A 71614-nucleotide genomic window follows, 5' to 3' on the forward strand; every position below is an offset into this window, starting at 1 on the left:
TATGGATGAGGCTTGATATGCAGTGGTCTAACAGTCACAAATTTGTCCCTAGTTGATTTGCCACGTGACAATTTTTAATAGAAATCTACCACGTAGTGCACCGATCTGGTGGTGCACTGCGGTACGGCCTTGCAAGCTCTACACGTGGATGCGGTGACATCCAACAGTGCCATGCTCGAGAAGAAAACAAAAAAAGAAGTGCAATCGAGTTTGGCACTGTTGGATGCCGCCGTGTCCACGTGTCGAGCTTGCAAGACCACACCGCAATGCATTGTCAGATTGGTGCGCTGCAGAAAATTTTTTCCGTGTGAACAGGGCTCCCTTTGTTTACGTAGACTATACAAACTTGTTCGATGTACATTGCACCAATTAAGTTGCCATGGAGCAGATATTTAGGTCTCTTTTTTTTTCGGTAAAGATATTTAGGTCTCTTAACCGCAAAAAAGAGACCCAGCTTGCTGGACTTCCTATTGGCATTTTTCAACTTTAACCCAGCCCAGCTATGAACTGGAGTGGACCTAATCAAGCTCAGGTTAATGTTATCAAATTGCATCAGCCCATTGTGTGATGGTGGATGGTTGGTGGTTGGATGGGTGTGCTTGGAATTATTTATTTAAGGGAAAAGACTCTTGGAACCTAAGCCTAAGGTTTTTCCTACGTCATCTCACATAGGTATTATTTTTTGGGGGCTCTGTTCTCTGCAGCGCAGGTTGCGCCCAAGCACATGGGGGTGGGTGCAATGACTACCCTGCCCCCCTGCACAGGCTATCCATGTGCCTAGGCGCAGCCTGCGCTGCGGCACAAAGAACATTCTCCTATAATTTTTTTTCTTTCTTAAAAAAATAATAAAAAATCATATTGTATGATGGCATAGGAAACACCTTAGGCTTAGGAAACCTTCCCCTAATAATAATAAGGGGAGGGTTTTTTGAACCAATGAACCTACAACATTTCCTACACCCCTTACAATGAAAATTTTAATTCATTTTTGTAAACAGAGAAAAATAATTATAAAGTCCAATGGAAGAGGGCGTGGGAAATGCCTAAGATCCAGAGACACTTTTCCCTAATAATAAAAATGTTTCATAGGTTTTGTTTTGTTCAAAATAAAATGAAAAGAAAAGAAATGGATTTAGAGCAAAAAGTGAAAAATATAGAACAAGCTATGCAATGTGAGATGTATTTGTGTATTCTTTTGTCTATATTTTTTTGACAGTATGTATTTTAGTTATTGAAACTATCATATTCAATATTGAAGTCACTTTCTTTAACTTTTATTTGAATTTCTAATTTAAATACTAGGATTTTAAAGATGCAGAATGATACGACAAAGAAATCTATTTGAGAAATTCAATTCCCATATTTTACTCATATTTAAAGTTAGTAACAGAATTATGGTTATAAGAATCATTTTACGTATCATATTTAATTTCATTTCTTTTCATTCTCTTTTACTTATATACGTAAAGAAGAGAATTAGGCAGGGCAAACTGGGAAGGGAAACAACTCCTTTGACATAAATGGCACTATTTGACTCTCTGAGTTTTTTTATTTTCCTTTACCTTGACCATGTGGGTCCTGTGTAGATTATACCATTCCCTACACTACCATTTATGTGACGTGAAGATTTCCCACACTGGTGTCATGGGAACTTGTCTCTAAATGCAATAGATTTTCTTAAGTATAACCGTCTCCTATTGTTATATCCCAGCAATCATCTAATAATGGTATGGATTTCGTTTAAGAATATATCATTTTTTCAAGAGAGAGTGTGATTGGAAGTTAGTATAAGAATGTTCAATCATTACTTGTTAAAAATTTTACATGTTATGTTTGGCTGTTGTTGTAGATTCCAACATTAACGAACCCCCAATTCTAGCCAACTGAAGGGTGTGAACCCCCCTCCTCAACTTAACCAGTCCAATCTTGACTTTGGCTTCAAGTTTTACAACCCTAGTTGGTCTTTACAAGGACATGCCCTAGTAACATAAACTTTCTCAAAATCTGGCATGGTTAGGCACAACCAACTCGAAATGATTACCATTACGTTCCGTTTATTATTTTAAAGGTCTTTCTTTTAATTAATTTGATGGTGCAGATCAACAAGGTTTGCCCCTCAAAACATATGGAGGTTTTAGAAGAAGTGTATTGGGCACTCTCCACATAGCACAAATGATAAAATTCAGTTTCTGATGCAAGCTGGTGTATCCCCCTACTAACTGAGCATCAAGAAGGAAAGGAACAGAGGATGGCACCATCACTTGGCCAACATCTCACCATCCTCCCCCAACCAATGCGTGTCCAGAATTTGTAGGTTTTCAATTTTCTCCAATATCTCAGCCTCATCAATCCATTGCACATAGAGATTCACTCCTCTAGGGTTACTCAGGTTCTTCTCAATTTCCCCAAACTTCAAGATGTTTAAGGGGCGCTGTTCTCTGTACATTAAGTCACCAGGTATCTATACACAAGAAAAGTATCCAATAATAAATTTAGGAGTACAATAGGAAGATATTAGGACAAGAAATCAATAACTGAATAGAAAAGTACTTGATTTGATCGTAGATACCTCCAAAGGTCGCATTTGAGATTGTCCATGTTGCCTCTTTTTTGTATGTCAAACTCAACAGTTTGCAGCGAATGCACAAGAGGACCAATGATATCCGCATTAGCCTGTTCAATATCAAACTATGTTCATTATTGAACTACAGGAATGACCCAATATATGAAAATAAAAGCACAGAAAAACCAAGTACATTTATTATTTCCTTCCTAAATTTCTTCAAGAAAAATCCATCTTTAAAATCAGGAGCAGGGCTTTAGAATTTCATCAAAATAAGCCAACTTAAATAACAGATGAAACCCAATTATTTTTGTGTGGAAATTATTATTTTTGTGACCACAAAAAAATTTGAGCCCAATCTATTTCATAAAACATTGGAGAAAGTGATATATATAATCACTCAGTTATTTAGAGGTAGACACCAGCTTGCATGATAGATTGGATTTTATTATTTATACCATCAGACTGATATCAGAGTGCCCAACACACATATTTCATGAGTTCTTATCATTTGAATGATATGATTAATTCATCATTTGAAGGGCAAAGTTTGTTGGTCTGCACCATCGACTTAAAAGACTTTTAAAATAACAACATTATAATCATGTGCTTCAGGCATGTTTGACGTATCAGTCTATCCGGATCGGTATAGGCACCCACCGATACAAATTTTTGGCTGATCCAATATCGACTTAATGGTTCAGGCCAAGGGTAAAAATGTTTTACAATTTGAATTTTAGAGAAAACAAGGAAAAATTGTATAATCTCGATCGATATAGGCCGATCTGGATTGGTATTGGCAACGACCGATACCATGAACTTAAACCATGCCATGAGCAGAGGTGCTCATCAGCTTGAATAATATACCACCATAGATTTGGGCAGTGCAAGGCAGACATGCAAGCACAAAAATTTATGTTGGAATGCGGAATAGCAAATCAAAATCCGATTGTCAAGAACGTCTCCTCACACGCGTTAGGGTACTTGTGAGAGAAATTAGAATTACCTTGAGATTCATAAAGGAAAATCCTCCAATATAGAATCCAACACTTGTACCTATCAACGCCTGATGGAAGAAACTCCTTTAATGATGAATTTTCTAATGGAGAAGAGACTTTCTTTTCTTCTCTTTGTAATCCTCACTCAATTCTCGTACGACTATAATGATTAGGGTTTTCCATCGTCAACATATTTATAATTAAGCATCTTTAAAATTAACAGTTGTGATCAGGCCAATTGGTGTAATCCAATAGGATGATCTCACAACTTGTCCATATCACATATAAGGACAATTCGTGTGAGATGTAACAATTTAACCCCCAAGTGAACAACCAATATCAGAGAGTCTTAACCGATGATTGGGCACAAAGTCATTTTTGAAACACTTTAAAAAAATAATTATATTTTTAGGGAGAGGGTTGGACACGCCGCCTGCTCTAGGTAAGTGGGTAGCCTTGCCCAATAGGTGGGGCAGGGTGGTCCTTTCCCATGGGTAAGGGGGAGAAATAGACACACGTGGGGCATCCAAGTGGTTTGCCCACCCATTTTTCATATTTAATTTTATAATAATATTTTAAATCACTTTGTAAACAATTTATAAAACTGCCACCCATATAAGAATTTCCACCCATTCACAGTCAGACAATTTTCTCATGATGTTCTTCCCTTTGGAAAATGGATATCATATCAAGCATCTCTTTCATTTATAGTGGAACTGATGCAACCCTGGACCTAGACCATGAAGAAGCCGCCACCTCACACCCTAAGGTTCTTCGAAGAGAAGCATGCCAGACAAGGCCAGCCCTTGCAGGGATAGTCCATCCATTCCTTATCTTCCCAATAATTTTAAAGAAAGAAGTTGCACCTAAAAGAGGGAAGATGTTGACTGATTTGAGATTATCTCAGTTTCTGAATAAATAATGCTTAAATAAATAAAGGATCAATCAGCTAGCTAGTGTATTGGGTTAATTGAAGATTTGATTGAAGATTGGATTCTGATTGGAGATTCTGATTGAGGTATTTTTGGCTGATTGAAGATTAGAAGTTGGAATCTTTTCTTTCTTTTCTTCCTTATGCATAATCAGCTCTAAGTCTATATATGTAATCCTCCATGATTGAATGAAGACAGATTATGAAGTTTAATGAAAATTGTTCAATTGAGTATTTGGAACTCTCAATTGGAGTTTCCGTTGCAATTTTAATTTTCTTTTCGATTGATCAACTCCAGGTCACGTAGGAAACGTGATTTCGTCTCTCCCGATCCGTAGCTTCCAATGAAGCTGCATTAGGAACACTATACATCGAGCATACCGATACATAGCCAATGTAGGCATAAATCTTTTGTACACCGTAGACGCACAATGCACAATTGCAATTGTAAGGAACCCTTAGCTATAGGGATAAAATAACGATCAAATATTCTTGTTGCTCAAACAACCAGTGGTGTTCCATAGAAGAATTTCGAATGATGATCACGTTCAACAAATATACAACATGAATGCTCGTACTTATATTCTATAATCACATTGCTTGTTGAGGTTGATGGCCGGTGGGCCCTTGAATTGCACCCAAAAAAAAAAAAACCTAAGAACAGAATACCCAACGATGTATTATTTATTAGGCCAAATGTTCTTTGTGCTGGGGACGCAGGCTGTGCCCAAACACATGGGATTAAGCAAAATGACCTTCCTGCCCTCTGAATGGTAGGCCCATGTGTTTGGGTGCAGACAATGCTGCGGCACAGAAAACGTCAACCTTATTTTTTATTGTTTCTCTTTCTAAAAAGAATGGATAAAAGTACATTGTGTGATCGCATAGGAAAGGCCTTAGGCTCACGGAATCTTCCCCTTATAAAGTAACAATATTTTAATCTTTTCTCATATCTTAATAATAAGGGAAACGGCTCTTTAAACCTATGCCACCTCACGTAGGTATTATTTATTATTTATTCTCTTTCCTGACAAATAAATAAAAAATGACTGTGATGGCGTAAGAAAGCCTTTGGCTCAAAGAACCTTCCTTTAATAATTAAAAGCTCATAGGTTTTTGTTTTGTGCAAAAAGTTCATAGGTTTTTATTTATTTTGTTAATGGAAAAAATATTATAAAAATATAATGGGAGAGGGTGTGGGAAACGCCTTAGATCCAACATTTTCCCCTAATATATAATAAAAAAAGTTCATAGGTTAGGTTTTGTTTTGTACAAAATAAAATGAAAAGAAAGGAAATGGATTTAAAAAACTACTTCATAATTTGTTAAGGGTAGAATAATTAATATTAGGAAGAATGACCTCAATATTCACCGTGATATTTTTAGGCAGTGTTTGGTATGCATTCTATGTCGATTTTACATTCTTAGATGATAAAAATAATTTTTTTATTATCCAAGAGTGCAAAATAGACCTAGAATGGATTCCAGAATGCCTACCAATTCAAACACAAGTTTAATGTTCAAAATGCATGTTGTTAGAATCTTAGATATAAATAGCAACCAGTGGAAAATATAGAACAAGCTACGCAATACATATTGCATCTTTCATCCATATTTTTTGACTGTATGTACTTTACTTATTGAAACTATCATATTGAATATTAAAGTCACTTTCTTCAAATTTTACTTAAATTTTAAATTTAAATACGAGGGTTTTTTTTTGGTAACCAAATACAGGATTTAAAGATGCCATATGATAAGATAAAGAAATCTATTTGAAAAAAATTCAATTCCCATATTTTGGTCATACAATTCCGGTTACAAGATTCTTTCTTCTCATTATATTTAATTTCATTTTCTTTCATTCTCTTTTACTTGTATACATAGAGAACAATAGATTGAGAATTAGGCACTACAAAACCGGGAAGGGAAATATCTCCTTTGCCATAAAATTCACAAATTGATAAATTATAATATGGTATAAAGTTTCGTACGACATTGGAATACTATTTACCTAACATATGAGCTTTTATTTATTTATTTATTTATTTTTTTCCTTTCTTAACTTGACTATGTAGGTCACATGTAGAATATAGCATTCCACACACTATTATTTGTGTGGTCTAAGAGATGTCCCTCACACTGGCATCATGGGGAACCCTCTAACTAATAGTATATACAAATCCATAATGAATTTATTATTAGTTAGAAGAAGGTTCTCAAAAAGTTATGATTACCAGAAATGCCATTGTGTGTGCGTGTGTATTTCTACAAACCCATCAATGGAAAAATTTATTATGACTTACAAGTCAGAAAAGGGGTTACAAGAATAAATCCCAAGGAAAAGAAGACTCCCATAACCCTAATAACCTATTTTGCAACATTGTGATATATTAGATTTCAAACTCTACTTACCAAAAATAAATAAAATTCAGCTTGTGGCTATATATCATTTTAACAATCAAACATCGAATAAGCACTTGAGTAGGAATGGAGCATAAGACGTCGAATTCTAGCCGAATGACCTCCAAGCACTTTCCATAACTAACCACAATTGCTATCCACTTTATTGGTTGGTATTTATTTTGCTCCACTTGTTCTTTGTTCTTAGTTATTTATTCTATAATTTACCAAAAAAAAAGTTTATATTCTATAAACTAGGCTCCCATTGGATAGGAATTTCAACTCTTGCTTTCTCATTGCTCTTTCTCAAAAAAAAAAAAAAAAAAAAAAACCCTAACCCCTAGTCATGGTTTGAGATATTGGTAATGTATACGGGCGATACGTATCAGTTTTGCAAGGGATTGATCTTGATACCATGTTGATATTGTATCGGTGACAAGATATGGACAATGGGTAAAATGGTCAAAAACCCATTTTTAAATGAGAATCAGAATCAAGGGCAAATTTGTTCAATACGAGTCTACGACCTATCCATGCCGATATCAATTTGATATCATGTAGATTTTCTGGTTGACGGATACCCGTTCCAATACCATGGAGTAAAACCATGGCCCTAGTTTCAACCACAAAGTCTTTTAGTCTTGTAAGGCAGAGCAATATAATGACATCTGTCTGAGGAGATTATGAATAGAAACATTGATATGTAATAATGCTTCCATTGATTTCCTTGTTCACTATACAAAATTAGTTGGACATTTAAATGAATTATTTGATATTAGCGTTCATTTTGTGATTTCAATATTAGTTATCTTCTCATCCATTGATTTCAATATTATTATTATTATTATTATTATTATTATTTTGTATAAAGCCTACATTGGAGCAAGATAGGGACCCACGAGGGGCTAGCAAGGGGCACTAGGCCTACTTATTGATAAATACCTACAACTACTACTACTCTAGTCAAGAAGGTGGGGGGGGGGTAGGAGTCGATCACTCAACCCCTTGGACTTGCACCATTCCCACTGGGTGGAGGCCTGTCCACTAAGCTTGAAGCTCATCCCCAATTTCAATATTAGTTATCTTCCCCTCATAAGGATAAACAATGATTTGATTTGCAATAATGTTTTCGCTACAAACTCTATTTATCCATTGATATCAATATTAGTTATCTTCCCCTTGTAATTCATATCTCTTGTTTCGATTTTAACATGAACACATCAAATCAAATTTTCTATTCTTGGTTATTTACTTGTTTAACTTGGGAAGATGATTTAAAGTGTTTTTACCGAATCTTTCCTCACTTTAGGCTATAAATGTAAGATTTTATTATGGTTAAAACCCGAAAACAAACCAATCTAAATCGGTATTAATCTGATAAAAAAAAAAAAAGAAATTAATCGAAACCAAAACCGAAACCGAAGTTCCTTAATGGTTTAGTTTTGGTCCCACTCATTCCCAAACCAAAACTAATTAAACTCGTTAATAAAAGTTTAATAGTCTTTTGATTAAAAAAAAAAAAAAAAACCAGGTTTCCTTACATTCGTATACTATACAAACTTGTGGATGTACAAACTTTATTGCACCAATTAAGCTGCCATGGAGCAGATATTTAGGTCTCTTGACCGCAGATAAGGTGTTAAGGCACGGATCATTATCCCCTGCAATTTCCTGTCCAATCCAGTTCCCCTAGTGTCCCTAACAGGGGAAGCACAATGACCATTCCATCCTTGCCCGAACACTTTGTCCTAGTGGGGTCCACCCCTCTTATTATAGACACTAGGGAATTGGACTGGACAGAGAATTGCAGGAGATAATTTTTCGCACCCTTTCTTTACTCATTAGACTTGGCGCGATGCCTAGACATTGACCCAGCTTGCTAGAATCCCAGCCCAGCAAAAAACCAGCTTGGGCCTAATCAAGCTCAGGTTAATGTACTCAAATTGCACCAGTACCATTGCGTGGTGGTGGGTGTGCTCAGTGCCTCAGTGTATTTATTTTTCAATTAATCGGGTTTTCTGTGTATGTATGGGTGAGTAATAGAGAGTAATTTCCTAGATAAGGAAACTAATTTTGTATAGCCCTAACCGTAAATCTAGCCAAATATGCCCAAACTAAAAACTCTGTATATCACTTGGTTTCTTAGTAATATTTTTCTCCCTTTATCATAAAAAAAAAAATAGAGAGTAATTTCCTGGATAAGGTATTTTAATCTTTTGTGGAATCTTACTAATAGGGGAAATGGATCTCTAAGCCTAAGCCTAAGGTGTTTTTTTTTTTAAAAATCCCATCTCACATAGGTATTATTTATTATTTTTTTTTCTCTTTCTTGAAAAAAATTAATAAAAAGAAATTACTGTATAATGACATAGGAAACACCTTAAGCTCAGGAACCTTCCCTTATTATTTCCTAGTAAAAGTATTTTAGTCTCTGAGCCCAAGCCTAAATCCCACATATGTATTATTTATTATTTTTTCTTTTTTATTTTTCTTTTAAAAAAATGAATAAAAGTACATTGTGTGATGGCATAGGAAACGCCTTAGGCTCACCGAACCTTCCCCTTATTATTTCTTAGTAATGATATTTTAAATATCTTAATAATAAGGGAAAAGGCTCTTTAAGCCTAAGCCTAAGGTATTTCCCACACTATCTCACATAGGTATTATTTATTATTATTTTTTCTCTTTTCTGAAAAAAAAATAAAAATTTGCAGTGTGATTGCATAAGAATGCTTTTAGCTCAAAGAACCTTCCCATAATAATAATAATAAGCTCATGGGTTTTTGTTTTGTGCAATATGTTCATAGGTTTTTATTTATTTTGCAAATGGAAAAAATTTTAGAAAAATATAATGGGAGAAAGCGTGGGAAATGCCTTAGATGCATACACTTTTCCCTAATATATAATAAAAAAGTTCATAGGTTTTGTTTTTTTGCAAAATAAAATGAAAAGAAAGGAAATGGATTTAAAAGACTATACAGTCTATATTAGCTTTATAATTTGTTAAATAGAGTAATTAATATTAGGGAGAATAACCTCAATATTCACCATGATATTTTTAGGCAATGTTTGGTATGCATTCTTGGAATGCATTCAATGTCGATTTCACATTCTCATATGCTAAAAGTAGTTGTTTTTATCGTCCGAGAATACAAGATCGATCCAGAATGCATAGCAAACATAAAAATGTTTAAAATGCATGTTGTTAGAATCTTTGACATAAATAGCAGTAAGTGGAAAATATAGAACAAGCTATATATGCAATGCATATTGCATCTTTTGTTTATATTTTTTGATAGTATGTACCTTTGTTATTGAAACTATCATATTGAATATTAAAGTCACTTTCTTTAACTTTAACTTCAATTTTAAATTTAAATACGAGTATTTTTTTTTTTGGTGACAAAATACGAAACAAAAGCATTCCAGACTCCAGAGCACTTAAACAAACAATAAAATCCAAAACTCCTCTATCTGAAGTAACGTACTCGTCACCGCTACAACTCCTCATCTGATCGTATAAACCTTGGCCCACAATGTAGCCTCTCCTCCGCCCCTGTGGCGTGAACGATCTCCGCCGCAGTGGCGTGTATTCTTCTTCTTTTTTCCCTCTTTTCCTCTCTATTTCCCTTTCCCCCTTTTTTTTTCCTTTTCTCATTCGCCTCAACCCAAATCTTGACCCCTGTTTCTTCGCTTTCCCTTTCCCGTTTCTTCTTCGCTTTCCCTCTCTCGTTTCTTCTTCTGTTTCCCTTTGCCTTTCCCGATATTCCCAGATCTGGGCATTGGATCTTGCCCAAACTAGTGATTTTTCCCTTTCTTATTCCCTTTCCCTTTCCCGTTTTGTCCAGATCTGGGCATCGAATGTCGATCCTTGGACGATTTTCCTCGGTGGGAGATGTTGGTGGTTCCAACCACCATAGGAAGGAGGGATGGATCGGAGGCTGCTGTGGGTTTTGTCGTTGCAGACGCTGACGACCTCAAGCCTTGGTATTTTATTGTTTTTACCGTGCATCATTGTATATGTTACCTCATTGGAGTTCGTGCCTCCGATCTTACCTCTCACTTTTGGATTCTCATCGTCACTGGGGATCACTGCCACCGCCGTCTTCATCCTCTATGTTTTTCCTTTTCTTTTCTTGCTTGTGGCTGTGCAGGTTTTGCTGGTTCTGGCGTTTGTGGCGCCTTGGATTTGGCCGAAATCGAAGCCCTTCTCCCTTTCGATTGGGCGGTCACCGTCGTCGGCGATGGTGAAGCCACTCGGAATGTGCGCCCTGGAATCGATGCAACGACCATCAAGAACTTCATTGGGCCGCGTGCATACTGTGACATTCCCTGTCTCCAAGGGGCGTGTCTGGCATGCGACATAAAAAATGATGTTTTCTTTTGGTTTATTGTTGATGTATTCCTTTTTTATGGCACGTTCGTGCATGTGCTTCATTATGTATGCTGTGTCTACAACGAGTTTCCTTGGGATGTGGTTATTACCTGTTCCCTCCCCCGATCGGTCCCGCCTATGACATGTATGTCAGGACCATATGTCTCTCCTTGGTTTCTGAACCTTGTCGGTTTTGAATCCTTGTGTTTCACATGTCAGCTATCTACATTATGTTTCTTGTTTTCTTTCTTTTGGCGTTGGGCGAGCATGAATGAATAGCCTTGCTTTCTACCAAAAAAAAGACAAAATACAAAGATTTAAAGATACAATATGATAAGACAGAAAAATATTTGAAAAATTCAATTCCCATATTTTGCTCATATTTAAAGTTAGTTAAACAATTTTGGTTACAAGATTCTTTTTTCTTATTATTATATTTAATTTCATTTTCTTTCATTCTCTTTCGTTCTCTTTTACTTGTATACATAAAGAACAATAGCTTGAGAATTATTCATCAAAATACAAAAAAAATAAAATAAAATAAAAATGGGATTGACAGTTAGGCACTGCAAAATTAGGAAGGGAAATATCCTTTGCCATAAAATACAAATTGATAAATAATAGTATGGGATAAAGTTTCCTACATCATTGGAATACTATTTGCCTCTCATATGAGCTTTTTTTTCTTTCTTAACTTGGCTATGTGGGTCACATGTGGAATATGCCATTCCACGCATTATCATTTGTGCGGTGCGAAGATTTCCCCCACACTGGCGTCATGGGGAACCCTCTAACTAATAGTATGTACAAATCCATCATGGATTTATTATTAGTTAGAAGAAGGCTCTCGAAAAATTATGATTACCAAAAGTACCATTGTGTGTGGGAAACCCATCAATGGAAAATTTTATTATGGCTTACAAGTCAGAAAAGGGGTTATAAGAATAAATCCCAAGCAAAAGAAGACTCCATAACCCTAATAACCTATTTTGCAACATTGTCATCTATTAGATTTCAAACTCTACTTACTAAAAAAAAAAAAAAAAATCAGCTTGTGGCTATATATCATTTTAGCCACAAATGAGGACTTGAGCATAAGACATCGAATTCAGCCGAATGACCTCCAAGCACTTTCCATAACCAACCACAATTGCTATCCATTTTATTGGTTGGTATTTATTTTGCTTCACTTGTTCTTTGTTCTTAGTTATATATTCTATAATTTACCAAAAAAAAAAAAGTTTTATATTCTATAAACCAGGCTTCCATTGGATTGGAATTTAAACTCTTGCTTTCTCATTGTTTTTTCTCAAAAAAAAAAAAAAAAACACAAAAACACAAAAACCCTAATCCCTAATCATGGTTTGAGATATTAGTATGGTATATGGGCGATACCTAATAGTTTTGCAAGTGATTGATCTTGGTACCGTGTTGATATTGTATCAGTGACACGAAATGGACAATGAATAAATAATCAAAAACCCAATTTTAAATGAGAATCAAAATCAAGGATAAATTTGTTCGATAGGACGTATCTACGCTGATACCAATCTGATATTATATCGATTTTCGGGTTGATCGATACCCGTTTTAATACCGTGGACTAAAACCATGGCCCAAGTTTCAACCACAAAGTCTTTGTCTTGTAAGGCAGAGCAATATAATGACATCCGTCTGATTGGCATCTGGCCGTAAGATAGGCACACAAGTGGTATAACTGGGGTTAGTCACTTTATAGTATATATGGTCCATTATAGAGATTCCTATTTGCCAAAAGCTTAGATTAAAGCATGGCCATTCGTTTATCAACAAATGTCGATTCCTTATTCGTCTCAATATCAAGCAAAGCATAGAGAAACGGGACGGAAGAGAAAACGTCTTGTCACACAACACGTGTGTCAGAAACTCATGGCATTAATGTAATTTGATTAAGGATCAGTGGCATTTCGATATGTAGTCCAAGAAAATATCTAGCAGCCATAGTCTCTCGAAGTTTCCTCAAGTTTAAGAAATCCGGACTCCAGAGTCCGGACTTGGCCCGGGGCAGATATTTTTCCAAAGGCGTATATGATTATGAGGATTTAATTCAGAAACCATCTCTCTTCCTCTCTCTGTAATCTTTCTTCTTCTTCCGTTATAATTTTCCAGAGAATTGCGGGGAAGACTGAAGAGAGCTTCTCTATTCTCCTCTGTTTTTTCTGTTTCGTTTGGTTTTCTGTATGTTATACTAGGCTCAGATTTATCTCCATCGCTTCTGCTTTGTTCTCAAATCACCGGAAGAGATGGATCGAGAAGGGGGATCCGACGAGTCCTGCTACTATTCCGTTCTCGGGATCCGTAGGGATGCCTCCTTCTCTGAAATCCGTGGCGCATATCGAAAGCTTGCTTTGGTCAGTTGTTCCCCTTTCTTTCTCCTCTTCTTGCTTTCTTTTGAAGTATTGCGTAGTCTCTTTCGGTCATTAGATGTTTATATTTTTGTTCTTTTTTTGTTTGTTGTGGGGGTGAAGAAATGGCATCCAGATAGGTGGACTAGAAATCCAAAGGTCGCCGGGGAAGCCAACAGGCGGTTTCAGCAAATCCAAGAGGCTTATTCCGGTAGGTTTTGCAGAGGCTAACTACGATTTGCTATTCCTTTCACAACGACTACCATGCACTGATTGTAGATTGCTTAAAGAAAATTGCTTTCGCTAAATTTCGATGTACCCTGCAGTTTTGTCTGATAAGGGGAAGCGATCAATGTACGATGCCGGCTTGTACGATCCATTCGAAGAAGAAGATGAAGTCGGTTATCTCCCCTTTCATACTACTTTTTTGTGTTTATTTAAAGCCTTGATGGTTCATCTTTTTTTTTTTTTCAATATGAAAGTTGATAAATTTTTGGGGAAAAAAACAGGGCTTTTCTGAGTTCATGCAAGAGATGCTATCAATGATGGACAATGTTAGAGCTGAGGTATGCATTTCCCCCCAACTTTATGCCTCTGTGTGGAACTCTGGGTGGAAGGTCCGGGAACGGGAAGGGGAAGGGGAAGGGAAATTAGAAAACTTATGTATCATGGGCAGTTTATTTTAAATTTGTGTAATATTAAATACAAAATTAAAACATTTTAGGATTAATGATATGATCATTATCATCACTAATTGTGATTACGGTAATTTATATTTTAAAATTTTTTTATATTATATTCTTTCCCTTTCAACCAAACACAGCTTAATATGCAGTTAATGGAAGGGGAGGGGGGGGCCCACAATGGTCATTTGAGAACAAGATAGAGGAAAGGAAACTGATGGAAATTTTGGTTGTTGGGATGGTGGGTATGTGCAGGAGGACAGTTTTGAGGACCTTCAGAAGATGTTTGCGGAGATGGCTGGAGGGGATGGGATGAAAAATCATGTTGAAACGGATCGCACGGGTGGGAAGAGGACACGCGTGCCGACATCTAAGGGAAACTCCACGAAACGGAGTACTTCCCGTGTGAGCGTTTCTATTTCCGTTTCTGATTGTAGAAAGTGACGAACGGTTATTTAACTCAATTGTTCTTCAACTTCTGTATGTTGTAATTCTTCTTTTCTACTTTTGAACGCTTTAACCTAGGACCAGGAGGAAAAAGAAAAGAGTAATCAAAAATCAACATTGATGGAGGTGGAGATGGAGGTTGTTGGTTGTGTTTTTAGGTTTTAATTTAGTTCTTGGTTTACTTGGGTTGGGGGAGTTGTAGTCATTGGTCTTAAGGGTTTTTTTTAGCCCCCTAATCATTGAAATGAAATTCCCTTCTCTCTCTCTCATTATCGCTCCTTATGTGAAATATGTTGTGCCCTTAATTTATCAATTTTCTTGTGATGTACCAATGATGTGTTGTGCCTTGTAGTCTTACATTGAGTTCTTTGGTGACTTCATATATATTTGAAGAGCTATGTGCATCTAATAGGTAAGATTTTGGATTGGATCCTTCAACATGGTATCATAATTGAGGTTTTTGTATTATTTTTCTTAACTTATATGTATCCAAGTATAGAATCAAGGGTCGATCCAGGGTTTGCCTTGGTGGTTTGCTACTCCTTTGGGAGAACTGTGTTAGGAGCTTGATCGAGAAAAACTCACTCTCATAAATTGGTCTACAAGGGGAGGGAACCCAATATTATATATCCTCACATCCAATCCTTTATGGGATTGATTTGGGACTATTGTACATAACATTACCCCACTCTTTAAGACTCACACTCCGGATCAGATAGTCTTTTCTGAGCGGTTCCACCTTGCTCCAGGACCTTTTCCTAACGGTAAATAGCCCTTTCCTAAAGACTCACACTCTGGCACCAGATCGTCAATTCCACAATGGGTACCATTAACTATACGTGAGGGAAAATGTTGGTTCTATACCTATTGAGATGTCATTTACTCACTTCCTCATATCAAAGTCATAGCTCTATGTTTTCATGGGTGAGAGAATCTATGTAAATTATGAGCCGTGTGGATTTATTGTAGGTTTGTAAGGCGTGGAATATTGACTAGATTCAATGTTGCTGTTTCAACTTTCAACTCTAATTAAATAAGGCAAGTTTTTTTTTGTTTTTTTATAAATAAGGCAAGTTGTATATGTTGGAAATTGGATTGGTTTTCGAATCGTGTGATAACGAATCTGTGATTGATACCAATATCTAATTGGCCGATATGGTACGGGCAACCATTATTATATTGAAAAACTACTGTTTTGATCTCATATCATATCGGCTTTTGATACGATTGATATATCGATCAATATCGATAACAAAAAAAAGCAAGTTTTTAATGTTTTCAATTTAGATAATGAGCAAGTTGTCGATTGTTTGTGAAGATTTTTTTTGTTTTAATGAAAAGCAAGTTGTTGATTGTTTTTAATGAAAAGTGTTTTTCATTGGTAATTTCATCACACACAAAAATTCTTGATTGGTAATAAGATATCCATTAGATCATTACCATATCTGACAACTTGCCATTTATACTTTTTAGATAAAGACAAAGTTGTTGATTGGCAAAACATGTGTGTCCGTTGAAGTAGAGAAGTCTCATCCGTCCGTTGGATCATTACTAGTAATATTTGGCAACTTGTCCCACTTTTTATGATTTTTGCGTGCTCGCAGGTGCATTAAACAATAGGCCAAATGTTCTGTGTGCTTGGGGCACAGATTGCATCTAGACACATGAGGATGGGTGAAATGACCATCTTACCCCTTGAATGGTAGGTTTATGTGTCTGGGCGTAGGTTACGCTGTGACACAGAGAACACCAACCCTAAACAATATCCATTTTTTATCTATGCCCTTTGTTTTCAAGTCTCAATTAGTAATTTTATTAAAGGAAAGTGATGTACACACTAGCAATGTATATTAGAATCTTATATATATGAGCATATTTTTACCAATGGAAACATTTCATTTGTTTGATATAGTGTTGATGTATCATCCCCAATCCATTGTAAATGCATATTTTGCATCTCATCCACTATCCCAAAAAGCTCTAGTTCCCTAGCCTTCCTAATTTGGAACCTCACTCCAGTCTTGGGCCCTGCAACCCACGCCCCCACTGCCCCTTACCCTCCTGCCTGCTTTGAGAGAGAGAGAGAGAGAGAGAGAGAGAGAGAGAGAGGGTGTGTCGTTGATGGAGAGAATGTGTTTGCAACAACGGATTGATTGAACGATTGAGATGTAGAGAGGGGGAACCAACAATCAATAAGATGCTAACATATAACATTTCATTATAAGGTGTTAACATATAGATCCCTTCTCTCCCTTCTACCAATTGGGAAAATGATCTACATGCGGCCTTCATCATACACTCAAACACTCTCTCTTGATATGTGGCTTCTTTTTGTATATAAAATTACAAATTGTGTGGTGCCTATTTTGCTTCCATTGTCTTGGCTTGGAGATTTCATGTTACATTGGTAGCGTGCTTTCTCTTCTTTTTTTTGGGTTAAAGAACCACTTTATCCAAAAAAACGAGATATACTCATCTAGCTGGAAATGTTCAGATAAATAGAGATCGAAAATAGGCCATGATGTTCTTCTCACGACGGACAAAACCCTGCTTGCAAGAGCATCTGCTACAACATTAACAGCTCTTAAGGATTCAATTCGATTTAGCAACTCATATATTGGCAACGTTGTCCATATTAGCTCAATTTGATATTTACCATGCCAACTCATCCTTTAATTGTAAGTAATTTCTCCATTCACGTTGTACTCGATCATCCTGTTTGAAACAAGGGGGTCACTAGTCACTAGGTTCAATCAATCTAGTTGGCAATGGTGATCCACTCCAGTTACTAGGTACTTCTTCCGTGCTAGGGAGCTATCAATAGTTTTTTTCTTCCCGCAATTGCTCATGTTGGAATGAGTTGTCAAATTTTGTTCATAGAAAAGTTACAAAAATGGTCTTGGCAAAGTATTCTCAAAGGTAGAAACCTGCTATTAAGGATGTCAACGAATATTTGAAATTTCATATTTGATCCACATGTAGTATCCGTTTAGGAGAATTTGAATCTGTCCGAAAACTAATCGAATATGGCTATGATAATCCTCCTATCCGATTGATTATTATCCGATTCAATCTGATAGTAATAAAATATCTGAAATATATCTTTGTGTTTATCCATCCGATTAAGTTTTTTTTATAATTTTTTATAATTTTATAAGTTAAGATAATATGATTTTTTTTCTAGATTTTCTATTGGTTTATATAATTGGTTTATGCATTGTGATACATGGAATCACATATCTATTAAAATAAATACAAGTTAAAATCAAAAGTAGAAAACATAAGAAAATCAAAGACTAAGAAGAGTAGAAGAATGGTAGTTGCTAAACTCTCAAGTCTCAACCCTAACCCTCATCAGTAAAACGGTAAAAATGTCAATGGATAAGATATTATCTGAATCTGTTCGAAAACTAATAGGATATTATCTGAATCCGTCCGTATATAATTGGATACAAATATGATAATGTCATTATCCGACCGAATTCGATCCGTTTACATCCTTACCTGCTATATCGTGGGGCTGCTATTAGTAATTGGCAATGGTAGATTGGTTTACATATGTGAAGATCCTTGGGCACCACTCTCAAAAAGCTGGATTGGTTGAGCTCGTCTACGACCATTGTGTTGCGCTCAACTCACAGTCCGCCACATGGATTACATGCCGATCCAATGGTTAATAGACGAGCTCCTCGACAACCTTGCAGTTTTGAATTTTGAAATGAGTTTGTCTACCAACCATTGGATCAGCATGTAATCCACATGACGACCTATAAATTGAGCGCATCACGATGGTCGCTCAACCCCAAACCCAGGCTGCAGACGGGCTCGATCCCAAAAAGCTACTGCAGGCTGCGACCAAATAAATATGGGGTCTGATTATCTACTCAGTTACCAAAAAAACAATCTCATTGTCTACTCTAGTCACTGAAATGTCAAAGTTGAGAAGACTATTTATGTACCATGAAGTAGATGCTATACTCAAGATCCCGCTTAATAGAAAATTACAAGTTAAGCTTTGTTGGGTCGCAATCCGAAAGATCATTTTCAGTCAAATCAACATATCAAAGCTTGGAGCATCATAAATGCAATTGCAGCTTAGGAAAACCTCAAACACAAGAATATTGTTTAGTCTAATCTTTGCCTGTTGTGGTAGAGGAGTGAGACTATTAAGCATGCATCATTAAGATGCCCACACGTTCAACAGGTATGTGTTATGTATGTCTTGAATTCTTGTACTCGTTTTGAAGAATGACTCGCTTCAACATTTTTTGTGGCTATTCAAATAGAAGTTTTTCTGAGAAATGTGATGGTAGAGGAGTATTTATATTCTTTACCCGTTTTGTTGTAAAGATAGTGAGTTTTTGAGGTTTTTGGAATTAGGGTTTTTAGGAGAGAGCAATTGTATTGTTTTTGGGTGTTCTTGATAGATCTCCATTGTAATTTTCTCCGATTTATATAGTGAAACATTTTCAACTTTGCCCATGGACGTAGCACACCATATTGGTGTGTGAATCATGTTAAATCTTCGTGTCTTTTTGCTCTGTTTTCATTTTTGTTCGTATTTCTTTTGGTGTTTGTTATAAGAGTATGGTTTACTTCTTGTGTTTCTATATATGCAATTGATTTCTAACCTCCGACATCCATTTCATGACAGGGTGATCAAGTGGAGAAGAACTTCAGGCCAAGCCAAGAGAGAACAACAACAGTTCTTTGTAGCACATGCAATTGCACTATGTGAGATTTGAAAGCAACAAACACACTTAGGGATGTAAATGAATAGCCGAAATCCGTTTTCGTATCCGTGTCCGTATCCGTTTAGCACTATCCGAATCCGTCCGAAAACTAAACGGATACGGATACAGATAGGCTATAATTATCTGAAAAGCTATATTTACATGTAAACGGATAAAATATCCGATCCGTATCCATGTCCGTATCCGTTTAGCACTATCCGAATCCGTTCGAGAGCTAAATGGATACGGATATAGTACTATCCGAGCCGAATCCGATCTGTTTACATCCCTAAACACACTGGTGTCTTGAATGATAGTACCTATCTCCTTTCAAAGAATATATAAAAATTTCAGCAATTGTTGGTGAGACATCAGCAATCAAACTTAGCCAACAAATCAGGCTCGATCATATGGAATATTTCTTCGTGTTATGATCCACTCATATTGCCAAGTTCTCTGGTTCATTGCTTAGTTGATGAGAGCTTCTAACCACCAGCCAAGATATCCGTTATTCCCACAAACACCAGGCAAGTTCAACATAGTCTTAGGACTGATTTTGTATGATTTCTACTTCAGTTTCATTGGTTGATTTCTATTTCAAAAAATTTTTAGGTTAATTTTTATACCGTATTTCAGTGAAATAGAAATAAAATGGAATACAAATACTGAAATAGCTGATGATGAGCTATATCAGAATTTCTATTTCATTTGATTTCATTCTTACTCTTTAATAAACACATGGTTAATTTGATGGACAAAATATAGTACTTTCATGTTAAAATAAAGGGTACATGACATGTCACCCCCTGATTTTCAAACGAAACTCAAATCACCCCTTGTATTAGACCCCAATATGACAAATTAGTCCCTATCGTTAGTTTTATGTTGTTAAATGATGATGTCAGTTAGTTAATAAATTTAAATTTCTAAATTACCCTTGACATCCAAACATAGATTTTGAAGGGTAATACTATAAATTTATTTCTAATGTTTTAGTACAAGGGTAAAATAGTCATTTCACATCAATAACTAACAACAGACTAACACCGATACTGTAGAGGAGAACGGATGAATTTTTTCAAAAACTAGGGGATGAATTGAGTTTTGTTTGAAAATCAGGGGATAACATATAATTTACCCTAAAATAAAACACCACCCTACTTCTTTTCCTAATAGTCTCATCACTCTCACCACCACCCCATCGCCACCATCCCGCCACCGGGTAACTTAATTAGTTTGTAGTCTTTTGATAAAGAATCGATTTTGACAGACAACAATAAGCTGTAACATGATTAGAAAGACACTAACCGAAAACAAATTAAAAAAATAATAAACAATACCAAAACAAAGACACTAACATCTGATTGGCTTTCATAAAAAATAAAAAATAAGAGAACTCTTCATTGGGTCAGCCTATCCATACTATTGACATAAGAACAACTTACACGAAGACCATTTCATGTTTGAATAGTCAACTGAATTGTTTTATGAAGTAAGACTTGGTTTTTAGGCATATATTAAACGAGGGAAGACAACTTTGGATATCAGGGATCTCCGTGACTTGAGAATTTGTATGACTTTTTGGCAAGTTTTATGCGTATTTCTTAGAAAGTTCATTTTTGTATAGATAGTCTGTCTTCGGGGCTTTTGGATCTTGTGCACAAGGATGCATTGGGTCATTATTATTTTAGGTTGTAATTCTCTAAATAAATATATTCCTTTTCTTATTCCCCAAAAAAATAAGAGAAAATATGTAACCCATTTTTCCTATAGTTTTTAAGACAAATCCGATTTTTGTTTTCTCCCTGTCATTCTATCTTCATGGCCTTCTTGTTTTTAATGAAGTACCACTTTGAATTATCCCAAAGATGCCTAATAATGGAATGCAACGACTATTGAAGAAGCTTATAAAATGTCGATTCACATATACTAATTGCGTCATTATAATTAAGATCTTAAAGAAAGTGAACGGTGGTATGACCTCCACCATTCCCTTAAGTTTTACTTACTTTTAAGGTTCATGATGCCATTTATGGTATTCCTGTTTGTGGCGCCTCTTTGGGTTTGTATTTGGTACAAAGTAAGTTTTTCTGTTTTGTGCTCCCTTATCTGTACTTTAGGTCATTGCAGTTAAGTGTATGTTGTTTATATCTTCTCTCACTACTTTCTAAATTTTATTTATTCACCTCATTTTTATTTTTTTTTTATGGTTTATCTACTTGTCTTTTGGGTCCTCTATCCTAAGGGTGCAAGTTTGGCCCTGATGGCCCAAGCCTATCCTAAGCCTGAATAGGGCCTAGGTTGAGATATCTTGACCTTGAGGGCGGGTTAGGGTTGGGAATTTCTAACCTTAAGTCAAGGTTAGGCCGGGCTAAGGTTGATGCCTCAAACTGAGTCTGGCCCGGCCCAACCCGACTCTGTCTTTTTCTTCATACTCTTTCTTCTTCAACTCTAGGGCCAATTAGTGTCAACCCAGCCCGACCTTGAGGGTGGGCTAAGGTTGGATTTTTCTAGCCCTGAGTCAAGGCCGAGCTGGGCCTGAGCCTAGAGAAGGGGGCAATTAGGGTTGGGTTGGGGTTTTAAAAAGCCCCACCAACCCGATCCTGTTGCAACCCTACTAACCTATATCATATTAATCTTTCTCACCATTGCATTCAATGGCTTCTGCAAATATCTATACCATATTAAACAATGTTCTATCAATTTTATTTTTCATTATTGCCACTCTGGATCAACTTAAATATCTTCGATTTCCATTTTTATATTTCTTAGTTTTTTATACTCATCCATCGCAACATTCTCATAGCAACTATACATATTTTGATGGGGTAAGTTTTTATACACGATCGTGTAAACCGTGTATGTGAGAGGGTGGGAGTTTCAAGGTATTAATTAATGGGTGGGGGTTTATGGTTTTTCCAATTCATTGTGAGAGGGAACAAGACCGTGCATGCATACACGACCATGTATGAAAACTTTTCCCTATTTTGATTATGTAAAATAATAGTAATAAAGTAGAATACCAATATCATATGGACTCCTAGCATATGGTTTCTTCTTACCACCCTCTTTAAATATTGTTGGTTCCAACAAATCAATTCTGATCGAGAGTGTTTTTCACAAAATTAATCATCTTTCAAATCTAAGGGTTTAACAAATAATTATTTACAAAATTATATCAACCAACTTACAGTTGAGAGAGAAGACAAATTGGGATCTATTAAAATTAAGAAAAACAGTTTTTTATACGGGGTGTGGTCTACGCCAGCATTCTCATGCGTCTATCTCTCTCCTCCTTAAAACAAGAGGATAGAAATATCTTTTCACATGGAGATGAGAGGGATAGACTCATGGAAGTGCTGGTGTAGGCCACACTCCCGCACAGAGAATTTTTTCCCTAAAAGTAATTTTCACAGTATGCCTCAAGGAAGGGATCAAGGTGTGTGCGCACGGTAGGAGGAAGAACCGTGCTAAGATTTCAAACTGAAGGCGTAGATTTGTACAGAGGAGGTGGGTCCACAGTTGCAGTTCCAGTCAGGGTCCCATCCCCAGGGGACGGTGGCTGTCGATCTGTGTATTGTTGCCATACACGTGGATGATCTGTGATGCGATGAGTAGGTGATCTTGGTGGAGATGCAAAAAGGAAAGATGTGTTGAGTACCTCCTGGCGCACGTTATCCTCCTGTTGCCGAAGCTTAAGTGCCCGTAAAGCCGTGAGGTAAAGACCCGAAGAAAGGAATACGGTCGTGAGTCCGAAGACTCCACCGGCGGAAAATAAACCCGGACCGACGACGAGGCAAGTCGGTTTTGGTCTCCACCACTTCTTGAGATGCCCCGATTCCACACTCAGTCCGATCAGCAAAAGCACCTCCCCTACCGCGAAGCATACCCTGCAACCCTCACCCACCAGGTAAGAGAAGAGAAGAGAAAAGAGAGAGAAAGAGAGTTCTTGGTTGGTTCTTACCAGGTAGTGAGAAATAGAACGCCGGCTTGGCAGGCAATGGACTTGGCAGAGCGAGAGTCAGGGTCCCAAGCAATCAAAGGGGGAGGAGTAGACTTGCTAACAGCGATGATCAGGTAAGCATATTGAACGATGACAGCAATGGCGAGACCCAGAAAGGCACCAACCCCAGACAACAATGGTGTCTTCCCACTCCCACTGTATACGCATTCGTATCTCTCTCCTCCTTTGCTCCCACCTTTCACATTCAACACCCATGTCACCTGCAACCACCCACACGTACCAATATTCTGAATTTCAACTTTAAATTGCATAAGATCGATATGTATTGAGTATTATAGATTCGATTGGATGGGTACCTCTGATCTTGTGGATTCAGCGACGAGGCATAAAACGAAGCTGATGAGACCAACGAGTATAGACAAGACCATAACACAAGTGCCGGTTTTGCTTCCCAGCTCTGTGCTTCGAGGACCTGGAGCGAGATCCGCATGTGTGATCGCCATTCTATTCTATTTCCAACTCAGGAGGATAGACTCTGCATTTAGGAAGGTAATGTAGGGCTCTCAAAGCGGCACTCCCGAAATCGAATTGAAGAGAAGAAAGCGGAAGTAGAAAGCCAGATAAAAAGGAGAATCGAATAGAATCGAATTGCTTGTCGCAAATGAAGTTAGTGAAAGTTTGCTTAAAGGAAGGAGATTCTTGGACTCGATTGATCAAGAGACAGAAGACTTCCGAGTTCACCTGTGATTTCAAGTTTCCACACGGGTGTGACGCGAATGGTGACGAGTGGGGTCACGCCCGTCTGGTTATTGTTACTTTACACAGTTTCCATGGAATAAAACTTGGGAGGGAGGTTTGGGATCTTCACACATCAGAGACAAGACGACAAGATATGTTGCTGACTTCTTCCACCCCAACCAGAGTTCCAGACTCTATTTCGACGATGCTCTCCCCACGTCGTCATACCAACCCCTTTCCATGTTTCAATCATTCAGAGAATTTGTCAACTAAAAACCCTTTTCGACCTTCTCTGAGGGGAAAAATAATGCTAGGGCTCATCATTAATGGGGGCATGGGAGGGAACCTCGACAAGAGGAGACCCACATGGTCAAAGAGAAGGGGAGAGTGGGTGGTCAAGTTGATTTTAACCATCTGCAACCATTAGATTATTCTGTTATTCTGTTAGCTTTTGGAAGTTCTGTTTAAATTCTTTCTGACCGTTCTAATAAAAATTTAAAAGAAAAAGATGGAATCAATTGGGAACCACCATTCATGCTTCTGGTTCAACTTGAAATCTTTTAACTATAATAAAAAAAATTAAAAAGAAGTATTTATTAAAAAAAAAGAAATTTGTGCAAAGTTTGGGCTTACAGTAGGGCAGCCTGATGATTTCTCCGTCCTAACCCTAGTACCCAATTGCTGAGCAACTGCAACATCTAATCTGTCTTTTTTAAGTGAAAATGACTGCTAAAAGTTTTAATACCAAACAACACTGAATATAACTCCCATGGCCAGTGGATCTCCTGCTTGTTAGTTAGCCAATTCACCATTTGTTGAGAGCCAGTCCAGAACTCTAGATCTCTATGGTACACGTTCCCATTTGCATCACTAGCTGGACTCCTTGCTTGATCCTTTTGACCCTCTGATTCTTGTGCAGTTACGACAAAATCATATCCATGAAAGCATGTATTATGCTGTAATGATAAACGATGACAGATGCCCATCCTACCCTCTTTGGTGTCCGCATTATAACTGCCATCTGTGAGGATTTCTGCTCTTGCACTTAGTAATCAGTACAGCCGGACCACAAGAAATGAAAATCTGCAACTACATAGTTTACAAAGTTGGACCTAACCAACTAAATTTTGAGATGATCATTTGAAATTATTGATAGTGATAAAACTGCAGAAGTCTTGCCCTCCTTCTAGCAGCAACATCCCTGCGAACTGATATTCCCCACTTAATAGCTGCCCTAAGCTTGAACCACCCCTTGTTCGGTCTACAACTCCTGGAAATATGTAGACTGAAATCAGGCAGAGAAGAAAGTAAGCCCACACTTCCTTCATCCCTTGAGTCCACAAACAATCCACTCCCCTGTCCCCATGGTGTGTCAACTGGAAATAAACCCTGCCACTGAACCTGACAAACGTCATCACCTGGTAGATTTCCAGAAGACATAGCAGGTACAAATGGCCCACCTGGACCCCACTTGCTTCCATCCTTCACAGAAGGTCCAATGCAAGAATCCTTCATGTTAAAGCTGTTCCTTTGGATTGGTGTGCATTCTTGCACTGTATGAAGACCTTGTGTAAAAGAAACTTGTTCCAATTCACCATGATCTCCCATAATAGATGTTACTGTGTTCATCAAATGATCGAAGCCTGGTTGCATTGGGAGTTGCTCTGCAGGACATTTTAACTTCAGTTACTCATGGAAATTTGATGGACAATAAAAAGGAACTTGAAAAAAATTGATTATAGCCAAGGTGATGTGTCTGTTTCTGAAAAGAACAAATCTATGGTAACAATATGATAGACAACAAACACGGTTTATGGTACAAACTGTTCACATGGCACATAGGATGAAATGGATGCATTGGTTAATAATCAACAATAATGGATTGAGTAATGTTAGGGGGAAAAAAAATTGAGGAAACCCTTGTTGAAAGCCTCTAAGAAGCCAATGGTACATTCTCACATATAATGAGTATTGGTCACATTAAAGCCTGAAGCCAGATGGCCTCTGGCTTGGTTGTGCAAACCTCTACAGCCTTTTAACAATTGGACACACCTAGGCAATCTCTCCCCCTGACATTGACCTGATCATACAACTATTATGGTAAATCTTGACTAAACTTCCAGATCAATGATCATAATTTGGTTAGCAAAACTGGTGAAATATCAAATAGTGAAATCCACCCATTATGCCTGGTATTTCTGGGTCTCAGATGGCTCCTTTCAATATTATCTTAAAGAATAAATGGGAAGTCAGGATGCTGCATACCCTGGTTTAATCCTAGCAAGGAGGCAGTTTGAGGCTTAGGCAGTTGCCTGAAATTGCCATCATTTAAAGGTCCATCAAGGTCGATCATGTCCTCCTTGTTTCTGTACGCAAGCTGCTTCAAATGCTCCACAAAAATCTGCCAATAGGGTGGGAGGTGTGTTTGAAAATTTTCAACTCAATAAAGTGCCATGTGCACAAACAAAAGAATAAGAAAATAATTAAGATCAATCATCTTAAACCAACCACCAGGTTTAAAGATCCATCCCTTGCCCAATGGACTTTGGAAACTTAGATCAGCAAGATTCATGCATGCTGCTTGGGCAATACATATTTTAAAGCAAGACAAAAGTTGAAAAAAGTCTTCTATCAATATCTAATTTTTGGAGCAAAAGAGGAGTTTCATTCTAGAAATACACACCTTCTGAGATGCAGTGAGGTTATCCAGTGGCTGATACCTGTGGCCATCAAATGCTACCCTAACAACCTCGTAAATGGAATTGAACTGAAGTCCAACCTGTTGCACAGCATTGTAATACACGTACAGCTTATTATCTAAAACACAAGTTTTCGCATGATCAACAATCGTTTCCCAGGTCTTGTTTGCCATCCCATTGCCAATAATCTACACAGTTCACATAGAAGAGAGATAGACAGTCATTAGGATGACCAACTTGATTGGAAAAACTGAATTTCCTCTCACTTACACGGTTAAACCATTACAGTTTCCTTACACTGCGTAGAGATGATTGATCAGTTATCAGATATCGCAGAAAATCCTGCACCGTTCTGATTTCACGAGAAGCGAGCCGGTTATGAAAGACACCATCTTTTGCAATCTTTTCTAGACGCCATACTTCGTCACCCAAGGATGGAGGGTAGTGCTTCTTATATGCTGAAGAAACAAACCAAGATCTCATTCCATCAGAGAATAGCCATCCAAATGATATTTCATTTTGATCTTTTTCCTGATATTTATCTAACGAGGTGTACAATGACAGCATATTTCAAGAGAATCAAGAGCAGAAATTTCTAGGACCAAATATGTCATAATCCATTGAGCTCAAGCAACCCTGTCCCCTTGGCATGAAAGAGAATTTACTCGGTTTAAGATATGCTTAATATGTTCGGGCCACAGAGCTTGATACCAAGAGCAAGCACAGAACAAAGAAATTGTACTAAAGTTGTGTTAGTTCCTAAAACAATTCAGCATTAAGTTAATTCCCGAGAATCCATGCTATCCAGTTGGATATGAAAAGCATAATTTTCTTACTCTTTCCCATAGGCCATACCTCACCCAAGGACAGAGGTGGTGCCACATACACACTGAATAAACAAATAAAAACTTAATTCCATAACCACAAATTCATTGCAATAATGTCTATTTATTTCTTTCATTGCTTATTCAAACAGCTATTTCCCAAGGATAAACAATCTTAAGATTAAAAAAAAAAAAAAAGAGCTAGAGCTCCTATCTAAGCTGTCGGCAACCACAATCAAGGTATGAAAAAAGTGTGATATTTTAATTAAACCGCAGACCAATAGAAAAGCTGATCCATTCAAGAAAGAGGGGCCACAAGTTTCTCAGAGGTTATTCCAATACGAAGACAGTAAGGGTAACCTCAGCCTCAGAAACCGAAGAGGGATGATTCTATGAATTATTTGGCTTGTCCAACCAGAACAAAGGAATGTTCATCTTCGAGATACACGGAGGTTGACTTAACTTAAATTAAACGTTAGTTTGTTGGTATGACAGCTCTATGTTTATGACCTCAGTGACTGTGGAAGGAGAATGGCAAAACAAATTTCTAGAGGAGGATGTAAGCAATATAGTGAAATTCCTTAATTGAAAAACACCAAACGCCATAATGATTTCTAACAAGAAGTCAATCATATGTAAGAACCAAAAAAATAAGTAATAGAAACTTGGTGCATAACGGGTTACAAAAGAAAACTATCCTTATGTAATTCAAACCAGAAAGATGATCCTTATGTTCATTAAAACATTATTTGACTAGAAACTAAAGTTTGACATTGTCAAACAGAGAGTAGCATGGCAAACCTAATAGAATCTAAAAGATTCAGAAGCATGAAAGAGTTCCAAAAAAATGATTTATCGATAATTCACCATATAATATGCAAGGTTATATGCCTAGCTACTATAGAAAATTATTACTTAAGCATGCAAGCAGAGGGTAAGCTAAGAGCAACTTCTAGTGAAAATATAATAAGAACTTACATTCTCCGCGGTGGTCTTTTACAATAAAAGCTTCACTTCTGGCTTCTCTAATTCTTTCTTCAGAACTGAAACTTCGGATGGCTCTAGCTCCTAATCTAAATTTTCGACTTCGTCTCCAACTGGAGTTATCTGTAATAACAATGCCACCAAGACAACCTACTCCGTCTTTCAGTGTAACTACTTGATTCCCCGCCAGCAATGGCCGTTTACCTTCTCTTTCATGTATGACACTTGCATTAAATTCCTCCACAGTCCAATCTTCTTGTTCTTCAATACCAAAATCACCATCAAGGCAGACAATCTCTACCCTTACTGATGATAAAGGGCCGGAAGTGATAACTTTCTTTGAACTAGCATCACGAATAACTATTTGAATGGGTGTACCATTCTCTGCTTCTATTCTGCTGTTTGTGAAAAGTGTATTGGGCAACCTACCGAAAAAATGCAACTGCCAGCCTCTTGATCCAGATGCCTCAATCTGGCCAACGGAAGGTCTACGACAAAGTGAACATGATAAAGGAGGTCATACTGTTAGAAAAAACCAGAGAAATCTAACCAGAAAAAAAAAAGAACACATAAAAGTGGACCAATATACAGATCTCCTGCACATTCAAGGCCTAAATTGCACCTCCTCACCAAACACAACAATCAATCAAAGGACCCTCCCAGACCACCATTGACCACACACCACCCAACACCATCAAATAACAGTTCTAGTGCCACTCCTACAGTAAACCAAACCCAACCTTCCCTCTCTTAAATCACAAAAGGAGAAAGAAAGTCACAACATGATTACCTATGTGTCTAGAATTTAAATGTAGAATTATAAGGCATAAAAGATTTTGATAATATTTCAGGCTTTGGAAACTCAGATGAACTCAGAAGGAGCATGAATACAGACTACAGAGTAGCCACAGACTCCTTGAAAATATTAATCTCAAACCAGAAGAAAAAAAATTAACAAACAAAAACTTGGGCCTATGTAGAAATGCATTATTAACAAATAACCACAAGCACTAGACACAGCAATACCTTGGGGATGATTTGATATAGTGTAGAATTACACGTTCCACCTCCTCTCGCACCTAATACAATATTGAAAATAAAAAAGAGCAAATGCGTTCAGAAACTTGAGAGAAGTGATTCAAAAATCAATAGTTCCAATAAGGTTTTAAAATATGCAACAACCAATTAGAAATTTAAATGACAACCAATTCAAATGGCACCAGAAAGAATGTGTCAATTTCTGACATCCCCAAAAAAAACAGTCTAACCTACTGCATTTCATCATATCCATAACCATCCTTATTCCTTCAATTTCAGTACCCAAATTCACTTCTTTTTATAATAAGCATAACAAATGAAACCCAACAAAACGGATAACAAAGAAAAAGAAAGAAAAGGAGAGAAGGGTTGCTTCAGAGATAACAAAAACAAGTACACTACCCAAAATTTGTTGAAATATGAATAAAATGAAACCTACTACATGCTTAAAGTGCCAAAAGCTTTCCATCTTCTTAAGGAAGACAGATCTTTAGCATCTTTTCGGACATCTTAATCCTACGGATGCCAGGGTCTGCCAATTCTGTAGCTGATGAATTATTCAAGCGGTGTTTGCACCAGCATTGAACATTTCCCATCTGTGTCCTCTCATTCCTTAGTGGTGGATGTAATTCGAATCTTGTTCATTTTTTGGTCATATATCGCCTGGGAGACCTCAACCCAGCTCTAATATGAAAACCAAACCCTCCATCTGTACCATTGACTCGTCAACTATCCAAAAGAATACGGTGGTGTAACTTAGACATAGAGACACATTATACTGTAATAGGTAGACAAATTTGAAATATTGACATGCCTCTACAGTTCTTTCCATATACTACAATGTCATGTTCATAAAAAAATTACTTCATTTATGCATACAATATTTTTTTTTTAAAAAAAACTACTTACGACAAGCCCTTGCACATATATCCGAGACATTAGGTATGTATCAATGAAAACACGAAACTTATCATTTGGAAATGGAAGTTCTGCCATGCATTTAACACATGAATATATTATGTATTTGGACACAATCAAAATTCTTGGATGAGCTTATTTTGTTCCACCAAAAGGTATAAAAGAAAGACCAAAAATAAAAATTTCCAGAATCTCCTTGCCTAAACATATAATAGAAAAGGGTAGAAACAGAGCGCAATCCCCAGATTTCATCTAGACCAAAATTTTCTCTCTAATCACGACATACTTCAATGCATGAAAAAATGATCCACACACTCAGTTGACATAACGCGGAATTCTATAATAATAATGATGCCAGGAATCATGGCCATTAGCCTAGTCAAGGTATTAAGGATACTATGTATTTAAATTGGGGTGGTCAAGGAGATAAGATTCCATCTCACCCTTACAGTGACAATCTGGGAATGTCACAAGAATCCAACGCACATGTCAAACATGATCATTCTCTTAACCCCCGGAAAAAAATGCCCTGGCATTGTTCAAACCCAAAAGTGACATGGAGCTGACAGTGAAATAAAGAAAACAGACACCACAAATGAATTTTTTCACTTAAATGTCCAAACTTAAACCAGTACAAAACTCAACATAACAAACAAATATAAAGATACTATGGTTCTACATATAAAAGAGAATCTAAGAAGATTGAATTTTCTCTGCCACCCAAGAAAAGGATGAGAGAGTCACAGAGGCAGGATTAAACTGCACAGGATCAAGAAAAAAAATTCAAAACAAAAAAAACAAAAAACTTTAAAAAAGTGATTACAGTTCAACAACTAACTGGTGTATGAAAGAAGCTGTGAAATTCGTTTAAGAATAAAATTAGTTGAAGCATTACGTGGGTTAGTCTAAAGAATTGTTGTAACACTTAGAGTCAGATTTATCCTACCAAATTCCTCAGAAAAGGTTCCATCTTTGCAACGAACTCTTGCATGAACAATCCTTTCATCACCTCATTCACTACACTGCCAACAATAGAAACTACTTTCAACACCTGTTATGACAACTTAACTAGGAAAGATGAACAGAAGAAATAGCTAAATTCTGACAAATACGCACGTTGGGAGTGTATGACGACGCTTTGATTCCTGAATTGGAACATCTGAACCATCGTTCTCCTCGTGAAGATACCTTTTGGGTACCATCAGATGAACCAAGAAATGACAACCGAACCAAGAACAGGGCAGCCAGAATCCAAAACTCCCTAAAACTACCAACTAAAAGGTTCAAAACTGCAAAAACTACGCCTGTGAAATGCCCTCCACCCACCGAGGCGCTCTAGTATAAGTAGAAATGATAACTAAACTATATCGAAGTTTCGTGGAAGCTCTCATTGGAGCCGTGAAGAACACGATCAACATTACCGCTTAATTAAAAAGTGAGGAAACAATTAGACTGAAATAACGATATTTGTCTTACCAAACAAAAAAATAACGATATTTGAATTGGTCATAAAAAGGAAGAGGGGAAGTGTTTATCTTGCATATATAGCGCATCCAAAGATTACAAAATTATCCGAATCTGAGATTCTAAAAGTCCAAATATCAAATTAACTGACTAAATCGCGTAGGGATCAAAGATACTCGGAGAGTGCAGTTTCAGAAACCAATATAGTAAATAACAATCGAAATAAGAGTAGAAAACTGCACCAAGTAGCAAAAAATAATGAACCCAGGAAAGAAAAAGGAAGGTGCGTTGGGGAGAGGAGAAGAGAGGAGGAGAACAAATAGTCACTACGCGTTAACTGAGTTTGAGTAGTATTCTTCACAGAGAAACTACTTGGAAATCGCAGAGAAAGTTCAGAACGCGCTTTTCAGCCTTCACTTTGCTGATGAAATGACTCCGTCAAAGTGACTTTGAATTCCATGGAATTGAATTCTGTTTCAAATGGGTAATAAGGAAATAAATTGAATTTTGAGCAATGATGACACGTCCTGTTTTGCTTCTCAACTTTGCTCATGCTCTATATCGTGACCTACTTTTCTCCTTCTCTCTTTGCTTCTGCCGTAAAGGAGGGAGGAATGATGAAACTAGAATATAGTTAATCCCTTTCATAATTCTTGAAGTTGAAACAGCAAGGATAAAAATAATGGGCGACAAAAATTGTGAGAGGTGGTGGCGTGGCAGGGGGAGATGTCGGAGAGGCTGCGCTGGTGGAATCCTTCCAGGGGAGGACAGAAAGAGAGTTTTGTTTTTATTGGGAATCAGAAAAGACACACTTCGAGTAGAGAAAGTTAAAGAAAATTACCTTTTTTTTTTAATTTCCTTATTAACGACGCTTGAAGGTATAAAAGGCAGTGTCTTCTGAAATTTGAGGATAAGATTACAGAGCAGGAATGGAAGAGAAGCTCTCAAAAGTTGCTCAGACACTAAAGCCCTCCCCGATACAAGAGCTTTCACATCTGTCGCAGAGATGCAATGCAATTAACCTTGCCATGGGATTCCCCGATTTTCCCGCACCTACCCAGATCAAAGACGCCGCTATTTCGGCCATTAATTCCGACTTCAATCAGTACAGGTCAGTTCAGACATTGCAATCAACTCAAACCTCGTAACACTTACTCCAGGGAGATTTATTTGTTATTATCTCTGTCCCTGCTTCGTTTTAGCTAATTTTTTCCCATTCCATAATGTCTGACTTGAACAAATTACTAATGGTGATGGAAGGCATGTGCAAGGAATCTGTGAGCACTTGGCAGAGAAGATGAAACTACAACAGGGTTTAGACGTGAATCCCCTTACTGATATAGCTATATGCTGCGGCCAGACTGAGGCATTTGCAGCGGCAGTGTTTGCGAGTATGCCTTCTGTTCTCAATGGTTCATTTACGCAGTGGTTTAAAATTTGCGAAGTTGTTATTTGTTTCCTTCGGATACCCTGATATTGTCTTATTTTTATTTGTTGTTTCTAACAGCAATAGATAGAGGTGATGAAGTTTTGCTGTTCGATCCTGCTTATGAAACATATGAAACATGCATCCTTATGGCCGGAGGAGTCCCAGTAAGACATTCCATTCTTCTTTATCCCAAGGGTGGTTTTCCTGACTTGTATTTTAGTGAGCAGCAGTCTGAATTGAGTTACTCAGTCAAATAAATCAGTGAGTTTTCAAACTGTGAACCTGACTGCTTTTACGACCAATTGATTTAATCAGGTTTATGTGTCACTGGATCCACCTAACTGGACTTTGGATAGGGACAAACTGATGAAATCTGTAACAAGTCGGACAAAGGTTGTAGTGTTGAACAGGTTAGAGCTGCAATCCACTGATCCTCTAGGGGGTCCTAGCAAAATTCATCTTCATTTTAGCTCACTATTGATTTATGATAAGTTTAAATGAAAGGGTTAAAACATCAATAAATTCTATCAAAGTCTATCAATTTGAACCCTTCTAGATGAGAAATTGAATTTCAAAGAGTATTACTTGAATCATTATGAATGGACGTGATAAATTAAACGTGACTCTGGTTAAACTGATCCTCTTGGGGGTCTATCAGTTGATCCTCATTGTGGAGGACATCTATCGTCCCTGTTTTTGTTTTGAGGTGTGGAGTGCAATTTGCAAATTTGAGTTTGTCATATTTCATAAGCTTGGATGCAATTCAAATTGGGCAGCAAATGACCATGTACAAGATGGGGTCAACGCAATCTCTTGGATTTGCTCCACTATTAGGATTGATCACTGTAATATGAACAACTTTTGTTTCTTTCCACATCTCATCTGTGTGTGTGTGTGCTCTTCCCCTGTTTTTTTTTCATAAGATTTGAACGGACTGTTGATCTCAAGAGCCATCTGATTACTGAGGGGCATCTTTTTGGAAAGGGTAATGGCATGGACTCTGTTTGGTAGAAGAATATTGGTATCAAATCTAACTAATGGTCATTGATCTATCCTGCTCCTTTTCTGACCAATTCCATCCATAACTCAAATTACAGGAATGTGCTCCACAAATCAAGCTTAATAGTATTGACATGATTTAGATTTAACATTTTAAACGTGGCTGTTTGAAGACTAACTTCTAGATATTTGATAAACAAGGTCAGGATTTTAACCTTTTATCATGACTTGTGAACTGCAACACAAGTTAGATAACTCGCTGGGATTACCAGTTAAGTTCCTGTTCGGCCTTTTACATGTTTGTATCACACGCTGGACTTGGATAAGAGGTGCAAATTTGCATTCATACGATAATTGTAATCTAATTTTAGGCCCATCATCTATTTGTTTCCTTTTCCATGGGCTACGCAAATACACAATACTTGAGATAAATCCTTCACTTTGTTAACTTGTACTTTTTCCCTTCATTTCTCAATTCTTATAGTGCTTTCCCCATATGAATTCTTAGCAGGTGATTGGATCCATGATGCACTCAGAATGCACTTCTTAAATGCTACTTATATTGTATAAAATTGTTTGCATTTAAGAATTGAGACCAATGTAAAAATCCTCCTGAATACATTTTAGTCTCAAGTTTTACTTTTGAGTGCATGAAACTCCCTTTGGTTTTCTAAAAGAAGCAAATGAACTAATATAGAATGTCGCAGTCCTCACAATCCGACTGGAAAGGTATTTTCCAAGGACGAGCTTGAAGCCATTGCTGGAGTTTGCCGTGACATGGATTGTCTAGCTATAACAGATGAAGTATGAAACTCCTTCTGATAATCTTTTTTACATTGAGAATGGTTGGTTTGGCTGGTTTTGTGATTCTGCAATTAGAATCTAATGACTTTTGAATCAGTGGAGGAACTTTGTTGTTTTGATGTTTGTGTAAAATTTAATTAACATTTCAGTTATAATGTAAATGATTTCTTTTTCTTTTTTTAATTTAAGTTCGAGAAAAAATAATTATTAAATGAGAAAAGGTATCTGTTTTAAGTAGAGTAGTACATCAGTTTTGTTATTACTTAGGAATGCACAGTGGGGAAGGTTAGCCCAGCCTTTGTTTTTTTGCTCTGGGGCCAAAGGTTTCAGCAAGCTGGCCCAAAATTACATTGTCACCTGTCCATAAAACTTGGCATAGTAAGCCTTATGCTGACTACTTGAGGTCCTTAACACGGATCCTTTTCTACCATTGCAAGTTATTTAAGGGCATATGTGATCTTAACTCGTAAGTAGTAAATTTCTTTTCCTCAACACTTCAATGCAAGTTACTTCTGAGTTCTGACCTCCTCTTGTCCTTTAAACACCTCCAATAGTCCAACTTTCACCGTATCACTTGTTGGTGCACTCAATGGTCGTAGTTGCACATAACCAAAACCATTAACCATCTCACTTGAATTTCCTGCATCTTGATATCCATTGGCCTTCTTTTTCTTCTTCACTTGATCTTCCTGCATCTTGACATCCATTGGCCTTCCTCTTAATTTTTTTCTTGCTCGTTATTCATCATAATGCACAACATCCTCATCTTAACCACATTTATCATATGTACATGTTTTGTTTGCCATACATTCAGCTTCACAAATCAATGTTGGTCTTTTAGCAATCTTATGAAGTTTGGGATGGCCTGAAGCCTTATGCACTTGGTGTGGCTTGATGTAAGCTGGCTTTAGTTTAGCCTAAAGCGTTTTGGGCTGAATTCAGGCTCAGGCCTGTCCTGAGCCCTCCCTACCTAGAATGTACCTGAACCATGTTGATTTTATGCTGGTCCAGCTTGGCTCAATGTACAGTGATATTGTTATGAGTGGTATTTCATTGGAACCAGTGACTAATAACTGCAAATGGAGTAAGGAAGGTAGTATCAAAAAAAAAACAAAAAGATAAAAAGAAAAACACATATTCCCTTATTTATTGGAGTACATCTGCTTGTGCTGGTGGGAACACCAGGGGCAGAACTCAGGTTTTGAGCACATCTGCTTGTGCTGGTGAGAACACCAGGGGCAGAACTCAGGTTTTGCATATGTAGATAAAGTGAAGTGGCAGACATGAACAATTCCAATTTTGAAGAATCTGGGGATCACGGAATATGACGAATAGGTTGTAATTTTGCTGGCTAATGTTCACGACCTCAATAACACCATGGAATTAACACTATTTCAACTTTACCAATAATTTGAAATGTTGTAATTTCCTAATCTCTTGCCATCTAATCCTAACTCAAATGCCTCAAATTTTCTATATTAAGCTCACCCATAATTGTGTACATTCCTCACCAGTGTTGTATTATGTGTCGCATTGGTTACACTGCTAATAAAAACTTGACAGAATCAGTTGTATTTTTCTTCATTTTCCATGTATAAAGAACTTTCTTTGGATTTTGAGACTGGATATTTAGTGCAGGTATACGAGTATATAACATTTGATATGGAGAAGCATATATCCCTTGCCTCTCTTTTGGGAATGCAAGAGCGGACAATCATCACTTCTTCATTGTCGAAGACTTTTAGTGTTACTGGTAAGCATCCTTAACTCCTGAATCTTACCACTTTAGTTGATCTGGATATTACACACTGTTGGAAATTAGTTCACAATTTATGGCGTATTTGGTTGCAATTTTTTACTTTTTTTGTTCCGCGTTGTTTTACTGGTGGCGTGAAGTCTAACAGGTTGGAGAATAGGATGGGCGATTGCTCCAGCATGCATTGCGTTCGCAATTAGAAACATCCATGTTAAAATCACAGATTCAGCTCCTGCACCTTTCCAAGAAGCTGCCTTGACTGCTCTAACATGTTCACCAGAATATTATGAATCCTTGAGAACAGTGAGCTCCATTAAGTGATACCACAACAATTGTAACTTGTTGATTTAACATACTCATTATGTGAAGCTACCAGCTTACTAAATTGGCCAAGTTAGTGAGATGGATACCACCTTAGCCTACTCTACACTACATAGCTTGCCTCCAAAAAATGTTAACATCTATATTTATATCAAAATATATAAATGCTTTTATCGTTTTCTTTCTTTTTTTTTGTCTTTTAGGCATACGAATCAAAAAGGAACTACATTGTCAAGATGTTATGCAGCATTGGTTTCAAGATCCATTTCAAGCCTCAAGGTTCATTCTTTGTATTTGCAGAACTTCCTGAGGAGTGCATTCTTTCTGATGTATGTTCCTTCTCCACAAGCCTTTTTCTTTTGGTAATTCCAGAATTTATGGTCTTGGTCCCATTTCATTATAAGAAGGATAGGAGGGGGCTGGTCAGATGACTTATTTAATTCTTTTCATGCAAAACATAATCTCCATTATAGTGCCAGTTCGATATTGGAAAATAGTTCTTTCCAGTTAACGTTCATCGTATCTTTCTCTTTTTCTGCCCCGCTGTAGATGCTGAATTTTGTCACCACCCCCATGTTAGAATTTATGTATTAGGGGTATATTTGTCTATGTTTCTATCATAAGTCATAGAATTGAAATTTTCTTTTTCTTATTTCTCTTTTTATCTTTTTACCTCCTTAGGGTGTTATTTGTAATTCCAAAAGATTTACTAGTGAAGTAAATAGTAGTTAGGACAGTTGACTCTCTAACTCATGATTCTCTCATCTCTCTTCTTCTCTTCTCCTCTTCTCCTCTCATCTTTCTTCTTTCTTGGTTCGGTTCTGCTGTAAACACATGCTGCTCGAGGATCCTACATATTTTAACTTGGTATCAGAGCAAGGCTCTAGTTGAGAGTTGACTAAGCTCTTTCTTCCTTTTTTCTTTACCTCTCTTTGGAACCCTAAAAAGGATAGAGGGTTCCATTAGAGGCTGTACTATGTGAAGGATTACACATACTACATTCTTTGAAGTTTCATTCTTCAAACTAATGCACAATGGAGGGAGTTTAGGAGCTATTGAAGAGGTTTGAAGCCCTAGAAGCTACACAGGTAGTTTCCGCCAGCCTATAGAGCATTTTTTCGTTTCTCTTTCCTCCTTCCACCTCTTGGAATGAAACTTGGTGCTTTTGGATCGCCTGGAAGTATGCTTTCAGACCTTATATTACTCGGTTGAAAAGAGGAGCCTGTTGAGGAGCACAGCTCAACTCTTTACTGCTGCCCAGGTACCGCCAGACTCTGTTTTTTCAGTCATGGTTGAGTTTTATTGGCTGTAATGACTGGTATGAAGATTTGTCTTTGAATGTTTCAACTTCTTGGATCTTGGTTGGTGTGGATTGAAGTTGGGATACCCATGGAATGTTCACTTTGGCTGTCATCAAGGATTTGCTCTATGTTTGTGTGCTGCTGTGATAGGTTGGGTAGTGTTTTTGTGTGCTATGTGGTTATTATTTGCCTGCTGGTTACTTGTGTTTGCTGATTAACTTGGGTAGAGTGTTACTTCTCATTTAGCTTGCTGTTTTTCTTATTGTGGTTGGGTTGAGGTGTCTCCCCACTTGTGCAAGCTCTTTCTTGTGTTTCCTTGAATTGTTTGGTAGCATGGCTACCATGTCTGGGACTGATTCAACTGTTAGTGGATCTTTGGAAGCTACCAGTGGCAGCCTAAGTGGTGCTCTCCCCACCATGGCCTACCTTGAAAACCCCAACACCCAACTCTCTATTGTGAAGCTTGACGCTACAAACTACTTGGATTGGTCTCGCTCAATAAAGTTATCTCTGCGCAGTAGAGGAAAGTTGGGATATATTATTGGCTCCATCACGGCACCTAAACCTACTGCCTTAGACTATCTAAAGTGGGAGATTGAGAACTCCACTGTTATGACCTGGCTGATATTCTCTATGAAACCTGAGATCGGTAGGAGATTTATGAGCAAGGAGACTGCAAAGGATATTTGGGATAGTGTTTCCAGGGTTTATGATAGAGTTGGAGATTCAGCCAAAGTGTATCAAATCCTCCAAAAAATCATCCACATGAAACAGGGTGATCGAAGCATATTTGACTACTACAATGTAGTTATTAGCTTGTGGGAGGAGTATGATCACTACAGTAATCTCCAGCTGTCCAATTCTGAAAATGAGGCCAAGGTTTACAGGAAACAAGAAAAGGAAAGGTTCTTATTCTTCTTAGTGGTCTTAACCCAGAGTATGAGCCTCTCCGCTTGCAGATCCTAGGGAGATCCCCTCTTCCATCACTGGATGAAATGTGTAGCTACTTGCAAAGTGAGGAAACAAGACGAGGATCCATGGACACTACACCCTCATTGGAGAAATCTGCTCTTGTGTCTAGTTCCAATCGAGACTGGCGAGGTGGAGGGAGAGGCCAAGGGCTAAACTGTGGGGATCACCGAAACAGATTCAAATGTGATTATTGTGGAAAGATGGGACACACTAAGGATAGGTGTTGGGCCCTTCATGGGCAGCCTCCTAGTGTACGTGGTGGATCATCTGGTACCCTAGGTGGTAGGACAGGGGGAGCTAGAGCCCACACTATGACAGCTGATATTGAGTCACCTGCACCATTAACGGAACCTGATTCTCTCTCCAGAGAGGATATTGCAGCCCTACGGCGGATGATGTCCCGGCTTGGCCATTCTTCTACTACTCCTACAGCATCAGATTCAGCTTCAGCCTTGCAGGTCTCCACATCTGCCCCTTCCACTACTCCTACTTGGGTTGTTGACTCTGGTGCTACGGATCATATGACTGGTATGTCTCAGTGTTATGACTCTTATTCTATTTTCTCCGGTAAAGATAAGGTTAGAGTTGCCGATGGTTCTCTTTCCTCTATCTCTGGTAAAGGCAATGTTCGAGTCACTTCTTCCCTTTCTCATGATTCTTTCCTTCATGTTCCCAATTTTGCCACTAACCTGTTATCTGTCAGTCATTTAACCAAATCCTTGAACTGTTGTGTTACTTTCTTTCCTTCTCATTGTCTCTTTCAGGATTTGGTGACGAAGAGGGTTATTGGCAGTAGACGTGAGGAGAAAGGACTCTATCTTCTTGAGCCCCAGTCATCTGTTTTGCCTGCTGCTCAATCCTATGTTTGTGGCCAGACTGACAGGAGTACCATGGATTCTGTGATGCTTTGGCATCAACGTTTAGGTCACCCATCTTTTGTTGTTATGAGGAAACAATTGCCTCACTTGTTTACTTCTTTTTCTTCTCCTCATGTTTTTCAGTGTGAATCTTGTATTTTTGCTAAACTTTGTCGCACCTCTTATTCTTATCATGGTAATAGATCCACTGTTCCTTTTCATATTGTGCATTCTGATGTTTGGGGACCTGCTCCCACTATCTCTTTGTCCGGATACCATTATTTTGTTTCATATATTGATGATTATACCCGGACTACTTGGACCTTTTTAATGAAACAAAAGAGATGTTTTTTATGCTTTCAAGAACTTCTATCAGTTTATTTTTACTCAATTTGGTACCCGTATCGAGATAGTCCCCTCAGATAAAGGGGGGGGGGGGAGTACATGTATGGGGGGGCTGCAACAGTTTTTTACTGATAATGGTATTGTCCACCAAATTGCCTGTGTTGATACACCTCAGCAGAATGGGGTGGCTGAAAGAAAAAACCGTCATCTGTTGGAGGTCACTAGGAGTATTCTTTTTGGCATGCATGTTCCCAAGATTTTTTGGGCTGATGCCCTCCTTGTTGCTGCCTTTCTTAGCAATAGGATGTCAACTCTACTTCTTGGCTCCAAAGCCCCTCTGGGAACTCTTCTTCCCCAGGCATCTGCCTTTCCTCTTCCTCCCAGGGTCTTTGGGTGTGTCTGCTATGTCCATGCCAATAAATCGGCTAGGACTAAGCTTGATCCCAAGGCCCTCAAGTGCCTATTCCTTGGTTATCCTTCTTCTACCAAGGGGTATAAGTGCTATCATCCCGCCTCCCAAAAGCGCTTCCTCTCCAAAGATGTCACTTTCTTTGAGTCTATACTCTTCTTTACTCCTTCTCATCAGCAGCCTCTTCAGGGGGAGAATAGAGGGAATGAAGAGGATGTTGATACCCCTTTCCTCCCACCTTTGTCTACTTCCCCATTTCTGTTTGACATTGGTAATCTACAGAAGGGGCTATTGTTGCAAGTGGTTCTGGTCATGAGAAGGATTACCACCTTCATTACAAAAAAGATGAATGCTTGTAGTGTAAAGGAAAGAAGACCTGCCAAAAGCCCTCTTTGGATCTGGATCCTGAGCTTCATTCTCCTCAGTCAAGTGATCCTCCCTCTGATTGAGATCTCCCAATTGCTACTAGAAAGGGCAAAAGAGCTTGCACTAATCTTATTGCCCAGTTTGTTTCCTATGATGCTATCTCCCCCACAGGTCTTACTTTTACCACTGCTCTCTCCTCTGCCACTATTCCCAAGAATCTCACTGAGGCTATATCTGACCCAAAATGGAAGAAGGCTATGGCTGAGGAAATGAGTGCTCTTGAGAAGAATGGTACATGGACTCTTGTTGATCTCCCCAGGGGGAGAGTTCCAGTTGGATGCAGGTGGATCTATACACTCAAGTACCGATCAGATGGTACAGTGGACAGATACAAGGCTCGGTTGGTAGCCAAGGGGTACAGTCAAGTTTATGGTATTGATTACCAAGAGACTTTTGCTCCTGTGGCCAAGCACAACTTAATCATCCGTGTCCAGTTGTCGTCATTGCTGTGGAGTTAAAATATGTAGGACCTTAAAAACAATATACAAGACCCTTTTACCAAATGCTGAAGGAGGTATTGCTCACCTTCCCCAACCACGGCAGTCCACTAGCGGGTTACCGGGCCATGGGGGTTGTAGGGGGGCAGGCAACCCCCCTACCGAGGGGAGTAGGGGGGTGGAGCCCCCTGACAGAAAATTTCATGAAGAGTCCAAAGGGAGAAAAACACCAGAAACACGAGCCACTGTGAGGCACTGCACGCGCAGCGCCGCAGGTCTAGCGCAGCGATGCACAAAGCCTGACACACCCGGCAATGCCACGGAGGCCGAATTTTCCTATAAAAAGGGGCCTTCCCCCCCCCCCTCTCATTTGACACATTCCAAGTTCGGGGGAGAGGTGCTCCCAAATCCCATTTTTTCGACTTTTCGCCTTCCGAAAGTCCCGTTTCCCTTGTTTTAGGGCCTTTCCCATCCTAACTCCGAGTTTCTGAGCCTTGCTCCTTGGCCGAAGTTTGGGTTACCCGAACCCAACTTTTTCAACCCATTTTCATCCAATCCTTGAGAATTCTCTATGTCGTAGATACTCCGTTCGAGGATCGAGCATTTGACTCCCAAAAGCTCGTGATGCTGTTACTCTGCCTGAGGTTCCAAGATCCATTACTTGTAAGTCGTTATTCTGTCCAAGATTCAACACTTGTAAGTCGTTACTCTGTCCGACAGAGGATAAGTCAGTCATTTGTCTCTACCTAAGCCGGGGGACGCTTTCCATCTTACATTTTTCATAATCGCACTGGTATAGCGTACAGGTATACATTTCTATCGTTAACATTTTATTTCGGCACGATGTAGACTCTCAAGTATTCATTGTACTATACATAGTAATTAGTATAATGTAATTTAGTTTTATTTAAGCAGTTTGTGCATCATTATTTAGCCATGAATGTTGGTATAGGACATTCATAAAGGGAGAATATTCGAAAACAAGCATCTAGTAGAAAGACCGGTTTACCTGGGCGAGGTGGGTGCCTAACACCTTCCCACTCTCATAATCTGACCACTTACCCCGAATCTTTGACCAGACCAAACAGAATCGATAGAATAATTTCCACTATATTATCCTCTTATGATCACAGTCCTATTTAAGGAGGACTGTTGAGTGATTGGAGGAGTGATTGAGGAAAGAATCCCTCTATACAAGGCAACATATTGCCGTTTACAACTGTGATTGATCCCCTTTAAATTTGAATTTGAATCGATGAAATTGATTTGCCTACCATGCATGGAGTCTTGCCTTGTCTTCTTGTCTAGCTGGTCCCTAGCAAATCTTGCTGTTAGTGCAAGATTCCACAGGGCTACACCAATTGGGTCCTAGGCCCTAACCCTAGGTGGCGACTCCATTTCATATGATTGCATGACCCCCATCCCCTAATAAATTGACATCGAGAGCCCCCCCCTTCTCTCTCTATTGAGGAGCACCCAGAGCCCCCGCATTGCAGCATGGCGGGAAAGGATCCTCACACCCGCCCCTCCCCTCATCTTTTTCTTGAAAACATTTGTTCTTAAAGGGGAAGCCCCTTGATAATGTCCCTCATCCCACTTCCACCCCCATCCCCACTCCCACCCCCCACCCCCTAAGAAAAGAAAACCTTGAAATCATGATAATTGCTGAAATTTACATGGATCTGTGTGATTCTAAACTAAGAGTTAAGTTCTTAAATAAATTATGAATATCCCTGGTTCTAAAGATGCCAGAAATAGTTACACTGAGTATTGATAATTTATGGACTACAGACTGGGTGTAAAGGATGACAATAAGTTGTTGAGTTTGAAGCAACATACATTCTCAATATAGGGGTACTTTAATGAAGTCCACCAGAGGTTGATGTTTTAACTACTTTCTGATTTGAATTTTAGTCTGATGGCTTTTTGTAGGTCTCCTTGCTTTTCAGCTATTTATCTTAAGGAGTAAAGCCTCACTCTCTTGAAAGCCTCCGTTGCCAGCATTGTGATGCAATTCCTTTCACTTTCCACTGTCCTCATCTATATAGTGAACAAAATGGGTGCTTACAGCACGAATTTCTTCAGAAGAGATGGGAAGATGCTTCTAACTTTCACTTTCAGGGGGTGAGCTGGGAGAAGGAATGCCTATCAAAAAAATCAGGGAAGCCATGAATAGGAAAGAATCAAAACATGAATTCTTCAATGCTATTGAAATGGTTGTGGAGATCTAGCTACCAGTCTTAGAGCTTATAAAGTTAGAGCACAAAAATGGTCTGAACACCCTTGGGTAAGCTAGGCTACCATTAGTAGGCATGATGTGGGTTTATCAGAAGGCATAATGAACCTTATGGAGATTGGACTCCTAAAAACAGGGTGCCAAAATTCAGGTGGGAAGTGGGCCAAATGCGACATTTCCAAAATATCTATAGTGCAAAGATCAGAATCAGCCTCTATTGACTTCCCTGTTTCATTTAACCTACTTATATATCGATGGGTCCTCAACCTTAAATAGAAGCCAAAATAATTGGCAGATGGGATTCTCCTTTGTGACTCCTTAATCTATTAGTGAGAACCAGAATTTATGCGTAAGACGATTGCTGGTATGGATACTCAAAGGCCTAGGGTTATTCACCCTCAATTCACTAGGGGAACCATTGTGTAGACACAGGCACACCTCTTGCCACCTAGAAACTATTGTTGAAGGTAGTAACATCAATTATTCAGTTATTTGCATGCGCTGCTTATATTATTTACATCTAACTTTCAATCACCTAATCCAAAAGGGCTTTTTATGTGTTAGTGATGAGGAATCCGTCTCCCACTTACTGGTATGGTACGCTGCTCATGAAATTTGGGGAAGCTGTTGGGATTCTGTGGGTTGTCACATGGGATTCCCAAAGCACTGAAAGAGATTCCTTAATGGGGAAAGTATTTCATTAATTAGTTATAGAGGCAAGAAGTAGTAGTCTCTCATTACGGCAGTGGTACTTTGGAACATCTGGCTTGCTTGTAGTGGGAGAGCATTTGATAATTACATGCTTCCAGCCAATCTTCTGGTTGCTAAAGCTAAAGAATAAGTAAATTTTTTAGGATTCTATCTGTTGACACTTTTTTCAATTCAGTCAAACTTTCTTTTATTTTTTTTAATAGAGGTGGTATTTCTTGTGGGCCCGGTGAACTAGGGCCATTTTACTTTCTTTTCCTTCTGGGTGTTCCTCTCTTCCCCTTCTATAAAATCTCTTATTTACATAAAAAATTAAAGGTTGATCCTTATGGTGTCTTGACATTTCCTGAAACAGAAATAGGCTTCTTTAAAGGAAAGTATTTTCAACAAAAAATGTAAGAAGCAGGTCACGTCATTGACTATTTTCCAGTCTAGAATTGTGTCTTCTTGTGTACATAGGGAATGTTGTAATTGCTGTTTGCATGGTCATCAAACATAAACTTCTAATGGTAATTTTTCCATCCCATTGAGCCTCTACCAGTCATTTTGAACTTTACATGATAATTGTAGCTTTAATACTTGTAAATTTGTTGTTCAAGTCTATTCTTATGCTGGCCCTCCAATTCTATATCTCAAACAAAAGTCATACTCTGATGCCTGAGAGGATGAAATTATTATAAGTCTACTCTGTAAACTCAGGTTAGACCCAAAGATTTAAAAAATTGTGAAGCAAATCTTATTTTCCATATGTTCCATTCAGCCATGTGGAAATATGAGATTTTTGTCCTTCTGTGAATCATGATAGCATGACTTTATTCCAAATTAGTAGTCTTTGGTCCCTACAAACAAGTTTGTCCTTCAACATTTTCTATCTTCTCCCTCCCCCCCCCCCCCCCCCCAATCACAGCCTGGTTGAAGTATCAGTATTGAAGCAACACTAGTTATTTTATAAGTAATACCAAGAAAACAGTCTGTGTTGTGTGTCTTTTAGATTTTCTCATAAGCCTTTCTTGTCATCCTATATAGTTAGGATGTTTAGCTGTTGTAACAGCTCTCATTTCTGGAAAGTGATTTGCCTATCGTTGAAACAGAGATATTTATGAGTTGGGTTGGCGCCTGATACAATGCTGAGTTGTTGGAGGGCAAAGATCCATGTAGCTGATCCTTTTTAGTTGGAATAATGCTGAGTTGTGTTGTTTTTGCTCTTATGTTCTTTTCTTTTATACTTTTTATTAATCTTTTGTCTTTGCAAGGATCCGTGTAGCCGACCCCATTTTGTTGGGATAAAGTTGAGTTTTTGTTGTTATTGTCGGCACCTGGTACAACTTACGAAGTTTTCTTGTACGTGGTAGGGTGTTGTACTGCTATGCAACTTGGCTCTCACTTCTATCCATACTCACCAAATTAAACCCCTAGGAGGCAACAATGGATTATTAGATCAGTTTTTTCCCCCTCTTCTTTTTTAAAAATCTTTTATAATGCTAGAAATCTTCAGTTTTGCTCCCCTTTTCTTTTTAAATAGTGGATTAATGACAATAACTATGTTTTTCAGATAGATTTTGTTACAGAATTGATAAGGAAAGCAGGGGTGGCAGCTGTTCCTGGCTGTGGATTTTTCCACAGTTTCTCTTCATCTGGACAGAACTACCAGAGGAGATATATTAGGTTTGCTTTCTGCAAGAATGATGCTACACTGGATGCTGCTGCACAGAAAATGGGTAAGCTCGTGGATGGCTTATTAAAAGGGTGGAAGAAATGCATATAAGATATTTAGAATTTATGTAGTGCAGCAGAGGTGAATTCTTTATTACTGTTTTAACAACTAGTAGTAAATTGACTCAACTTGATGCTGGAATCCTAGAAGGAAAAATAAGATGGTGTTTCTATTTAAAATTAAATGCATTCATAAGAAACTACATGTTGATTAAATAGGATTGATTCCAAAAAGGGACCATGGGCCACCATAGTGGATTGACATGCTAGATTGAGGAGGGTAATCAGGAAATGTAGACGTGATCATGGATGTTGATGCGGGCAAAAACTGAAAGGGTAGTGTATGCTGTCAGATACGCCAATCTACACAAAAGAAAGAGGACACAAGAGGTGAACCGGAGCTAGCACCGACATAATCCTCTGATGCCTAAGTCAGTTTTCAATGCAACTAGTCAAAGGGAAGAGATGGGTTTGAGAAGAAACGTAGAACTAAATTAGGGTTCTTCGACCGTCGAATCACATCCAGAGTTGATTCTAAGATGTGGGATTAAGTTCAATCTCTCTTACCAAGTGTCTTTGTCAGACTTTTATAGGCGATTTGGAGGATATGTCATGATGGGACATTGAGCCCTTATGCGATTCAAGATTGGTCGGTTTATGCAAGCATGACTTAAATGCGAAAAGGCTTGTCAAAAGATAAATCTACACTTTCGGTAGATATTAGATCACCTTAAGCACACCTTTAGTAAATGTTGCTGAAGTATTGCATGACTTGATATGTTGAGATGGGATATAATGGGGATGTGGACGATAGAGGATCGTTCTCCGTTTCCCTAGGATGATTAGATATCGTCTGCATCGTCCTAGTGCCTGTGTCAAACATAGACCTTACATTCTATAGAATAGCGGGCTAACCACCCCTAGTTCCAAAAGCTTCCATGAATCAATATCAAACCCTGCTCCTTTATAAACCGACTTCAAGCAAACCCTGCTCCTTTATAAACCGACTTCAAAACTTGCCATGTGTCAGCCATCTATGGAGCTAACTTTTAGAGACACATCAAATGTATTTCATGCTGCATGATGGATTCCCTGGACAAGAGCTAGCCCTAAAATCTGTTGCATGATGCTCCACCTTGCCATTGGCAACAGGGTGGAGCGGAGCAGAATTTTGCCAATGCCTGCTTTAAATATTGCTCAAACAGGACAGCTCACCTCTGAAACATGTATTGGAAGGGATTTAAAAACTTGGAATCGGGTATGATATCAGTCTTTATCGATTCTGATTCATATCATCCCAAAATAGGCCAGAATCATTCGAAAATCGATCAGATTTGGCCAGAATTGGTCAAACTCGACAATTGACTCGGCCAAGCTTGTAAAGCAAATAACCGGGTTAATTGGGATCGGTGCCGATCCGCTGATTCTGATCTGATTTTTAATACCCTAGTATGGGACTAGTGACTTTTACAATTCAACTGAGTAGAGGCCCTAAGATTTTTGAAATCCTAGATCCAACCCTAACCATGCACCCATTGGCTTCATGGAGGAGGTGCCAATACATGTGGGCTGGTCCCTCAAGGTTTTATGTAAATACATTAGATGTAAGTACAAGGGAAAAGGAAGGACACGCCAATGATATCGAATATCATGTGTCCTCTCACATTCTCTCTCCTCTCTAACATGTGGGCACCCTACATGCGAATCACATAGTGTCTCCTCCAATGCTCCCATTTGCTTGGCATGGGAGATTTCATCGCATACCAATTAGGGATGTAAATGGATCGGATTCGGCTTGGATAGTGCTATATCTGCATCCACATCTGATTAGCTTTCAGATGGATTCGGATAGTGCTAAACGGATACGAACATGGATACGGATCGGATAATTTATCTGTTTACATGTAAATATAATTTTTCGGATAGCTATAGTCTATCCATATCCATATCCGTATCCGTTTAGTTTTTGGATGGATACGAACACGGATATGGAAACGGATTTTGACTATTCATTTACATCCCTAATACCAATAACTTGGCAATCCCCTGCCCTAAATATAAGGGAAAAGGAACTTGCTTGGTCATGTGGAGCCTATGTCTAAACAAAGAAGTGTGTGAAATTATTACTTCACCCAATGAAATAAAAATCTCATCCATGTTGATGTCCCTGTGCACGGATGCAAGGGTCACGAGACCAAACAACAATCTCTTGCCCTAAATATAAGGGGGAAAAGAACGTTGCTTGGTCATGTGCATCTTGGGCCCAAACACAACGCCCTCCCTATAAAATAAAAAATCTCCCTTGGTCAATGCCATTGTGCTAGTGTTGGGGCCACATGACCGAGGTGTGTTCTTCTTCCCTAAGTATAATTATTGAAACATCTTGGGATGTTCTTAAAAAGGAAAATTTTCTTAAATCCATGGGATTAAAAAAATAATTAAAAGAAAAGTATATTTAAAATTTATTTTATATCCATAAATATAGATTTTTGAAAAGATTTACCTAATCCCCAAATTAGTTATGGGTGAGTGGTAGCAGAACGTAGGTTCTGTAAACTTATTTCCACGTTTTTAATAGTAACTGTTGATTTGCAATGAGATTAATCCCAGCCATTCAATAAATATCCATCTGGTCACCTATTACTAGTTGTGATAGTTTCTATGAAGTAGGTTCAATTATTGGATTAAGCAGCATGTGCTCTTCTGCCAAAAATTTGAGTTGAGGTGCAAACCTTCTTTCCGTCGGACCAAGAGGAGACCACCACCGGTACAAACCAAGCCGAACAATTGCAGGTGTTTCCATTTTCTCAACTCTAGAGGACTGAAGAGCCCTCTTTTAGTATGATGTGTATGACATTGAAAACGGGAGCAATAACGAGTGGAAGACAGAGAGAAAGGTACTCTAAATTTCGTGAAGAAAGAAAACCATGGATTTTTTTTTTTTATTTAATGAAAAATCATAGAAACACAAGAGGATTATTGATATTCGAAATTTCAGTTAGAATAGAACATCAGAGGCTCTGGGATTTGGAGCATTCTCTGGGCGACGATAAATTGCTTTGAACTTAACCTTTCAAAGTATTCCGTTATGGGTTACACCTGATCTACTAAACCCATTATAGAATCACCCCAAGAAAAAAATCACAGAAAACTGAAGAAGCTCATGTTGGATTTGTGGAATTGAATAGAGATTGGATTTTAGTTGAGAATAAACATTATTAAACTCAAATCAGAATGCCTTGAAATTCTCGGTAAAAATATAAAACCAGTTAAGGAGTGTTCTTCCAGCGACGGTTTCATGGTAGATGAGTTCTTTTTTTTTTGGTAAACCAGTAGATGAGTTCAGATGAGAAAAAAATAAAATAGGGTTATCTAATGATTCAATGAAGAAGATGAATCACGATTCACGATGGGGTTTAGCAGAGGATGACTTGTTACTGTAACCCGTCTCCAATAAAGTGAGAGAGTAACTGTTCAACGATTCAGATTTTATGTTATTAAATCGAGGGTTAAGAATGAAGAACGTCTTGCCAACACGTATTTTGACACACGCACCGCGCCCATTTAGCCTACTTCCTAAAGAATAACTGTCATCTTCTATTTTGGCTACGACAAAAAATGAGTTCGGCACTGGATATCCGAGCTGCCACATATCGACATCTCCATCTTGAACTGCTGTAATGTACAGTTTAGGGAATTGGAGAGGCTTAAAATCCAAAATGGATAGAGTTTAACGAAACGGTTAAAGCTAATAAGCCTTAACTTTAGCCTTAAGCACTAACTAATTTGGATATTAGGTACATTTTTTCAAAATCTATATTTATGGTTGTGGATGTAATATAGATAAATCATTCCCCGCCAAATTTCGTCCAGAAAATATCACTTGGATGATTTGAGTCCCATTCGAATTAGGAGTTGCTGAGATTTTGATTCGTAATTCGTATTCGTGTGTTCGTTTTTATTTTAACTAGGCTTTGCCGGATGGTGCACACCCTGAACTGAACTACAGAGAATCGAGCGAGCTTTGCAGGAAGGGAAGGAAGCACAAGCCACAAACAATAATGGCGATTGATCTTTCAAACCCTGTAGGTTCCTCCAAACTTATAGCTGCGGTCGACATGGGTACCAATTCATTCAAGATGTTGGTGGTTCGTGTAGGACCAAATGGTAAGTTCCTTGCAGTTAAACGCCTCAAGAAGCCTGTTGTCCTCGGTCGCGGAATGATTGAGGACGACGCTACCATCTCCACCGACGCCCAACACCGAGCTATTGTTGCGTTGCAGAAATTTGGTCAGGTCTTGCAGAGGCAGCGAGTTCATCATACCAAGATTGTCGCCACCTCTGCTGTACGAGAAGCTTCCAACAAAATTGAATTCCTATCAAGGGTTCGAGAAGAAGTAGGGTTTGAGGTGGACGTATTGTCTGGGGAGGAAGAAGCTCGGCTTGTCTATCTTGGCGTTCTTCAATTCTTACCGGTTTACGATAGAACTGTTTTAACTGTTGATATCGGTGGTGGTTCCACTGAATTCGTTATAGGCAAGCAAGGAAATGTTCTTTTTGCAACTTCATTGAAGCTAGGGCATGTTACTTTAACGGAAGCTTTTGTTAAGAACGGAAGACTCTTAGAGTTGCGGAACCACATCCGTTCTGTTATACAGGAGTCTGGACTGATTGAGAAGGTCAGGGAGGTCGGGTTCGAGATTGCAGTTGGTTCATCTGGAACAGTTCGCTCCATTGAGAACGCTATTTTCCGTGGATACGGTCAAGGCTTGACGAATGCCCTCGCATCCTTCTCGAAATTCGAAAGGGATTGGAGATTCAGTCGGGAGGAACTTCGTGCCGTTGATGAGAGACTGTGCTGTTTGGATGGTGGAGGGATAGCGGCAGCAAAGAGAGCTGGGTTTTTCAAGAAGCGGTCAGAGTTTGTTACCGCTGGGGCAGTTCTGTTGTCCGAGATATTTGAGACTCTTGACATTGCTGAGATGCAAGTTTCTGGTTATGCATTAGGAGAAGGGATCATTTCAGAAATTCTAGCTACTGCTTGTGATGACTAAGACATCAATGTGAATGCCAGATGGCGATCCGTTGTTCACCTTTCAATAAGGTTTAACAGTGAGAAGAAGATGAAATCAGCTGTGCCCTGTGCCGACATCGCTAGGGTATCACCGTGACCACTCAGATTGTAGTCTGAATTTAGATTTATATCTAGTGTAATCCAGTAAAATACCACACAGGAATTTTTTTTACATCGATTCTAAATTTTATTCATTGTAGTATTACCCTGAAGCTCCCTAATATTGTCTCACCACTAATAGAATTCCACAGGAGATCTTTGAAGGTCTAAGACGATTTGATGTTCTTACTCACTCTGAAATTAAATGTGCAATCTTCTTGGATGAAGCACATCTTGAATATCTTAAAGCTGCATGTTTGCTTCATAACATTGGAATGTTTATCTGTAAAAAAGGCTACCATAAACAGTCATACCATATTATCAAGGTATATGTGATCCTGGTTCAATGCCTACTTGAAAGTCATGTATGGCAATTGAGCTTTTTAGTGCTCCTTTTCCACATGTCTTGTTAGACTCTCAAAAGATGAAGCTTTTTCATAAATTGTTAGATTACATAATTCACATTTCATATTTTGAATCTAAACAACAAAAGGCAGCGCTGAAGAATGAACAGCCACAGTTCGTGCTGGATGATATAAAACTGGGGTCATCAAAGTTGATGGAGTTGAAGATGAGAAGAGTTAAAAGAACTATGGTATTATCTGAAAGGATTTCTGAATTGAGGGCTGACATTGGAAAAAGGTCATTTAGAACTTATTATTGGTGTAGTGCTGCCTTTTAGATGGAAATCAAGAGGGTAATCCTAGAAGTGTCTTAGTTTGTATTCCTAGGTACCTGTTTAAAAAATTGTAGTGGAGAATCTGTGAAGATTTGAGGAACTGTAAAGAACTTCGGTGATTAGGTTACTTTGTACAATGAGCTATAAATGGAAGCAAACCCATATTGCTGTAAGAAGCCGTAGCTTGGTCCAATGGCACAGGTTTGGGTCTGAGAGCAGCCATTTTGTCCAAAAATACCAAGGGTTAGGATCATCTCCAATCCATCCTCTCCTACGACCCTGCAAAAGTGGAACTTGCACTAGATTACGGTCATTTTGAAACTATATTGCTGTAGAGAGAAGAATAGAAAAATTGAAGGAAGTAGTTTTGCCAAAAGATAAGTAATTTTGCAGAATGCCAAGTTATCTTTTTCTGTCTTTCTCTTGTAAGTCTTTCATAATGCTATATGTTCTTTTAAGAGTCCTACAAGATGAAAGTGATTTGAGCATTTTGTGGCTCACTTACCATTCATCTCCCAATGAAATGGTATCCCAATTAAATGACATTGGTGATACCTATCAAAGATTAATTTTCATGCTTTTACTGTACATCCAATTCATCAAATGCAATGCCTTCTGTTCTTTCTCATATTTGGTGGGTGTATTCGGATGCTCATTTTTTTCCCCTTTTCCAAGTTTGCTGCTATTAGCCCTTCTTGCAATATATCACAGGAAGAAGTTCCTAAGCTGTAATTATCCGTCAGTTCAGGGTTTTCAAAATGATGTATCTTTATATTAATTCTTTTCAAGATGTTTCTGTGCAACATTTCTCATTCTTACATTGATTTGGATTTAAAATGTTCCCTCCTTTTTTTTCCCTGATCCTGGTATTTCAGAGACTCCTTTGTGCAATCATACAAATTTCTGTGGCAGTACAGCAGTGCCAGTACATGATCTTTGAGGGTCTGGAAATGTCTCCTTCTAATAAGGGTTTCAAATTGGTATGTTTCAATTTCAAGCCGATGAGGTACCTGTCACACGGTTGGCAGTTGAGAGTGAATTAATATATACACTTTGCTTTTGATTTTATACCGACCATGCGGTACAAATTGTTGAAATAGGCTTTGTTTACTTCCTATCTATAAAATCACGTAGAGGGGGGGTGAATAGGTGAAGCTAGGTAAAATAAAATCTTTTGCGGAATATTGAGTTATTAACAAAACTTAAAGTAATTGCGTCGATAACACACAGATTTTATAGTGGTTCGGCCAAAACTTGCCTACGTCCACTCCTCTTACCTTAGAGAGAATTCCACTAAAAATAATCTTGAGAAGGAGCAAGAGGACTCTTACACAAATCTTGATTCCGAGCAAGAGGACTCAAACTACTCTTGATTCCGAGCAGGAGGACTCAAACTACTCTTGATTCCGAGCAAGAGGACTCAACTAATCTTGATTCCGAGCAAGATGACTCAATTAATCTTGATTCCGAGCAAGAGGACTCAATTAATACATAAAGTAAGAACTACTAAGTAAAGGGTTACCTCAACCTTAGTAGGAGTGTATGCTACCTTCCATCCTTGGAGCTTGAAGCTAGATGAGGTAGAGGAGCTTGAGTGTGTGAGCTTGTGATGATTAGATGCTTGAAATCAATGAATGCTTACTTGAGGCTATGGCACTTAGAGCTTGTAGTAAAGTCTCTTAATGATGGTGATTAGTATTAATTTAAGCTTAAACAGGTGCCTATTTATAGGCTAGGCAGCTCAATTTAATTAGAGATCTGTCTTAAGATCAGATTCAAAAGACAGAGCTAATCCGGTATGCCATTTCCCAATCCGGTATGCTGGATCATCAAATTACTTAAAGTATAGCCTTTGACTCAACTGTCAAATCCCAACGGTTATAATTGAATTCAGTATGCTGGATCAAGGTTTGTAGTGACATTTTTGATCCGGTATGCCGGATTCAAATCCGGAGCATTCCGTTTGCTCTCTGTGATTTATATCTGTGGGATTATATGGGATTCGGTATGCCGTTTTTAGATCTGGTATACCGAATCAGCAGTTTTGCTGGAATACTGCGGGATGACTTCCAATTGGCATAGGCACATGGATTTGGGTTATTTTTAACCTCCTAAGGTCTTTCTTCAGGTATGCATGCGTGTGTGTGTGTGCGATACATTAATTTAGACCTTAATACATCTTTACAACTTTAATATAATTCCAACACTTCAAAAGTACTTCAAGTCTTGGGTGCTTCATGTCTTGGGTACTTCATAGCTTAGCTTGAATATTTTCTTCCATGAATCATTGAAGTGCTTGTGTATATAGACTCTTGAAATTAGGTGCTCCCTCTCACTTGTTGCTATGCTCTTGTAAAGGGCTTCTTATGCATCTAGAACAAGAGTTAGTACACAATTGGTTTATTTGTTATCATCAAAACTATGATATGGAGGAGTGTGTGAGGTCCTTTCCTCAACACTATCCACTTTTTTTTTGATAGGTAGGTCCCAAGGAGAGTTGAACTCATGTCCTCTTGACTGTGAGCTATTGGTCCTTGCCAGTCGATCTACCTCCTTGGAGTACTTTCTACCTGCCTATGTTGCATGGGTTACAGTCAGCAAGTTGTCATTCATTTTGATAGGTAGTACAGATTGTTGAAATTGGCTTTGCTCACTTCCTATCCACTTTTTTTTTTTTTTTGTGAAAGTTAGGTCCCAAGGAGAGTTGAACTCATGATCTCTTAATTGTGAGCTGTTGGTCTTTGCCAATCGAGCTGTAAAACTACAGTATGTTATTCACTGCCTCATGTGCATCTAAAAGAAGAAAGCATTTAAGTATAATCCCTGTCTTGTTTCCTTTATTGTCTTCTTCAAGGAATGAATGACAATTTGCTGACTGTAACCCATGCAACACTGGAAGTAAGAGGAGTAAGTGCACAATCGAAGTGGATTGGAAGGACCCCAAGGGAGGAAGCTCGGCTGGCAAGGACCAACAGCTCACAACTAATAGGTCATGAGTTCAACTCTCCTTGGGGCCTACCTATCAAAATATACATTTATATATATTCCACCCTTTTTTCCTGGGTTGAGGGTGGAGGTTGGGGGAAGAACTGATGCAGTAGCACTTAATTGGTTGGACTAGCATGACCGGGTTTGGAAGCCCAAACCCAGATGGAACCATAGTACTATATCTCGCGATATATCGGTATCTCGGGCCTACCGAAATATCCGAAATATCCGAAATATCCGAGATATCGCGAAATATGACCGAAATATTGCATTTTTTCTGCAATATTTCGGGGGTCCATCTCGGGGGGTATTTGGCCATATCTAGGCCTGAAACTTCATGGACAGCCTTATTTAAGCTTAATAAACACATTTAAACCATAAAATTGTAAAAATGTGAATTCAAATTGGTGTTTTGGGCTTGCACCCTTGATTGACATACGGTCGCCGACCCTAATGTATAAATAGTTAAATACACAAAGATTAGGCAGTTAATATTTAATAATAGTATTTAACTTCATCACATATCAAGTTAAAGCCAATACACATTGATGAGTGCCATGATTCTCATAAACTCCATAATATTCAATAACTCGCTTAAAGCCTTAAAGGTAATACACTAAGTGTCAAAGTTAGTAAGTCACAAGACTCGCAACTCGCAAGTCACAACTCACAAGTTCATAGATCAATGAAATCACAACTTAAGTTACAAATTACAAGTGCTAAACTGCTAATAGTAGTTGCTGTGCCTCCCTGGATCAATCCCACTCATGCCTCGCTGGAGTCGACGTCCATTGTTCTCTGTTTGAAGGACATATGTGGACCACGGTATAGAATCGGAGAAGAAACGAGTGTAGTCATCCACAAGTGTCACGTAAATGGAATCATCAACATACTGTAGGTAACCTATCCTAGGATATAAACTAGGGTTACCAATCGATCCAGTCCGTGAAGAAGATGATCCACTGTGATATGATGTTGGCGCCGGCGCAAGAGGCGATGGCATTGGCTGCATGTATGGCTAGTGAGGTTGGTAGCTAGGTCCGCTAGGGTATGCAAAGATGTTATCTACAAAAGATGATCCAGTATGTCCCTGGGACTGGGACTGGTAGTCATAGTCCCCTACCCCACTAAACTGCCCATATGATGATGATCCATATCCATATCCACCGTAAGGTTGTGATGCACCATAATCCGATGCCAATGGAGTGGTATGTGCGAAAATTAAAATAATTATTTAAGAGCAGAAAAATAAATCGGACACCGTGAAGCCGTAGATCGGCCATTGGTGTCTAACATATATTTAATTCATTACCATCTAAGTCATATTACCCCTAATTATTTCCTATTTTAATTGTAGGAAAATGAATTTTTAAAACCAGAAAAAAAAAAAAAAAATACATATGGAAAAAAAATTTCGACACTGTGAGGCTATAGATCAGCCTCCGGTGTCTAACATATATTAATATCATCACCATCCAACAAAATTTGTACAGTCTTTTCAAAAAAATAGTTTTAGAGGAATAGAATTTACCTTAAATAGTGGAAAAAGGCTTGGATGATGAGCTTAGATGACCCTCCGATGAGTTTACCGGCGAAAATCCGATAACAATGTGCTTAAACAATGGCTAGAATGTTGGATGAGAGCTTGGAAGAGTGGAAGAATAGGCAAAAGACTGAAATTCCTTAGCAAATGCAGCTCTCGGTCGAAATATGGACCGAAATCTGCGAAATATTGTATTAAAGCCCCCCTTCACGTGACACTTTAAGCCAAAATACCATATTTCGTCGATATCTCACGAGATATCTTCGATATCTCACGATATCTCACGAGATATCGACGAAATATGGTATTTTTTCATTTCGACCTGATTTCGCATCTCGGTAAGCTCGAGATATACGAAATTAAGCGATATTTCGGCGAAATATCGCGAGATTTTGAACCATGGATGGAACTGGCCCTACCCTAGTTTTTGGTCCAATAAGGGTTGGTAGTAGTTTAGTTAATCTTTATGTCTTTTATTTGCTTTGGGTAGGATAAGTAGGAATAGGTTAATTATTTTGAACTCTATATTAGTTTTAGAGCTGGATTAGGATATATAGTTTGGTTGCAAGTTAATTTCAATCTTACATTCTAGTTAGGAGTCTTTTGATTTTTGTTTTTCATACATTGTAATCCAACAATGGAAGAATAGATTTGACTACAAAGTAATTGGATTGCTCAGTTTGAGTGTGTGGCTATGTGATTCTCTCCCTTCCCTGCAACTCTAAGATTCCATTTCAAATTTCTTCCTCTTCTCTAACTGGCCCTCCACCAATTTGGTATAAAAGCCAAAGAATCCCTTCATCTCCCTCTCCATTTCCCTTTCCCCCTTTTTTTTGTTACTGTTTCCATTCCCTACATCATCTGAAACCCCAAACCCCTCCGTTACACCCTTCCAACCCCTCCCTTTGATTTCCACAGCAACCCCCTTATCTACCTTCTTCCCCCACTGTGACAGCGATCAATTTCCCTCTCTAGGGTTCTGCCAGCGAAGTGAAAAAAAGATTGGTGATTCTGTTGAAAGGTGGGAAACTGACTTGTACCTGATTTACAACAACAATAACAACCTCAGCCTTATCGGCTGCGTGGATCCAAACAAAACAAAGTAAGGAAAACTGAGGTCTAGGGGAAGAAAAAAAAGGGGGGGGGGGAATGAAGAGATGGGAAATGGGAAATGGAAAATGACAAATGAAAGACAGAACATAAAAGGAAAGTAAAATGAACGTAATAGGAAAGAAGCACAACCCAGCAAGTCAGGAAAATCTCAACTAAATGGGGTCCGCAACGGATCCTTGCCCTCCAATAGGCTCTATCCGAGGTCATACTTGGTACAAGGCCTAGACTATATGCATGTCCTTCCTCACAACTTCTCCTATGGTCATTTTAGGCCTGCCCCTAGCTTTTTTAGGTTATTTAATCAGAATCAAATCACTCCTCCTTACTGAGGCATCCCTAGGCCTCCGTTGAACATGACCGTACCACCTCAAAGGACTCTCATGGAGCTTTTTGGGGCGACTCCCAAGTCAGCTCTGATACATTCATTCCTTACTTTATCCTTCCTAGTTTTTCCGCACATCTATCTTAACATCCTCATCTCAACTACACCTAGCTTCTCAACATGACACTTCTTAACTACCCAACATTCTGCCCCATACATCATAGCTGGCCGCACTCCGGATGCACCTCTCCACTTCGTCCATCCCATTTTAATTCTATGTGAAACATCATCTTCTATGTCACCTTCCTTATTGATGATTGACCCTAGATATCTAGAACAGTCACTTTGCGGTAACTCTCTTTCCTCAATTCGCACCAAGTCAGTATCCATCATAGTGTGACTAAAATTACTCATCATATACTCCGTCTTTGTTCTACTAATCTTAAAGCCTCTTGTTTCCAAGGTTGATCTCCATAGCTCTAGTTAGCATTAATCCCTATTTTTGTCTCATCCACCAAAGCGATATCATTGGTGAAGAGCATACACCATGGGACCTCGTCTTGACTCTTACCTGATTTAGAAGACCTTTAATCGAAATCTGACTCCCTATCCTCCAGTGTGTTGGATTTCTCTAGTTGAAGTTTTTCCTTGTCGAAATCGAACATGCCAATTCGGGTTGCAGGCTTTGATTTCATCTCCTGCCCTTCTCCTTCCCCTCAATGTCAGTTAACGATGATGAACATTCACTAGCCCTCCTCAAAATCGACGCCTCACTGAATTCGTAGAACCAACCAAAGCATATCGCCGGAGTTTTCTCTTCTTCGTGAGTTGCTCTTTGCTTCTGGTTTGTCAGGAGCTAAGAGACAACCTCTTTTTCTCCCTCCTCGATTCTTCTCCTTATCTCTTTTTCTTTTCCTGATCTTCCAGTTTTATCCTCCCTTTAAGATTTTTTTTTTTCAAAATTATCCTGATGTAGATTCTGGCCAGAGGAAGAAGCAGAAGACCCATTGAATTTTTGGGCCAGAACTGGACCAGCTCGAGCCAGCCCAGCAGAACCAACTCGATCCAGTGAAGCAGGGACCAGTCAACTAGGATTGGTGCACTTCAGTAGTTATTATATTTAGTAGTTTCTAATTTGTTCCTTGCATGTGGCTGAATTATAAAGCCTAATCATTCTAATTTAGTTACCTTATATTTTAGTTAGGATTTAGTAGTTTCTATTTTAGATTAGTTCCTATTTTAGAAGTTCCTATTTTCTAATGTAAGCTTGCCTAAGTTATTAATAGGCCTCTCAATATAATGAAGGAATACAATTTTTTGAGAACAGAATTTTCTGGCTCAAGCTTGCCATCAAATTATGGGAGATCCTCCTTGTTTCAACAGATGAGATAGCTGTGGGTGAGAGACCCAGGCTGAGAGAGCCATTCCCCTACCCCCTTCTCTTCTCTATCTTCTCTTCTTTATCACCCTGCTCGATCTCTGTTGAATTGCTGCTGCTACTGGTAAAAACATCATTCGAAGGCTGCTGTGATCCCTCCCTCACTTCTGAATATTGTTGCTATTGCTACTGTATCTGTGAAGAACCAGAAGGCACTCCAAAGATCCAATCAAGTCTGTTTGCTGAGTTGGAACTAAGAAGGTCATCCATACACTCTGCGATTCCTGTCCAATCAAGCCTGTTTGCTGATTTGGAACTAAGAAGGTCATCCATACATCGGCGATTCCTGTCCTGCCCAGGATTCTCAGCCAACTTCAAGTGATCATATCTTTGCAACAATATCTTTGCAACAAAGGCTCATCTTCAGTTGAGCTTTGGAGGACAATATCAAACCACCAAGGGCCTGACTTTATCCCAATCCCAGCCGAGTCTGCTGGCTGGTTTGGCCTGCAGAGCCTAACCCTCTATTTTGGTGCTTCCCTCATAACTTCCAACTAAACCATCAGAATTGGCTCATATTTTCAGCAAGGGGTCCCCTCACTGTCAGCTCCACTAGATCCAAATTTGGATCCATTCCCACGGCTGATTTGGTTTCTATACCTAATTCCTTACTTTCTAATTTGGTGACCTACTGTTTCTCGCCATCCAAATCAGTCCCTGTTTTGAGGGTTTGCTGAGCATTCTCAGCCTTGCATTCGGCCCTGTTCACAGTTCCTTTTAAGTGGCTGAAAGTTGTGTTTGATCTGAACCCTAAGTCCTATTTTTGGACCTGGTTTGTACCCTGCTGTTAGGGTTATTGCTGGTGGACTGCTGTGTTTTATTGTGGGTTAATTGGGGCTAGGTTACCCTAACCTAGCTTTACATTATACCCTCTTCCTATACTACCCACATTCAAGAACAACAACAACAACAACAACAACAATAACTCAGCCTTATCCAAACCAAATGGGGTCGGCTACCCGGAACCTTGCGAAGACAAAATAATAAAAATATACAAACTAACTGGGGTCAAGTACACAGGATCCTTGCCCTTCAATCAGCTCTATTCGATGTCATACTAGAGACAAGACCTAAACTATGCATGTCTTTCCTCAGCACTTCTCATAGGGTCATTTTAGGCCTGCCCCTAGCTCTTGTAGTACCTTCAATCTGAATCAAGTCACTCCTCTGAACTGGAATGTCCGAAGGCCTCCATTGAACATGGCCATGTCACCTCAGACAACTTTCTCGTAGCTTATCTTGAATTGGGGCTACTCCCAAACCAGCTCTAATATGGTCATTCCTTTATCTTTCCTGGTTTTCTCACTCATCCATCTCAACATCCTCATCTCTGCTAAACTTAGCTTACCTATATGATACTTCTTAACTGCCCAACACTCCACGCCGTACACATTGTAATTTCAGAACTCAAATTTTCTTTTTTATAGTTGAAAAGTAGTTTGAAAAAAGGTACTTATTTTGTTATGAGGTGAAAATTGCAAAGCTTTTGCACTAAGGAAGCAATGTGGATGTGTTCTGTTCACATCAGCTCACTTGATATGGTGGCATATCAAGTGAGCCAATTCAGACTGTTAGATGGAAAGAGGACATCTTGTATTCTATGGAGCTTGATGGTTTAAATTTTGCCATCAGGGTTCGACTTCTCAATGGTTAGCTGATAAAGTTGCTACACTGATCAGTTAAATTCTGTTTTCAAACTCAGGTTGTCAGTGGTAAGAGGACTATAATTGTATCATCACACATCTTTTACCACAATAAGTTCTTCCCTCTCAATGCAGCCACATCCGACCCCACCATTGTTGCAACTCAGACGCAAGTATGCAGCTCCCCTCCCAGCTAGGGAGCATTTGGTGATCCCCCACATCCCTTGAGTATTGACTATGAAACAATAAATGGTTCGAGTGTTAACATAATACATCTTCACACCTGAAGAATACCTATCTAAAGTCGTAACCAGTTTATCCAGGGTCAGCAAAGGCTTCATTGCACTTTGCAGTCATCCATTCTATACAGGATTATCTTGGGGTAGCTTTTCTGGATCAAACAGCAGACCTGGACATCAATGGAAGCCAGTATTTACTTATTTTTCTGTGCTTGAAGTTCTTGGTGGTTGTTTTTGCATTGTGTTTGCTAGTTCTTTGGGGGAAGGGGGAGTGGGGTTGTTAACTGCATGCAGTTGTATATGATGAGATGGGGAGAGGTACATGAGACTGATTTCTTTGAATAAAATAGCTTTTCTATTTTCCTTAAAAGGCAAAAACTAAATAAATAAAAATCCATAGATTTGTTTCACATGTTGTGATAAATAAGCACCAGATTGACATGATAAGTTTTTAATACTGCTATATGTTTTTTCCCCTGTTTGGTAAGAGAGAATATAGTTTAAAGGAAATAATAGAGATTATATCGTCTACTATGTCTGATTAACATTTTACTTCCCCTAGCTAAAGACAGCAAGAAGATGAGCAGGAGTGATTAGTTGTATACATTTTTTATGAAGAGAAACACTAACAAAACACTTCAAAATGGACTAAACAGAGAAGACCTCCCAAGGCCATTGACATGAATCCTATTGTGTCCACAAAATTAGATTTTCACAATCAGTCTAGATGTTGATTTGAAAGAGTCCTAAGGATCAAGTTTTGCGCAGCTCCTGAGCAATCTCCTGGCTTATGCCTCTTGTGCATTCTCCTACAAATCCATAATCCATACAACCTGCAATGAAACAGTTTATCTTGAATAAGAATAATAATAAGAGACGCCCATCCTGCTTCATTTAAGGGTTGGTGTTTCGATTTATATATTTTCATGTATTAAGCTCGAAATTTATGTCTTTTCTTGTTATTTTTATACCTAAAATAACCCATATGACAAATTTTTTATGATCCAATATAATGTGTGGACCTAAAGTTTCATGACATATATGGTGGGTTGACACAAATATGACCTATTAACAAATGTTGAAGGGGTTTAGGGTTAGGATTCTTTCACATAATTAAGATATTTATTGGATTAGGATTCTACCAACTTTGACACGACTCGAAATTGAAACGACACGTCACACGGCTCAACCCAATAGTCACCCTACTAAGTAGGTCTGCTATGTACATGCTGGAGATTTATGTGGTATAAAATCTGTTTCATTTTCAATCCTAGGATGATAGAAAGGTCATTCACCCATCACTATGATATTGACCAATGCAGTTTAATCACCTTGCACTCACAAAATTCAGTCCTCTCAAACATTCTATAGAGAAATATGACAACCCAAATGGAGAGAAAAGGTCAAGAAGGAAGGAGAATGAGCCGTCCAAAATAAAAGAGAAAAGGGGTGGAGGAGGGAGGAATAGACCCCTCTCCCCAATTCTCTCAATCAATCTTGTCAAACCGAAAGATCAAAAGTATCAAAAACTTCTCCTATGTAAAGATTAAAGACTCTTTTCATTTGAAACTCCCCTAAAAATATCAAAAACTTCTCCTATGTGAAGATTAAAGGGTTGACAATATCCTTTCGGTCACTCAACTTTGCAAGAATCTCTCTCTCTCTCTCTCCCGCCCATTACCAATTCTGTAGGTAGCTTCCCATGTCTTATGTCCCTCTACTCGTCTATTTAAACTCCATAAAGACCACCACTGGCAATACGTCAGTTACATGCTTTCCGTTTTCTTCACTTTCTCTGTTACTTACTTTACAGCAACTACACTGGAATGATGTCTTCTCCTAAGACCAATTCTAATGTCTCAGACACCCAAAAATGCAGCAAACAAGCTCCTGTGACTGAAACCCCGTCAAACAATCGAACCACAGCCCATTGCCAGTTGGGGAAATCAGTGGCACAGAGAGCGATTCTTGGGCGTAATCGCCGTTGCATTGGTGGCAGGACACGAAACAATGACTCCAGGTCATTGCCAAGCAGGCTAAGCAAAGTTTCTTTGGCTGATGAGACTGCAAACTAGGGAAAGGTTTCTACTTCATGCCTCCACACCAATTTGTACTCAGAAATTATGTTATGTTTAAGCAAGGTAATAGCAGTCCAGTGGAACTATTAATGGTGTCCTGTAACCATTTTAATGTTACAGTACACAAACTAGTCTAGAATGAAGTAGGCATTTGAAATCCTTCAAGCCCAGATCAAAAGAAGCAACGCCTTCTCAATCTTCACACAATCATGCATGAGATTTTTTTGTGGTTTTTGTTGGGGGAAGGGAAGGCCCGTCAACTATGCAGATTGTAAAAACCAGAGATGCAACAGAAAAGAAATCACTACTTCATCAAAGGTAGTAAGGTTACATATTGTTTATGAAGCTAATTTGAACTGCATCCATCAAGAATTATGTCCACCATTGAGATTACTTAAAAAACAGCACAAAATTTCCAGTATCAGCAAATTGAGCTGATTACACTACTTGATATGAAGCTATTCGAAAAGGTGAAGAACATTGTGAATTACAATTCAGAAGCATAACTAACAGTGTGGGCAAGATCACTCGTTTCAGCTCAGGGTCGCTGTTTCCAGCTTCACACTATACAAAACAGAAATGATGCTGGTCGCAGAACACTGAAGATGCCTCAAACTCCGGCAAATCTGAGATTAAGAGAGAGAAACATAATTGAGTGTTGGGTGATTGTTGTTATTGCAGTAATCAAGATTGCCAATTTAATAAAAGAAAAAAAATTAATTTGGGAACCGAAGGTATATTGTATATTTCATTCTTCATTAAATTTGCATTATTCAAATAAGAAAGTCGCCATTGTAGATCTCATGGACTTAGATGTATGAAAAGAAGAAATTAAGGAATTATTCATGGGTAAGTTACACATATCACCCCTGAGGTTTGACGAAAGGATGATTTTACCCTCCAATTTTGGAAAATTCTGTGTACCCCCTGAGGCTTACAAACGGTAACAAATAAACCCATTCCGTCAGTTTATGACTAACACTGTTAAAATCAAAAGGTAAAGTGACAAACATGCCCCTTCAAGAAAAAAAAACCTGCAACTCATCTTCTCCAAATCGATTTGGGGAAGATAAGTTGCAAGTATCCTTGTAGGGAACACCATGGAACCGATCCTGATTAAGGAATTATTCATTTGTCTGAGCTATAGTTTAAGATGAATGCTGAGAGTTTTGTTTTTTTGAACCAAAATTTAACCTCCAATTGGTCAAAAAAAACACATGATCCACTAAAGTTATTGGTATCTTCAGCCATTTCAGTCTACTTTTTATTTGTTTTGATTGTTTGAACCAAAATTCCTATAAAAGAAAAAAGCTTCTTTGGACCAAAATGAATAATAATCATGGATCCATAGTCTGTTTGTTTTTAGGTTAAAATTGTAATTGAGCCCCTAGTCAACCTACCCATTTTATTAGTCCACTTCAAGGGATTCCCATTGTCTAACCTCCATTATTATTATTTTTATATAAAATTTAACCTCTAATTGATTTTGTTAACAATGTGAAGAAAAGAATGATGCATTGATGTAGGCTCAAGCCCATCAAGTCCACCAGGTCCAGGGCCTAGTCAAGACCAAGAACCAACCCATACATGGACAGTCCCAATCAGGTCCAAAAATCCAGCCCAAGATCAATAAAAGTCTTGTTAGTGGAGAATCTCTACAATGCCTTACCTTTAGAGCTTCCTTAGTGCATGGTGACTAAGCAACCTTGGTTTCCCTTCCCTCTTGATCTCCCTTGTGTCTTTTTCAGTTCTCATGCACTCCACCTTTCTCCCATACACTTTCTTGGGCAGCTACATCAAGACATTAAAGTTTGCATCGTGGCATTGGAGTGTTTTTTTCATTTATTTATATTTTTAGAGTCTTCTTTCTTGGGGATTATGCGTATATCCTCAACCCTTGGATTGTAAGGGTAAGATTATCTTTTTTTCAACCGATATAATGCATATAAAAAGGTCATCAATTTCTTGTATTTGAGTAGTGAATTTTGATAATTTTGAATGAAAGTGCCTTTGGCATCTCTTTGAACCAAGTTGAATTCAACCTAAGAAAATCTAGAAGAGTTTTCCATCAACCACGCTGAGTTGATTTTTTTTTCATTGAAAATCTTAAAAAGTTATCACTTCAACCTTGAAGAGTTGAAGCTTTTCTCTATCCTTCAGCATCCTAAAAGAGTTGCCCACACAAGTCTCACACGTCCGCCGCCTACATCATTTTGTATTAGAGCCTTGGAGGATAGGAGAACTTATACATACAGTCTCAATGGAGATTCCTACTGTAAGAGTTGAAGTAGCTGATGATCAATTTGCTTCACCAGTTGATTGAAGCAAACCTCCAATTTTTGACATCTATCTAGATATAGAGGTTGAAGAACAAATTTGTATCAACGATCTAAAATCAAACCTTGACTTAAATTCACCTCCCCTATTAGATGAATACCTAGAAGGAGAGGTCAAGGAATATATCCTTGTTGAGGTGCCCAAAACAGATTTTGTGGCAAAGGTTCAAAATTCTGTCACGAAATTTGATTTAAAACCAAGATTAGTCGTTAAAAGTGGTACTGGTTTTAAAACTTCTTTTCTGATTCACTTGTCTTTCTTTTTTTCACAACTTTTTTGACTGTGCCTTCTTTATATATACGGATATACCTACCTTTGTACATGCTTAATTAAAACAGTATTATTTTCCCAAACCTTGCATTGCTATGTTTTATGACTCCTTGTTCATCAAGAAGTTGTCTCTTTGAACTTTGTGAAGGGAACGCTATGATAAAATACTGAAGCTTTATCTCACATGAGAGGGAATTATTAGTGCTTTCAACTCACTAAGACTCTATTTGGCAGTTTTTCTATTTCAAAAAACAAAAAACTGGTTCTGAGTCAGAAATAATTTTTCTTTTTACTTTTGGAGTAATTATATACCAACAAATGTTGTATGGTAAACCTTGAAAAAAACTACTTCTACTGTTACAGAAAAACAGAAACATGTATGGAATGCATCTTTAGTGAAGTATATCTTCTGGTGATGGTGGTGGTGGTGATGGCGGTGGAGGCATTGTTGTGATGGTTGAAGTTGCATTAGAAGTGGTGGTAGAGGTGGTCGTTCCATGTTTGCTTCTGTCTCAGCTTTCTGTTTCTATTTTTATTTTTTTTTGGGTACAACTTTTTTATGTTTCTCAAATTTGTGGTCTTCTACCCAAAAAAAATCTGTGGTCAAAACTGTTTTTTTTACTAGTCCAATAAAAACTGCTAATGGATCCAGTTTCACCCGATCCGTGCTCCCACCTAGGGCAGTCGTGGACCCATAAGGGTCCACTTAGAGTTACTTGGAGAAGGGGCCAGTTAGGGTCTCTTACTCATACTCAAACATGTAAAGAGGTTAAGAAGAGGTAGGCTACGGTTATATGAAATAACCACCAGCCGCCCACCTCAAGAGAATGTGTGTGCACAAATCTCTCTCTCTCCATTCTCTCCCTCTCACTTCACTGTGTGTGCATCTCAAGAGCTTCCATCACTTCTCTGGGAATCGGAGAGTGGAAGATCGTTCTTGTATGATCACCTATTGAAGATTGTTCGTGTTTTCTTTGTATATTACGTGTTCGCTCAGCTGTCAACCAAGGATGTCTCGATCCGCCTTCGCTGCGTTTGTGACATCGTTCAAGTCTGTGTGGCTCACGCGACCGTTGGTCGTGCTTCTCGCATGACCCTTGCGACCCTTTTTTCTTCTATGAATATGTGTTTTGGGATATATAATAATAATAATAGGGGCACTGTTCTCTGTGCCGCAGCCCAGCCTACGCCCAGGCACATGGGGGTGGGCGCAATGACCACCCTGGCCCCTTGCACAAGCTGCCCATGTGCCTAGGCGCAAGGTGCACTGTGGCACAGAGAACATTCTCCCATAATAATAATAATAAAGAATCAAGCCCTCATCGGTTTGCAATCGTTGCACTGGCAGCAGCCGGACACCACCATGGTCTCCCTGTGAGCCAAGACATTGGCAAAGCCTTCTGTCTTTCTTCTTCTTTTTTCTGCAGGTGTGGCTCACGACCCCTGCAGACCTACCTGTGAATAAAAAATTATTTTTTAAATTGTTCCCGTGTGACTCGTGAGGCCACCCCGTAATGGCCCTTTGCTCCTGTGAGCACCGGCCAGCCCCACATGACCCCAAGCTCCCTTACCATGCATGGCGTGTGATGCACGGACCATTTGGCCGTGATGCCTAGCAGCCATTGGTGCCTACGCGAGCGGCCTTAAGGCCGTTGCTATTTCTGGAATGCACGACCTTGCTGTCGTTGCGGCTGCTGCAAAACTATAAAAAAAATAAAATAAAATTTACCGGTCCAACAAAAACAAATAAGAGAAAAAGATCTTGTCTGGGAGTGTGGCCTATGCCAGCACTTCCATGAGTCTATCTCTCTCCTCCCCATATAAAAAGATACCTATGCCCTATTGTTTTTAGGAGGAGAGAGATAGACTCATAGGAGTGTTGGTATAGGCCACACTTTCGGATAGAAAATTACTTCCCAAACAAAAAATGGACCAGGTGCTACATATTTTGTTCCATTTCTGTTAAAAAAATATACAAAACTCTAGAAACAGTTTTTTTTTTAAAGTTACCATTCAGAGCCTAGATGACAAGATTATGGGTTTTTCAGTTTTCCAAGTTTTCTTCACTCATGATGAAGAGAAAATCTCTTAATCCATGGGTTGAGTTCTATTGGTTGAACAAGAAAATAATGTCAAAGGTATTTTGGGTTTTATACAAAAGGGATAGTGGAAAAATGACACCTCAATGTCCATAAAAAAACCAAAAAACTTCCGGTTACCATTAAATTTTTAAGGAAAAAGGCTCGAGCGTATTGGTACCAACTACCAACCGTATCAATATCATAATGAGTTTGTGACTCATATTGGTCTGTATCGACTTATATCAAACGGTTTTCGCTCCGAATACCGATACTAGGCCTTTTTTTTAACATTTATACCTTAATCCATACCGATTATAGGATGAGTACTAGTATCAAATCGATATTAGTGTCAGCCAGGGTGTAAGTTTGGCCCTGTCAGCCTGAGCTTGCCTTGAACCTGAACAGGGCCTGGGCTGGATTTTTCAACCCTGAAGGCGGGTCAGGGTTGAAATTTTTAGGCCCTGGATCAGGATCGGGCTGGGCCAGGGTTGAGGCCTCGGTTAAGCCTAGCCTGGCTCGGCTCGGCCCCAACCCTATATTAAGTTATGCTTTACAATTTATTGTTTACATTTTACAATTTTTGTTTAGTATCTAATTATATGTTGGTTTATCACAAAAATGCTAATTATCTATTGAACGAAAATATTTACAATTTTAAGATTGGACTAAGTTTTTTAACCCAAAAAAAGTCTAATAGTAGCGTCAAGGCGGCATATCACCTCACTTGCAACCAAGCAGATACATCTACGGTTTCAGCTCACAACATGGCTCTCCTTTGGAAGAGGGGAACTGCCCAACCTTCCCAAAGATTAGAAATTTTATGTGAAGGTCATGTGTTAATGGTGTAGCTATTGGGAAAAACTTACTTCACAGACGAATACCGGTGGACCCAATCTGCCAGAACTGTAACAAAGAGGAGGAATCAATTGATCACATACTATTTTCATGCGATTTTGCGAGGGCAGTTTGGTTTGGAAGCCCACTTTCTTATATGATTCCCACCACAGAGACTCCATCAATGAAACAATGGCTCTTGAGGTGGGAGGTTTTTACTTTTTACAAAGCAAAACAAAGCTCAAGGGGATCACAATAGGACTCTCTGCAGTTTCCTTCTCTGGGGCATATGGCTTGCTCGAAATGAGATGACTTATTCAGGCAACTCCAAATCTCCAAGGGAAGTCATACAACAGGCGATTAAAGCAGCGGCAGAGTTCTCAAAGGTTATGCTTCCATCCCCTCAAGCTTATAAGGATACCAACAAGCATCAAAAGACCGCATTAGAGCTGTCCTGGACTCTCCTTCCAGTCACTTATGTTAAACTCAATTGTGATGCTTCTTCTCTGAGTCAAGACCAGGCTAAAAGGGGTCTTGGTTATGCTATTCGAGATCATCGAGGAAGCTCCTATCAGCAGTCTCTGAACCAAGCTCCTTTGCAAATATCCTTATTGGAGAAGGCTTAACCATTCAAAGTGGACTTCTTCATGTCATAGCAGAAGGTTTCGAGAAGATGGAGGTGGAATCTGATAATCTCAACTTGATTTCGTATCTCTCTACAGCAAGACAACAAACTCCTTACCTCTTTGAACCAATTGTGAAGGATATCCTCCATTTAGTAGATATGTTTCAGTCCTGCTCTGTGTGTATCCCCAGAGGTTGTAACAGCCTAATTGATACTTTGGCACGGAACGCCATATCCGAAACGTGTAGGATACCTTGGACAGATTGCCGGGTTGGGCTGGGTTGAGCCTAGCAGGGTTGGGGCTGGGCTGAGATATCTCAGCCCGACCTAAGACCGGGTTGGGCTTGGGCTAGGGTTGAGCTAAGAGGACTCAAGGTTGGGCTAAGAGTTTATAAAACCCGGCCCTGTTTCACCCCTAGTGTCAGCCAATACCGAAATGGATTCTTTTTTGTTTTTTTGGTGGAATACCTAAATGGATTCACCATACTTGATGAAAAGTCTCCTGAGGTACTTTAGGGATTTTGCTTTGATATTTTTGGTAAAGGGAATTTTGCTTTGACTGCATGAATTCAGAATTTGGTCAGAGCAATTATTTAAGTTATGGCTATGAAGTCAATTGCGATGGTTGAGTCTTCCATCTTAACTTTCAACTAGGGGTGTCAATAGGTCAATTTGGACCAGTTTTGATTACGATTTTACCAGTGGTTTAGATGCGAGAATGAGTGAGTCCAAAACATGATGCAATAAGGGTGCATCAGTTTCAATTTCGTATCAATTCCTCTTATCAATTTAGTTTCTCTACCACAATTATTTTATGTACATGGATGTATCGTTTGCAATGGTTTATGAGATGAAGACCTAGTAGCTTGAATCATGTTTTGAGTGAGAAATGAGGACAAAGAGGAGCAACAGTGCCCCAAGAATAACAAAGATCGATTGAGAATGGATAAGTTAATTAGCAATAAGAAGAAAAGGGACCCCCTTGGCCCCTCACTATTGAGAATCGCCTCACGAACTGTCACAAACATCGCCCTACCATGGAATAGGATGCAACCAGGCTGGGTTGGGCCGGGTTTTTTTTAAACCACAGCCCAACCTTAGGGCCCCCTTATTTACCCCAGCCCAAGATCAGGCCAGGATATCTCAATCCAGGCCCAACACTATTATGCTCAGCTTAACCCAACTCGGCCGTGATTGGGTCGGGTTGGACCGGATTGGCCTTGATTAACCCTGACCACCCCAATTTTTGCCATTTCAGGGCTAGGCAGGGTTGTACCAATTTTTTTGGCGGCATGTATGATATACTTGTGTATATGTATAATTTTATATAAATATATTATATATGTATGGGGTCCTACTGGGTCAGGCTCAGACCAAGACATCAGCCCAAGC

The 71614-nt window shown here is 38.7% G+C and overlaps 3 protein-coding genes and 2 pseudogenes across 5 annotated transcripts; 3 read left to right on the top strand and 2 right to left on the bottom strand.

The window, feature by feature from the left end:
• Nucleotides 1-13408: 13408 nt before the first annotated feature.
• Nucleotides 13409-15051, top strand: LOC122666634 (dnaJ homolog subfamily B member 3). Its single transcript, XM_043862670.1, has 5 exons — nt 13409-13660; nt 13778-13865; nt 13981-14051; nt 14164-14220; nt 14593-15051. Exons 1-5 carry the CDS (start codon nt 13553-13555, stop codon nt 14779-14781), a joined length of 513 nt encoding a protein of 170 aa, XP_043718605.1. The 5' UTR covers nt 13409-13552; the 3' UTR covers nt 14782-15051.
• A 7943-nt stretch (nt 15052-22994) lies between these two features.
• On the bottom strand, nt 22995-24453 carry LOC122666633. The gene is made up of 4 exons (XM_043862668.1): nt 24278-24453; nt 23838-24222; nt 23482-23741; nt 22995-23407 (listed from the first exon to the last, which is right to left on the bottom strand). Exons 2-4 carry the CDS (start codon nt 23982-23984, stop codon nt 22996-22998), a joined length of 819 nt encoding a protein of 272 aa, XP_043718603.1. The 5' UTR covers nt 23985-24222; nt 24278-24453; the 3' UTR covers nt 22995.
• An 876-nt stretch (nt 24454-25329) lies between these two features.
• LOC122666635 lies at nt 25330-32103 on the bottom strand (annotated as a pseudogene).
• A 913-nt stretch (nt 32104-33016) lies between these two features.
• LOC122666630 (kynurenine--oxoglutarate transaminase-like) lies at nt 33017-47036 on the top strand. Of its 3 annotated transcripts, none has more exons than XM_043862666.1 (9): nt 33018-33257; nt 33407-33537; nt 33660-33739; nt 33891-33985; nt 35282-35378; nt 37017-37131; nt 37283-37437; nt 37659-37784; nt 46699-47036. In XM_043862666.1, exons 1-9 carry the CDS (start codon nt 33076-33078, stop codon nt 46909-46911), a joined length of 1194 nt encoding a protein of 397 aa, XP_043718601.1. In that variant the 5' UTR covers nt 33018-33075; the 3' UTR covers nt 46912-47036. The 3 variants fall into 3 exon arrangements, with proteins under 3 accessions (XP_043718602.1, XP_043718601.1, XP_043718600.1); XM_043862665.1 differs by having other exon boundaries at nt 33021-33257; nt 33654-33739; XM_043862667.1 differs by lacking the exons at nt 33891-33985; nt 35282-35378 and having other exon boundaries at nt 33017-33257; nt 33654-33739.
• Nucleotides 47037-50870: 3834 nt separating this feature from the next.
• LOC122666632 lies at nt 50871-52074 on the top strand (annotated as a pseudogene).
• Nucleotides 52075-71614: the final 19540 nt, after the last annotated feature.

This window comes from Telopea speciosissima, chromosome 7 (assembly GCF_018873765.1).
Source record: "Telopea speciosissima isolate NSW1024214 ecotype Mountain lineage chromosome 7, Tspe_v1, whole genome shotgun sequence".
NCBI classification, from domain to species: Eukaryota; Viridiplantae; Streptophyta; class Magnoliopsida; order Proteales; family Proteaceae; genus Telopea; species Telopea speciosissima.

Excerpts from the sequence above, each read along its gene's own strand:
- LOC122666634 (XM_043862670.1), top strand. The coding sequence starts at position 13,553 with ATGGATCGAGAAGGGGGATCCGACGAGTCCTGCTACTATTCCGTTCTC. Across the intron at positions 13,661-13,777 it reads CATATCGAAAGCTTGCTTTG|AAATGGCATCCAGATAGGTG; the intron begins GTCAGTTGTTCC and ends GTGGGGGTGAAG. Across the intron at positions 14,052-14,163 it reads CATTCGAAGAAGAAGATGAA|GGCTTTTCTGAGTTCATGCA; the intron begins GTCGGTTATCTC and ends GGAAAAAAACAG.
- LOC122666633 (XM_043862668.1), bottom strand. The coding sequence starts at position 23,984 with ATGGCGATCACACATGCGGATCTCGCTCCAGGTCCTCGAAGCACAGAG. Across the intron at positions 23,742-23,837 it reads CTGAATCCACAAGATCAGAG|GTGACATGGGTGTTGAATGT; the intron begins GTACCCATCCAA and ends GGGTGGTTGCAG. Across the intron at positions 23,408-23,481 it reads GTTCTATTTCTCACTACCTG|GGTATGCTTCGCGGTAGGGG; the intron begins GTAAGAACCAAC and ends TGAGGGTTGCAG.
- LOC122666630 (XM_043862665.1), top strand. The coding sequence starts at position 33,076 with ATGGAAGAGAAGCTCTCAAAAGTTGCTCAGACACTAAAGCCCTCCCCG. Across the intron at positions 33,986-35,281 it reads AAGGTTGTAGTGTTGAACAG|TCCTCACAATCCGACTGGAA; the intron begins GTTAGAGCTGCA and ends AGAATGTCGCAG. Across the intron at positions 37,785-46,698 it reads AGGAGTGCATTCTTTCTGAT|ATAGATTTTGTTACAGAATT; the intron begins GTATGTTCCTTC and ends TATGTTTTTCAG.